The 62,156-nt window shown below is 46.7% G+C and overlaps 6 protein-coding genes across 6 annotated transcripts; 5 read left to right on the top strand and 1 right to left on the bottom strand.

Moving 5' to 3' along the window:
• Positions 1 to 3,575: 3,575 nt before the first annotated feature.
• On the top strand, positions 3,576 to 4,934 carry LOC138928459 (uncharacterized). The gene is made up of 3 exons (XM_070285536.1): positions 3,576 to 4,056; positions 4,136 to 4,377; positions 4,443 to 4,934. The coding sequence occupies exons 1-3, from the start codon at positions 3,576 to 3,578 to the stop codon at positions 4,932 to 4,934; spliced, it is 1,215 nt and encodes a 404-aa protein (XP_070141637.1).
• Positions 4,935 to 4,963: 29 nt separating this feature from the next.
• Positions 4,964 to 6,728, top strand: LOC138928458 (uncharacterized). Its single transcript, XM_070285535.1, has 2 exons — positions 4,964 to 5,702; positions 6,655 to 6,728. Exons 1-2 carry the CDS (start codon positions 4,964 to 4,966, stop codon positions 6,726 to 6,728), a joined length of 813 nt encoding a protein of 270 aa, XP_070141636.1.
• Positions 6,729 to 19,272: 12,544 nt separating this feature from the next.
• On the top strand, positions 19,273 to 19,821 carry LOC138928457 (uncharacterized). Its single transcript, XM_070285534.1, has 2 exons — positions 19,273 to 19,405; positions 19,478 to 19,821. Exons 1-2 carry the CDS (start codon positions 19,273 to 19,275, stop codon positions 19,819 to 19,821), a joined length of 477 nt encoding a protein of 158 aa, XP_070141635.1.
• A 2,827-nt stretch (positions 19,822 to 22,648) lies between these two features.
• On the top strand, positions 22,649 to 30,572 carry LOC121502714 (uncharacterized). Its single transcript, XM_070285533.1, has 4 exons — positions 22,649 to 22,733; positions 24,434 to 24,549; positions 30,095 to 30,290; positions 30,367 to 30,572. Exons 1-4 carry the CDS (start codon positions 22,649 to 22,651, stop codon positions 30,570 to 30,572), a joined length of 603 nt encoding a protein of 200 aa, XP_070141634.1.
• Positions 30,573 to 34,086: 3,514 nt separating this feature from the next.
• LOC138928570 (nascent polypeptide-associated complex subunit alpha, muscle-specific form-like) lies at positions 34,087 to 35,333 on the bottom strand. The gene is made up of 2 exons (XM_070285807.1): positions 35,257 to 35,333; positions 34,087 to 35,199 (listed from the first exon to the last, which is right to left on the bottom strand). The coding sequence occupies exons 1-2, from the start codon at positions 35,292 to 35,294 to the stop codon at positions 34,329 to 34,331; spliced, it is 909 nt and encodes a 302-aa protein (XP_070141908.1). The 5' UTR covers positions 35,295 to 35,333; the 3' UTR covers positions 34,087 to 34,328.
• Positions 35,334 to 46,991: 11,658 nt separating this feature from the next.
• Positions 46,992 to 49,803, top strand: LOC138928456 (uncharacterized). The gene is made up of 2 exons (XM_070285532.1): positions 46,992 to 48,928; positions 49,617 to 49,803. Exons 1-2 carry the CDS (start codon positions 46,992 to 46,994, stop codon positions 49,801 to 49,803), a joined length of 2,124 nt encoding a protein of 707 aa, XP_070141633.1.
• Positions 49,804 to 62,156: the final 12,353 nt, after the last annotated feature.

Here is a 62,156-nt window from a genome sequence, read left to right as displayed (position 1 = left end):
CAGTACTTTACGTTGTTTGCTTATTACCAAAAACACAAGTTAGCTGTTTGAGCAGTGAGAAACGATGACCAAACGAAACATTCCGATAGCAGAAAATTGCCGAAAACCGGAGCAGCTAAAAACGACAACGGTTCGTTTTCGCCCAAAACGAAAACGAAACAATTTTACGATTACCGGAGGAGGCCTGAATATGAAATATACAAATTTACCATCCAGAAACCTAACGGATCGCAAGTTTCAGGCTCGTTTAACGTTTCCGTATGCTGCCTGAGCAGTATTATGTCGTCTGACCGCTATGTACTTTGACTTGTTTGTAATAAAAAAAACTTGAAGTGTCTGGATTATTTGGTGGTGTAGGCGTTTACGACGCTGATGTGGATTGTTCACGTGACAACTTTTTTATGGCACTTTGAAACAGTCTTCCAATGCGTGACATGCTTATTCTGCATTGTTTGTTTCTCAAACGGACGAAGTTAGGAACAAAGATCATCCAACACATTGATTTCATCCGTAGAGAAAGGGGAAGGAGCCTTTGCAGTTCCCAGCTATGCAATTGAGAGTGCCTCTTGTAAAAAAATGTTTAATTTCCAGATGTTCGCACGCATTTTTCATTGTTGCATCGTTGCCTGTAAGTTACAGGCTGTAACTATAGTTACAACTTTATTTTAAAGACGTTACTCATTGAACACCTGACGAAGAGAATCAGCTGTTGCTGACGACGAACGACGACGAACCACGTCGCAACAACAAATATAACTTCTACACAGAAAAAATTCTGGTGGGTAAATCCAACCATTTCGTGGGTCAAAAAGCAACAACCAAAATCTTGGGTTCAATAAACTGTAAGCTGCAGTATAACGACGTAACGCGTTACGTAACATGTACTGCTCTACAGTAAATGAAACCACGATTTTTCGTTTGAAAAGCTCCAAACTACGAAAATAGTGAAATACACTACACTACTGTAGAAAGTGCACCCATTGTTGTGGAAGAATTTTCTATTTAAATCTGTAATTATAGAGCTACAATTGGTTATTAAATCACTTAAATTAATGTATAAATCTTATTAAAAGCCATTTAAACTTACATTTCTTGTTCCCCGGTCGGGATTCGAACCCATGTCTCAAAATTCACAGACCGTCCACTAACCAACTGGGCAACGCGAATACATACGATTTCAAGGAAGAAGAAAAAATATATGTATCTCTCTCACTCTCTGAGCTAAAAATAGATTTTTTCTCGTAAAACCTATCTAAGTGTGCCCGACATCGTTTTTTCAAGAAACGCATGCAATAATACCAAAAGTTTACAAATATATACCTGTATTATACCAGAAAGTATTTTAGTGGGCAAAGAAGGTTCTGGATTTTAATGAAATATTTACTAAAATGATAAAAAATTATGTCCGTCAGATTAGCGTCGGTGAGTTAGCGTCGAAATGGAACGGTGGGAAAATGGAACACTGAGGGATTTTTTATTTTTAATTTATTTCGTTAATAAGGCACTAATTTGAACAAAATAAAGTTCACAAATGCTTAAAAATGAAGTTACTATTGATTTTTACTGGGTTTGAGGGGATTTGACCTTTGGGTATATTAAAACAAAGCATTTGAAAAATCGTGCTTTTGCAATTTTGATTATATCTCGGCTCATAGAGGATATGCAGCAATTCCCGATATGCCAGGATAAAGGATATTTATTGTAGTTTTACTCTGCAAAGTTTCATTTTCTTTCTATTGTGTTATTGGAAAATGTTGTATATAAAATAAATAGCTTATTTTAGCTTCACTTTTGTTGGTTTCGCCTGTTTTCGCAGGAATAGCGGGCTTTTCGATAATTTGGTGTTGCCAGAGTGGGATTAATCGATAGGGCGGATTAATCGGTATGGGATTAATCGATATGCAGCCAGTGTTTGTTAATAATGAGGTCGGAAAAGGAAAATAGGAATTTCTCAAAATCTGTCGGTCAGATTGACCTAAGATTTTTATAGAAATTTAAGAATAGCATTCGTAATTGCAGACTTGAGGTCATAGCCGGCTTCGATTTTATAAAAATCAAAGACTCGGCTTTAGCTAAAAACAACAAAAATAACTTGTCAATAGACAAGCAGCACCTGTGGTGACGATCGTTTCGTTGGCGCTACCGAACTCATCAGACCACTTGCTGACTATTGCTGATTTTCTTGGTACTTTACCTTCAATCTTCGCTTAGACCCCTTGGGAATCGTAAGTTTCGATGTAAAGGCAAAAGCAAACCCCGGCTATGACCTCAAGTCTGCAATTACGAATGCTAACAAAAAAACAGGTCGATGCTACAAAACAAACTAAACCAAAGGGGAGATTCGCCCCAAAAAAGCCCACGTCACCATACGTAAAAGCTTTAAAGCTTGGCTTATGGCAAGTCTGATAGACTTGCATGCCAAACAACTGGTTAAAAACAACAAAAAGAACTATTGCCGATTTTCAGGGTTTGCTTTTGCCTTTACATCGAAACTTACGATTCCCAACGGGTCTAAGCGAAGATTGAAGGTAAAGTACCAAGAAAATTAGCAATAGTCAGCAAGTGGTCGGAGTCCTGCATGCGAGCGTCGACCAGAACGGATGCGAGCAGCGGGATGATCGGCATGGAGGTTGTCCCATTTGTGGAGGGCAACACGATACGACGAGATGTAGAGAGTTCATCGGAGCTTCGCCACCGAGAAGGTGGAGCATGGTGAAGAGGCATCGGCTCTGCTTCACATGCTTACGGATTGGTCATACAGCTAGAACCTGCGAGGTGCACGGCGAGTGCCAGATCAACGGATGCCGCAAGATGCATCACCGTCTGCTACGGACGAGGGGCGAAGATGGCCAGAGCAGCAAAGTGGCTTCAGGCGCCACGACGGTGGGAACCAGCAGTCAGCAGTTTCCAGACGCAGCCCGGAAAGAAGGTCTTCGCCACGAGGTGGTTACAGGGACCACGAGAGGAGCCAGCAGTCGGCGGTCCTCAGAAATAGCCTGGAGAGAAGAGCCCCGCAGCAAGCGGAGAGACCCGTGCAGAGGAATCTAAGCTGCATTGACGCCGAGGGAGGCCGACTATTGTTCCGTATACTGCCAGTAACGCTGTACGGAGCTGGTCGCCAGATAGATACCTACGCGCTCCTAGATGAAGGATCCTCCTTCACGATGATCGATGACGAGCTACGGAGGGACATTCAATGGTTTGGAGGAAGGGCCAGTAGAGAGTCCACCAACGTGATGCGTCTAGAGATAAGTGGAGCTGGGAAGCCCACTCGCCACGCGTTGAGGAACGTGTACGCCGTTTCGAGTTTGAGTCTGCCGATGCAGACGTTATGTCGGCGAGATGTCCAGGGCGTACAAAAGGATGCGCATCTGCCTATGAAGCCCTACAGCAACGTGGTGCCGAAGTTGCTCATCGGACTGGACCATGGACATTTGGGATTGCCACCTAGGACGAGGCGGTTTGCCAGAGCGGGACCGTATGCGGCCGCAACCGAGCTTTGATGGGTTATGTTTGGGCCGGTAAGTGGATAATCGACTACGCCGTCACCGAGGTCCTGCCTTCTAGCCGTGTCAATGGAAGATGCGATGGAAAAGATGGTGGAGGACTACTTCGAGATGGAAAGCTTTTGTGTAAAGCTCGCGCCACAGGTCGCTGCCAGCGATGACGCGCGGGCCCAAAGGATCCTCGAAGACACCACCGTGAAAGTGGGGCGTCGCTACCAGACGGGACTACTCTGGAAGGACGACCACGCTGTGCTGCCACGGAGCTACGAGATGGCGCACAGACGGCTGATCAACGTAGAGAAGAAGTTGAAGCGCAACGGGCAGTTGGCGCTGGAATACGATCGGATCATCAAGGATTGCGTATACAAAGGGTATGCGAGGAAGCTGCAGCAGGATGAGGTTGCGGCGAAAAGCGAGGCTATTGAGGTATCTACCCGAGCGAAGGAGATACATGCGGAGGCTGGTTTCGAACTATGCCAGTTTTTATCCAGCTCACCCATCGTGGAAGCGGCGTTGGGACCACCTGAACGAGTCAAGAGCGTCGGATGGGGTGAGATATGGAGGCAGAAGATCCAGTGGGACGAACCACTACCGAAGGAGAGAGGCAAAGCCTTTGCTGCCTGGCGCAGGCAGATGGACGCCGTGGGACAGTTCCGATGTCATCGGCACTATTTTGGGCATGGAGCAGTTCGGGGAGCAGAGGGTCATGTACGAGGATGGCAACGTGCTGGCTAGCTTCGTGTGCGCAAAGACGAAGTGCGCGCCGATGAGAATGATGTCAATCCCACGGCTGGAGCTGCAGGCAGCGGTTTTTGGAACCAGATTGATGAACATTGTAAAGGAGGAGCACAGTGTGGACATCAGCGAGACGGTATTTGGACGGACTCAAAAACGGTGCTGAGGTGGATTGGCAGCACCCACCGCCGGTATAAGCAGTTTGTTGGCAACAGAGTGGCGGAGATTTTGGAGTCGTCGAAGGTTTCCCAGTGGAGATGGGTACCTACAGCTGACAACGCAGCGGATGATGCGACGCGTTCGCAGAAAAAGGCGACCCTTAGCCCGGAATCCCGGTGGCTAAGCGGTCCCGCATTTTTGAGGCAGCCAGCGAGCAGCTGGCCAGTGCCTGAGGAGGGAACTGAGCGTGTCCCGGATGCATCTGATTACGAGGAGATGCCAAGTGAGTTTGCATTGGTGGCCACAAATGAATTTGTCATTCCGTTCCAGAGATTCTCGAGCTTCAGCCGCCTGGTGAGGACCACAGCCTGGGTCTTGAGGTTTGCGCGTTGGTGCCGCAAACAGAGAAGCGAGCTCGAGGAATACGGACTCACTGCCACGCAGTGTGAGGCCGCGGAGAACATGGAGTTCTGCGAGTTTATGGCAGAGTTGATGCCGCGCTGTGCATGCCGTACAGTGCGAGGAGTCCTGTGATACTGTCACACAGGAACAGTCTTACGGAGATGGTTGTGAGACACTTCCACGCCCAGATGAAGCATCAAAACGTGGATGCGACGATTGCTCAGATCCGGACGAGATTCTGGGTTATGAAGATAAGGCGCGTGCTGAAGGAGATGATCTCGTCGTGCAACGAGTGCAAGTTGCAGCGAACGCGGCCGATGCCGCCGATAATGGCACCCCTTCCAGAGGATCGATTGGAAGCGGGTGGATGGCCATTCAAATATACTGGATTGGACTACTTTGGACCACTGCTGGTGACTGTTGCCCGTCACCGAGAGAAGCGTTTGGTCGCCTTGTTCACATGTTTGACGACAAGGGCGATTCATCTGGAACTGGCGCATGACCTGTCGACGGATTCCTGCATAATTGCGGTCAGGAACTTCGTCTGCCGTAGAGGACCAGTACATAGACTGCGGAGTGACAACGGCAAGAACTTCGTGGAAGCTGACAGGGAGGCCAGACGATTTGGAGACGTGTTCGAGACGGAGAGGATACAGAGTGAGTTATCCAGCAGGAGCATTGAATGGGTCTTTAATTGCCCATCGAACCCGTCCGAGGGCGGAGTATGGGAGCGGATGGTGCAGTGCGTCAAGCGAGTGCTGCGCCATACATTGAAGGAAGTCGCGCCAAGGGATCATGTATTGGAAAGTCTACTGATCGAGGCGGAGAATGTGGTCCTTGTGATCCTTGGATCAGCAACTAGTTCTCTGCTCACAGTTCCCAGTTCACAGCTGGTTCCATGTTCATACTTCGCGCCTCTGTTATCAGCCCAACTACACCACCCACTGCTATTCGATTTTCTCGAAATCTGCCGGTTAAAATCCATTGAAATTTTCACCAAATATTCTTATAACTTCTACCGTGCATTTTGGCATATCCTCTTAAACTGGAGTTATAAGACTTTAAAATTTTTCTGCCATATTTTGTATGGAGCCGACCCGAGGTTAGTTAACTGTTATGCGATTTTCTAAAAAACTGACGGTCAAAAGAAAATGAAACTATGCAGAGTAAAACTAAAATAAATATGCTTTATCCTGGTATTGCTGCATATCCTCTGTGAGCCGAGATATAATCAAAATTTCGAAAGCACGATTTTTAAAATGCTTTTTTTTAAAAGACCCAAAGGTCAAATCCCCTCAAACCCAGTAAAAATCAATAGTAAATTCATTTTTAAGCATTTGTGAACTTTATTTTGTTCAAATTAGTGCCTTATTAACGAAATAAATTAAAAATAAAAAATCCCTCAGTGTTCCATTTTCCCTCCATTTCGACGCTAACTCACCGACGCTAATTTGACGGACATAAAAAATTGTCGATATAGCTTATAATTTGTTATGGCCTCTCTAAAAAAATCCGGATAAACCAGGTGGTACCAATGCATAGATCGCATGGCGGTCTATGCGATCTATCGGATCAGCCCCCCGGTTCCGAAGAGAGGAGCTCCACCTTCCGGGGAATAGGTTCTTGACCCGGAACGGTTTGGAAGCTGGAACAACGGGGTGTGTAGAAAAAAAAGAGAAGGAGAGAGAGGGGTAACCTAAAGGCGCGGAAATAGTAACGGCCGGCGGAACGGAAACATTAGATCGCGGTTAGCGCTGGAACAGTTTCGCGGGTGACAGTGGCAAAAGGAAAAATCCAAAAATTTACTCTGGGAAGACCAAGGAATCCAAGGACGGAAAAATCATCCGAACAGACGGACCGCGAGGACGGGAGCCGGATCAGGATAAGCCGAAGGTGAGTGGTCGTAGTCCGGAGGTGAAGCCCTAATCCAATGGCTATAATTTCCAGGCTCGACCAGACCCAGTCCTCGCAGGACAAAATTGGCCAGGTCACCAAATTGGCCTGGCCACATTTTGTTGGGGAATCCAGACTAGAATTTTTAAACGCCGGTGGAGGGTTCTGTTGGTCCCGAATTTCCTGCGTATTGGGAGGCAGCACCTTCGCCATAACCCCAACGGCGACCTCAGGTTTTGTTGCTGGCACATTTTTGATGCCCCTTTAAATCCACTCTGCCACTGAAGAAAACAACTCATCCCGGCCTAAAACAATATCCACGTCGACCAGGAGGACCGACACGCCTCCCGAATGGCGACACCGGGAGCCAGTAGGCTTCAGCCAAATTTTTTTGTATTTCGTTGTAATTTTCTTGTTAAGTGTTTATTTAATTTTTTTTATATGTACTTATTTAATTTATTTATTTAATCTATTTTATTCAATCTTTTTTTATTTATTTATATATTTTTAATTTATTTATATTTAAACTACGTACTGTCAGCTAGGCCAAGCCCTACAGTGCGTATGACATACGGACAAAAGTGCGTGAGACGTGTTTTTGAGCTTCAAAGTTCATTTATATGGTGCCACGCGAAATAAGCTCAAAAAAATGAGCGGCGATCAAAAGAATGAGCGTAGAACCTCTATAAACCAAAGAAACGGTTGCTTCACCTATTTCTCAACTCGCGATATCGAAGCAGAAAAAACGTCTACCAAGCCCAACCCGGCTCTACTGACCGCCGCACAGTAGCGCCTCTCAAACAATTAGCGTTGCAAAAATCAAAAAAGTCATGTTCGCAAAAACGATTTTAACCATACTTATTCGACAGGAAATTTAACAAGGATTCAGAATCTGCAATAAAATCAATTTTAAGATTTTTTTGTAGAAGTTATGAGCATTTAAAGTTGAACTTTGTTTCGTTTTTTGCATCATACAAAAAAAATGTGTAAATTGGTCGACTTTCAGGTAATATTACAAAAAAACCATAAAACCAATGGTCATGGTTTTTACTTTAAATGATAGATACATTCATAAACTATTAAAGAACCTAAAAATAACGACACTTTGGTTTAGGCTTCTACAGGTAAATCGCTACCTGACAGGTGTCCATTTTTTCACCTTTTTCTGCCTAAAGTAGTCTATATCTTCTGACGCCAATGAAAGCCACTGACTACACTATGACTACAAGTTCCGTGGATCTTTCCTGGATCAGAATTAACTTTCATCGGCTGCGTCGAGCTGCGTCTGCGGAAATGCAACGCAAAAAACCAAAACAACTCAGAGTAAAATATACCAAAATACCAACACTATTTCATACATTTCAAGAAATATACTAACTGTAGCGCGTGAAGATTACACTTCGGATTAAAAAAAAAAATTTTTTTTCAGTTTTCAAATTATTTTTATTTGAGCAAATACATAAAAATAAACATAAAAAATTAAATAAAAACTTTTTTTTTAAAATTGTTTTCATTGAAAAAAAATTATTTTTTCACTTTGATACCATTTAAAAAGGCGTATTTGTGGGCGTGGTACTTTATGCAGTACATATATATATTTTACAACAATTACCTGTCCAATGCCGATTAAATTATTCGATTACCTAATTTGGTTCAAAAGATATGATTTTTGCAACGCTAAATGAGAAAAGGCGCTACTGTGCGCCGACGGCACGAGAGCGCGCTCTTGCTCCCCCGCCCTACTCATTCCAGCTCCTACATCTTGGAGCTCCCAATGCCAAACCCCACCACCACCGGCTTCGATGGAAGACGCACCAACAACAAGCAGAACTGCAATTTCTGCAAACGCAGCAAAAGCAACAGCAACAACTAAACCAGCGACCAATATTGCGAAATCGGTGCCAACGGACGCAGCGCCAAATTCAATGGTAACAAAAACCGTGAACTCCGATAAGCAACAAGCGGTTCCGGCTATACAGACTGGCATGGATCGCTACATCCAAATTAAGCGTAAGCTTAGCCCACATAACACGGTTGGTAACAAGCCTAAGATCAACCGTGTCACCAAAAGCTACGACCCAAACAACACCAACAAATTTTCTCCGCTAGCAGCTGATGAGAATAACCAAGCAGAGCCGGAGCAGGAGACCCAAAAACAACCAAAGCCCCCACCCATTTATATTAGGGAGAAAAGCTCAAACGCCCTGGTCAACAAAATTGTTGCGCTGGTCGGGGACGGAAACTTTCATATTGTTCCGCTTATTAAAGGGAACATTTGCGAAACAAAAATTCAAACCAAAACAGAAGAACACTTTCGGGCTGTGTCAAAATACCTGGAAGATTCCAAAAAGAATTTTTACACCTACCAACTGAAAAGCAGCAAAGGACTGCAAGTCGTGTTAAAAGGAATTAAACCAGACGTCGCCCCCTCTGAGATAGTGGAAGCCCTGAAAGGCAAGGGTTTCCTTGCCAAGAACGTCAGCAACATTATAAATAAAAACAAAAAGCCGCAACCACTATTCAAAGTCGAACTGGAGCCAGAAAGTAAAACTCTGAAGAAGAATGAAGTTCACCCGATCTACAAGTTGCAGTTCCTGTTGCATCGAAGAATCACCGTTGAAGAACCACACAAACGCAACGGTCCTGTGCAATGCACAAATTGCCAGGAGTATGGACATACGAGGACATACTGCACCCTTCGGTCAGTCTGCGTAGTCTGTGGAGACTTCCACAATTCCGCACACTGCCCTGCGAACAAAGAAGACCCAAAAACGAAAAAATGCGGAAACTGTGGAGAAAATCACACAGCTAACTACAGAGGCTGCGTGGTCTACAAGGAGCTGAAGAGTCGCATGCGACGAGCAACAGCTACACGCCAACAAAATACACAAAATGTGTATTATAATTCAAAAACTACTCCAGATGTATTCTTTGCCAAAGCAGCCAGATCCTCTTTTGGTCCGCTAAATGCCCCCACGGGCATCTCCTACGCTGAAGCTTTACGAACAGGTATGCAAAATCCTCCCCCCTCAAACTCGGTAAACCCTCAGCAGGCCCCAGGGCAGTCACAAAACAACCTGGAATCCATGATGGTGACCATGCAACAAAGTATGATGGAACTCATGTCATTTATAAAAACAACCATGCAAACGCTCGTCCAGAATCAGAATATGGTGATACAGTTGCTTGTAGCACAACAGTCGAAATAATCAATGTCTAATCTACGTATATCCACGTGGAATGCCAACGGCGTCTCACGGCATAAACTTGAACTAACACAATTCCTAAATGAAAACCACATCGACGCCATGCTACTGGTCGAAACGCACCTCACAAGCAGATACAACTTCCATATAAGAGGTTATACCTTCCACCGCACAGATCATACAGATGGTAAAGCCCACGGCGGGACCGGCATCCTCATCAGAGAACGCATCAAACACCATTTTCACCAAAGGTTTGCAACAAATTTCTTGCAAGCTACGTCCATAAAAGTGCAGTCAGGTAACGGCAACCTTTGCATTGCTGCTGTCTACTGCCCACCTCGCTTTACAATCTCTGAAGGTCAATTCATGGATTTTTACAACTCTCTTGGAGATCGATTTATAGCTGCAGGAGATTACAACGCCAAGCATACGCATTGGGGATCCCGCTTCGTGACCCCAAAGGGAAGACAACTGTATAACGCTCTCATCAATGTGAGAAATAAGCTGGACTACGTTTCCCCTGGTAGCCCCACATATTGGCCAGCAGACCCCAGAAAGATACCCGATCTAATTGACTTCGCGGTGACAAAAAACATCCCACGCAATCTAATAAACGTCAAGGCCCTTCCGGACCTTTCTTCAGATCACTCGCCGCTGTTGATAACCCTCCTTCAAAGCCCAGAAACTACCGATCGCCCTCACAGGCTGACGTCGCACAGAACAAATTGGATGAAATACAAAAAGTATGTGAGTTCCCACATATAGCTAGCTCAATACTGAAGCAGACATCGACTCCTCCACCTCCGCTCTGGAAGAGGTACTTGTGACTGCAGCCAGGATCTCAACACCACAACAGAAGGATGTGCAAAAAATCAAATTCAAAACGAACCAGCAGATTGAACAGCTTATCCAAGAAAAGAGGCGTCTGCGACGGGCGTGGCAAAACAATAGATCGCCATGCTCAAAGCAACGTCTAAATGAAACCACACGCAAACTAAGCCGGGCCCTGAAGCAAAATGCCGAAAATGCACAATTAAGATATATTGAGAAACTCTCGCCAACCAGCACAAAGCATCCCTTATGGAGAGCTCACCCAAACTTAAGCTCTCCGACTGAAACCATTACCCCGATTAGAAAATCATCTGGTTGTTGGGCCCGCAGCGACAAAGACAGAGCCGAAACTTTTGCCTCACATCTCCAGGGCGTTTTCCAGCCGAACCCTGCTGCAAATCCATTTGAACTACCGCAAATCCACACTGAAACGGAATCTACTCAGCATCATTTCGACCGAACGAGATAACGAAGGTCATCAGGGAACTGAAGCCGAAAAAGGCTCCCGGCGATGACCTAATAACTCAAAAAATGATAATTGAACTTCCGAATTGTGCTATTGAGGTCATCTGTAAAATCTTCAATGGGATCATAAGTCTCGGCCATTACCCAACTAAATGGAAAAAATCTATAATTATAATGATACCGAAGCCCGGAAAAGACCACACTATTCCATCATCTTACCGACCAATAAGTCTACTACCATGCTTGTCCAAGTTATTTGAAAAATGCCTACTAAAGCGCATAATTCCTTATCTGGGAGCCCACAACATCATCCCAGCTCATCAATTTGGCTTCAGAGAAAAGCATGGAACTATAGAGCAAGTTAACAGAATAACATCAGAAATTCGCACAGCCTTCGAACATCGAGAATATTGCAGCGCAATATTTCTAGACGTCTCTCAAGCATTCGACCGTGTCTGGCTCAATGGCCTCATGCACAAAATTAAAACACTCTTGCCGGCATACACACACAAATTATTTGAGTCGTATCTCTACAACAGAGTCTTCGCAGTGAGGTGCAACGCAACAACATCCGGCACCTATTCAATCGAAGCTGGAGTTCCACAAGGAAGCGCACTTGGGCCTACCCTATTTGTCCTATACACAGCGGATATCCCCATAAGCGACCAGTTAACACTATCCACTTTCGCTGACGACACTGCGATCCTCAGCCGTTCCAGATGTCCAGTCCGGGCAACAACCCAGCTCGCCAACCACCTCAAGGTAGTAGAGAAGTGGCTATCTGATTGGCGTATTAAAATAAATGAACAAAAGTGTAAGCACATAACGTTCACTCTCAACAGACAAACATGCCCTCCGCTCTACCTGTACAGCACGCAGATCCCCGAAGTCAACGTGGTAAGGTACCTGGGCGTCCACCTGGACAGACGCCTAACATGGCGAAGACACATTGAATGCAAGAAAATCCATCTAAAACTAAAAGCCAGCAGCCTCCACTGGTTCATAAACTCCCGATCGCCCCTGCGTCTGGACTACAAGGTCCTGCTCTACAACTCCACACTGAAGCCAATATGGACGTATGGCTCCCAGCTCTGGGGGAACGCGTGCAGTACCAATCTAGACATCATACAGCGCGCCCAATCAAAAATCCTGAGAACTATCACCATGGCACCATGGCACCATGGTATATTCGCAACGAACACATCCACAGGGATCTCGGCATTCCTGCAGTTAAGAACGAAATAGAAAAACAAAAAGCGTCCTACAAGGAAAAACTCTCCACCCATCCAAATCCTTTAGCAAGGGACTTGATACGAGTTTCCAGAAGAAGCCGCCTACTACGTAACGACCATCCAATCCAGCCATAATTAGTCAGGGCCATTTACTCTGTACCAGTCTCATGACTGCTAGTTAGGTAGTATTGTAAGATTTGATACACTTATTGTTAGTCTCATAAATGAGAAGATTCAATAAATAAAAGCAAAGCCGCAAAAAAAAAAAAAAAAAAGTTGTGGGTAAATAGAATACCAAGATCCGTTACAGAGTGAATAAGTTCAAGAACACTCGTGCCTAAGAAATAGTTGGCCTGGAAGCAATTTCTGCGGTAAAACGACATATTCTAAGATAGGACGAACAAGTGAAGTATATAACGTTTTTGTAACATAGGGGTCATTGAATTCCTTCGACCACCGTTTAATGAAACCAAGCACACCCTGGCTTTATTCACCATGCACGAAATATGATCGATAAAGTCGAGTTTAGGATCCAGACGGACACCTAAATCATCAACTATATTAATTTTTTCCAAAGAGCAGCCATTTAGCGTATAAGTTGCAGGCTTAGGAGTGACACGGGAGAATGTCATTAGCTTGCACTTTGAGCCGTTTAAGTTTAATAAGTTCACGCACCACCATGTTTGAAAATTGTTAAGATCTGTCTGTAAGTCTGATTGGCAAGTAGCATCGTTATATTGCACACAAAGCTTGACGTCATCAGCATACATAAGTACTCTGGAGTTGGTCAAAACTTCGGGCAGATCGTTGATAAATAATGTAAACAGTAGGGGACCCAAATGACTCCCTTGCGGGACGCCAGATGTAACCCTAAGAACATTAGATAGTTTATTTTCGAAAAGGACCTTCTGCGTCCTGCCATTTAGATAACCTGAGATCCAATTAAGAAGATCAGTCGGAAATCCCATTAAATCGAGTTTCCGAACAAGAAGAGAATGGTTAACAGAGTCAAATGCTTTACTGAAATCAGTATAGATTACATCTGTCTGAAAGTTATTTCGGTAGCCCTTTATAATAAAGGAAGTGAGCTCCAACAGATTGGTTGTAATTGATCTTCGCCTAATAAAACCATGTTGACATGGAGAAATAATTGACCTACACAGGTGCTGCAGGTGAGGAGTAATAACATTTTCGAACAGTTTAGGGATGGCCGACAACTTAGAGATACCTCTGTAATTGTTGGCATCCAATTTGCTACCTTTTTTGTGGAGAGGAATAACGAATGATTCCTTCCAAATAAGGGGAAACTGGGAGGTTTCTAAGTGAGAAATGGATTGCACAGGGCTTCGGCACAATTCCTAAGCACACAGCCTGGTATTCCGTCGGGACCTGGTAAAAAAACTGGCTTAACACGATGAAGACCTATAAGAAGAGAGCTTTTGTTTAAGGTAGGACTGAAGATTTTGTTCGATTTGGGGATGATGTAAGGATAAGCCTGATTTGGGTCTATTGAGTTGGAGTAAGTGGTTTCAAAAAACTGAGCAAAAAGATCGGCTATTGCCTGATCATTATCTGCTGTTGAATTATCAAAAGAGAACGAGGACGGACCAGTAATGGGTTTACACTTAGATTTAAAAAAAATTATAAAACTGTTTTGGCATAATCCGTCCATGCCCGTATACGTAAAGGGCCGCGAAAAAGACGTTCTTTCTTTCGGTAATTTGCCCATGAGTTGAGTCTGCAACTTCTTTTTGTGGATCACACATATTTTGCAGGAGAAAATTACTGACTTGACTAAATTCTTTACCCTTGGTATCCAGAATTTTGAGCGGATCAGACGTACCACTAGCTAGTTACCGCCGTGCAGAGATATGCGATGCGTAAAGGATACAAAGAGACGCGCCAACTGACATTTGTATGGAAGAAAGATCGGATGCCGTTCATCATATTGGAGGACTTCGGAGGCCGTCACCCGACCACACGCCCTGATGAGGCCGTGAGGATCAAGGAAAGGCTTCATGTTCTTAATAGAACTGGATGCCGGAATTGGCCGCATTTGGCTCAGGCAGGCATATTCAAGCGCAAAGTATCTGCGTTGGGTCATGAAAATTAGAAGCCGCTCAGCTGTGGAAATCTCTGTATTGGATAGCTGCAGCTCGCCTGGAATAGGTCGTTTTTTGCGAGCGTTGGATGAAGCTCTGAACATAGGCGAAAACTCGTAGTGCCTTGTCGAGCTTGGAGAACCGCTCAAGCATGTCCTGCTCCGGGCATGCTAAATGGCAACGTATAGGTCGCTTCTCGATGTCGATGTCGGAAACTGGTTCGTAAGGCGCAGGCCAGGTGTCTTGTGGCTGAGTTAGCCAGGAAGGCCCATGCCACCACAGCTCACTGGTAGCCAGCTCTTCAGCCGCTACTCCACGACTGGCTAGATCTGCTGGGTTGTGCTCGGAACGCACGTGAGACCACTGGCTGGCATCAGTATTTTGAGCGATTTTGGTAACTCTGTTTGCGACGAAGGTTGTCCACTGACATGGTGGCTTGTTCAACCATGCCAGCACAATAGTGGAATCAGTCCATAGAAAAGATTCTATACGACCGAAAGGAATCTGAGGCAGAACTGCAGTCCACAAGTCTGCCAGAAGGACGGCTCCACACAGTTCTAGACGCGGGAGCGAGACGGTTTTTACCGGAGCGACTTTGGTCTTTGACGTCAGAAGATTTGATGAAATGATTCCATCACGCTGGATGCGAACGTAAATCGCTGCGCCATAAGCCTTTTGGGAAGCATCACAGAAACCATGGATTTGGACTTGTACTCCCGGTTGAAATTGTACCCAACGCGGGATGCGAACTTGGTGGAGGAAACTGTAGCTCCGAAGGAAATCATGCCTGCGATGTAGTAGAAACTCATCCCATTCGACGCTGGCTAACCAGATATCCTGCATCAGGATTTTGGCCTGAACCACAAATGGGAAGAGCCACCCAGCTGGATCGAACAATTTCGCGATTTGGGATAGGACTATATCTTATAGCTGCCATAGGAACGATCGGAAAATTAATCGAAAAAACTTATAACTTCGTTGTTTTTCAACGTATTTTAATCTACTTTAAGACATGAGCTTATGGTAGTATTTCAGAATTTTGGTATAAATTTTATGAAAATCGGACGACTATATCTTATAGCTGCTATAGGAACGATAGAGAAAGTAATAGAAAAAATTATAACTTCGTTGTTTTTTAACGTATTTTCATCTACTTTGAGGCATGAGCTTTTAGTATTATTTCAGAATTTTGGTAATAATATTATGAAAATTGGACAACTATATCATATAGCTGCCATAGAAGCGATCCGCAGATGTAGAGAAAAGGTAAAGCTGGGAATGTATAACTGTAACTGTCAAACTGTAAAAATAATAAGTATAGGTAAAATGTTATGAAACTCTGTTTAGTGTCTGTTTTCGGCATTATAATTGATGATATAAATATGATAACTAATCTGCAAGGGTATACCAACTTCGGCGTGCCGAAGTTAGCTTCCTTTCTTGTTATTTATTTATTCGCACATATTTTCGTCCCCTCGAACCCCTTGACGGGTAGGTTTGTTGATTGGAAATTAAATAGGGAAATATTTCAATTACAGTATTACAAAAGATCCGCAAAAGAATTTATTTAAACTAATAATCCGCGCCAGGAATACCTGAAATGAAAGGAAACAAATGTCATAAATATAAGTGAATTGAAGTGAATATGGAATAATATATCTTTTATTTGGAAGAAGAAAGGGAACCGGGGAAATGAGTGGGTGATTGTGTGAGTGTGTGTGCTTTAGGGGCAGCTGTATATAGATAATTACATGCGAGCAGACTGCATGGTAGGGAAAGGGATGAGCATGTGACCTCCAGTCCGTCAGGAGGAGAATTCGTGCCTGTTATGTGTGCGATAGTCATGTGAGTGGATTTTTTGTGTGTTTGATTGTAAGCCGCGCAGTTTAAAGTGTTGCAACATCAATAACGATGTTTATTGTTATGTGTGTGGTGGGCAAGGGTTAGGGAGCCCACGGCCCGAAGAGAGAGCTAGCCGGAGCCAGCCCGAAAAACCACGCAGGGGCTTTATCGGGACATAACAAATTTATTTGTTACTTAGCTTGGGAATGAAAAAATACAAAGCCGAGACCAAACAAAAACAAATAATACATAAAGGTTATTACGAAAAACCTACAGTCTTTTGACTGCAGCTGACAGTTACAACAAAAAACACACATAATCTCGTACGTAAGGGTGACTGTAATTGACTGTCATATAAACTGGCGTGCAGTCACCAAATCCAACAACAAAATACATAGACAGTAGCTTTACTGTAATTCAACCAAAAGAAATTGTTCATTTAACCCACCAGAATTTTTTCTGTGTAATTAGAACTAAGTTTACTAGTGAGAATAAGAATAGTAGTGGTAAGGTCGGAGTTGGTGATTCTTAATCCTAGTTTAGATAAATGAGAAGGGTGATCTTTAGGTTGTTAGGATTCCGAATTTAAATAAAAGGCGAGGGCGCGGGAAAACAACCAGTCCTGAAAACCACTGCCGCCATACGGCAACGCCGGCTAAGAGATAGCGCGCCCACCCTGAACAGCTGATAACAATCGAGTGAATATGGCCGATCTGGCAACACCATCGCCTATCGACCATCAATAACTATAGATTATCGATCTTCGGGAAACACCTGACAACCGCCTATATAAAGCGGCTCACTAGCCAGTGAGACTTAATTTTGTGCGGAGCAGCCAAGCAGAATACATCTGGTGAGTCAATAAGTAAAGAAGTCTGGTTCTGGCGGCGGACCTTGATAGCTAGCCATAGTAGAAAAAGGTGTAGGTAGAAGTGGGACTAGGTCTGGCCCTGGTTGGCAGGTCTAGCTGAGTAGACGGGAGGAGCAGAGTTTGGCCCTAGTTGGCGGACTTCGTATAGCAAGTTATGCGTGGGACGAGGTCTGGCCCTGGATGGCAGGTCTCGCGGAAATAGGGTACCGAGTGCGGTCCGTATGACCACGCCCGTACAGGTAGTCTAGGCTTGGGTCCCGGTCTGGCCCTGGATGGCAGATAACGAATAGGGGAGGGCGTCGAGTAAGGTTCACAGAACCCACGGCAGAAAGCATAGGTGGGACCCGGCCCTGGTTGGCGGATCTTGGAAACATTGGGTAGCAGTGAAGCGTTAGGCAACGGTGCGAGCTTAGGCAACAACGGTCGCTTACTTCAAGGGACGTCACCCGGACCCACCTACCGTGACCACGACAGCGGCCAGCCCGGGATCGGTCACGCACCCAACGCGTCGTCACATCGCTCTACGGTATCAACAATCCGACTCCACACACAGTCGCATCACTCGAATAGGGTATTCTCAAGCCGACTCACCGCACACTCGTCGCGGAGTCCAATCCCCCCCTGCAGGGTGCCATCACGCCGACACGCGCCACGCGCTGTAGCATCGCTCACATAGGGCATCATCAAGTCGACCAAAACGCGCACATATCGCGCTGTCGCATCGCTCACATAGGGCATCATCAAGTGAACCAAAACGCGCACATATCGCGCTGTCGCACCACTCACACAGGGTAGCATCAAATCGACTCACCGCTCACTCACACTCGCATCATCCGCCACAGGGTGCCATCAAGTCGACAAACGCGCGCATACATCGCGCAGTCACATCGCCTGAACAAGTAATAGCAGAAGCTCACCCACCACAGGGCATCAGCCAGCCGGCTACTCATCGACGGAGTCACAATTACGCGGATATACCCGGATCCAGGGTAGCAGTGAGACATTCTAACACCACCTTCCACACAGGGTTTCACTGCATAATTATAAATAAAACTATCATCGACTTAGAACATTCTCTCTGCCTTCTTTACTGGTTGTTTTGAGATAAGAGGGGCTTGGACATATAAATTTCTGTACGAACCCCGACCCCGTCGAGCTGGGCCGTGCAACCCCAATAGAGGGTCGTTACAACATTCATTGCTGTGTGATTGGTGGGTGATACTGGACTCGCCGTCGATAGGACTGCTGAAACCAGGTCGACGGTTTTGTTTATGAAATGACAGGTTACTGTTAAGTTGGCTTCATTAGCACCTGAAGTCCATCCATACGTGGTAATTGCTACATACTGGATCCCTCAGATCAGGTAGCATTTTGTCTCTAAAATAAGTTCTGCTTAGAATTTTATATTTCGGGCCCAGGTGCTAATTCAATTCACGGAAACCTTCGTCCTCAACCATGAAAAACGGTTCCACATCCCGTGCTATCATGAGCATTATACAGGGTGACAATAAATAACCCGGACAAATTTTGAAGCAATCGATTATAAATGTGTTATGATGAAGCCCTTAAATAAAGGCATTTATAGATAGCTTGTACTTTTCTGAAAGAAATATATTTACATTTTTGTGATTTCCATCAATTTGATATTTGTTTCGGGATGTCTAACAATCGTTGTGCAATTATAAAACTGTTTCAACAAGGAAATCGCCAATGCGACATTGTTCGTTTGCTTGGCATATTAAAACAAACGGTCTCTGACGCTATCCGGCGATTTAATGAGCTTGGCCATGAAGGTGACCGTCCAGGACGAGGCAGACCATGCACCGCTAAAACTTCCAGAATTCGCCAGATCATGAAAAAGCGGATCACTCGGAATTGCAGAGTCTCGGTCAGAAAAATAACCCGTGAAATCGGAGTGAATCGAGAATGTGTTCGGTTGATTGCAAAAAATGAACTTAATATCAAGCCCCACAAGCTCCAAAAAGGTCACCTTCTTACGGATGCCAATAAGCGCGTGAGACTCCAAAGATGCCGTCAGCTAAAGCGACGGGCCGCAGGGACGAAAAAATATTCACCAAAAAACATGCGCACAATCAGCAAAATGACGGAATCTGGTCGGCTGTAGCTCCGGGTACCTCTGCAATAATCGAGTGCCGTCAATGTGAGCAGTCTTGAATGGTTTGGGGAGGAATATGCTCCACCGGCAAAACACCCCTTGTTTTCATCGATCAAGGGGTCAAAATCAATCAAGAAGTGTACCGCCGGGACATTTTGGAAGCCGTTGTGCTTCCTTGGGCCCAGCAGCACTTCGCTGATACGGAGTGGCTGTTTCAACAGGATTCAGCGCCAGCCCATAGAGCCAAATTGACTCAGGACTGGTGCAAAGCCAATTTTCCGGACTTTATCACATCCAGTGAATGGCTACCTTACTCGCCAGATCTTAATCCGATGGACTACAGTGTGTGGTCTATTTTGGAGTCCAGGGCATGTGCTAAATGCCATATAAGTTTAGAGGCGCTGAAGAAATCCAAGAATGGGATCGATTGTCGGAAGAAGACCCGCGGCCCATTGAGCTAAATTTCCAGAAACGTTTAGGGCTCTGCATCGCAGCCCAAGGATGCCACTTCGAAACCGGCTGAAAATATGTTAACACAATACCTATTTAATAGTTGTGTATCTGCATTTTTTCTCAAATACAGTTTCTTAAAAAGTTATGATCAAAAATGTTTGTCCGGGTTATTTATTGTCACCCTGTATATCTGTCAATTTTAATTTTTTGTTGCGAGTCTGGCGGAAAGCTGCATTCCGTTGCATAAAACCACTAACCATACAACATATACTTGTAGACTACCCGTTTCATACAACGAAAATGGACACAAAAATTTCCATAGCGAAAGGCCCCCGAGGCTTCGTGTGCGCTCGGATTCGGGCTGTTAGCGGCGGGCCCCGTAGCTTCGTGTGCGCTAGGATTTTGCGCTCTCTCATTCTTATCCTCGCACACTGATTGCGAGAGTTCAGTCGCAGAGTGGCGCATCTTGAGAAGGTTGCTCTGCGCTTAAGGGGGTCTTCTCATTCAAAAGCCGTTTTTTGGACCCTTTTTAAAAAAATTCTTATTTGAAAACGCAAAGAATAATTGAAAACTTTTTTTATTTATTGTATTCAAAAATGTTCAAAGTAACTAAAAAAGTTGTTCTTGCCTCGATACGAGGGTTGTTCAAAGAGTAATGAGACTTTAAACTTGGTGGTCGAAAAAAAAGGTGTCGTCCTGGCGGCCACGATTCAGGGTTTCCAGAGCGTCCGAAATGAAAAATAAAAACGGGGTTATAATCAGAATAGATGTCATTTTCGGCTGACGGAACAGATTTTTTTTTAAATTTTTTTAAACAAAATGGCGGCCATTCAAAAAAAAAATTTCGATTTCGGGCTTTTTTTTTGTAGTTTAGTGTAAAAAAAAATAGAAAAAAAAATTTAAAAAAAAATCTGTTCCGTCAGCCGAAAATGGTGACAATTCTGCGTCGATTCCACTTTGTTTCATGAAAATCGGTTCAGTTGAACTGGAGATATCATGGCCGCCAGTTCGAAAAACGTGGTTTCGAGATAAACGCGTTTGAAGTTTGAAAAAAGCTCATTTTGCATAGATCTTGCTTCACAAAAAAGGCTGTATCTTCTAAAGTATTTCGAATTTCTAAAAATCCTTTTGGGGACATATACACACCATCCCAAGCTATAAATAAATGCAAAAAAAAAAAAATCGAAAAAAAAAAGTTGCCCAATGAGAAGACCCCCTTAAATTCTTCTTTATATGTATGCGTGTTCATGCATTCACGTACACGGGTGCATGTGTGCGATCATTTCATTTCTTCCCAGCAAGAATATTTGGTGTTTTGCTTCTTATCATACTAGGTACCCTAACAATATGGGCATATTCACTATTGAGTTAATGATAAAAATAAGAATGTTATGTTATAATATATTTCTTAATGTTTTAGCATATATTTCATATTTGTTTACAAATTCAAATCCAGCTTTTTTTTTTTTTTTTTTTTGGCATAACATTAAACAAAATTTTATTAACGTTGATCAACCAACCTAATGGCTATAAAACGTTGGCTTCCCGTTTTGATAAGCCTGTGTCTGGGTCGGTTGTCTCATCCTGGAAATGGATGGGTCAATGTCCATCGGTTCCGGGGTATTTTCTTGCGGTACAGAATGTACCTGCGCCCTGTGCTGTTTGCTAAATTGCGGGTTTTTACCAGCACCGAACTGTTGGTTTGTGTGAGAAAAGGATTTTTCTTGTTGGCGATCTTGTGGCTTTGGGGTTTGCCTACGATCCCTATCCTCTTGGCTCTTTGCAAACGAAGTTGCGAATGTGTACCTCTCGTGGTTAGATTCCACTTCCTGGGCTAATGCCAACGCAGTTGGCATGTCTTTCGGCTTCGCCGAGAAAAGGACGTCGGAAAGACTGCGTTTGAGTCCCGAAATAAATACAGGGAGCGCGTCGTCCCGGAACTTTTCACATAAGATTCTTGCCGCCGACGCTTCGTACGACATCGTGGCTTTATTGGTAAGCAAGGTGAGCTTTTTCTCGACCTCGTCGTAGTATTGTAGGAGAGTGAGGCTTCCCTGTCTGAGGGTACCCATCTCCTGCTCGATAACGTGTATCTGGCGCTTGTCACAATACGTGAAATCGAGGCGATCTATGATCGCGTCGAAATTTAGTATAGTGCCAAACGAAGACAGCACCGCATCGGCAGGGCCTCTAATTTTGCTCCTAATTATAACGACTACCTGGTAGTGGCGTGAACTATTTACGTAGTTCCTGAATATGAAATATGCGGCTACCGCCGCCTGCCGCCAAGAGACATATGACTCTTGTGCTCCCGTAAACTCGGGCAAGCTTTTTACGGCATCCAGGGGCTCATTGCACTGGATGTTGCCCGTAATATCAATGGGTTCATAGACCTTGATTTTGGGGGCTGCCGTCTGCGCGGGTGCCGCTTGCACCGCTGCAACTTTGACGGCTAATTCTTGATTGGTTTTGCGTAACTCAGTTTCTCTGGCTATGGCTTGGCCGGCCGCCTCTGTCATGGCTTGGCTAACGGCGGCCTGGATAACACCCCTAAGCTGGTTCTGGTCCATAATCTCTATTTGGGGGGTATTAGGGGGTTCTTGAGTGTGGTTGGAAGTGCGCGGGGGCTCTTGAGTGGGGGTGGAAGTGCGCGGGGGCTCTTCTCTGTCGGATTCTGAGTCACTACCGAACCCCTTATTCTGCCTGTATTGTGCGAACGGAGAGGTCATGTGTAATGGAACTAAATAGCACTAGTGAGAACTGCTTGCTCAATCTGTTTTGGAGGCAGTTGGCATGGCAAGGGGTACGCGGGGACGGAGCCGCCGCTTATAAACGATGTATGTGCGCTCGTTGAATCGAGCTGTCGCCTTGCCAAGTACTGGCAAGGTGAGGGGTACGCGGGGCTTGAGCCTCCGCTATGGTAAACAAAGAAAAAATAAATAACAACGATTGCCACACAAATGCATGTGCGACCGTATCGGGTTCGCAGCAGTAGAGGATACAAAGAATAAAAAATGAAATTGGACTGCGAAGCTAATACTGAGAATTTTTATTCGAGCGAAGCGCCATATAGAAACCAAATAAAATATCTGCACACAGAAAAAAAGGTTTTCCTTTATATATTTAAATAATAAATGCCCAATAAAAATCCGAATTTGGTATGCTCAATTATGAGAGTCTTGGCTCTGATATTTATCCTCCACAATACGCTAATTTCTACACCAAAAGTATTTGAAGGGTAACAGCACACCGCTGCATGGAATTTATGTTGCGTACACAGTGCGAAAAAATGTTAATGAAAGAAATAAACACTAAACACAAAAAAAGTGGTAGCTTGTAATATCGAGATTCTTTTTTTTTTTTTTTTAAACACTTTAGACTTGTTTATTTGTGCCCTGGTCCGAACAATGGAGTATTTTTGAGTATGGAGTATTTTTGTCGAAGACTTAAAAATTTTGGCCAAAAGGCCCACTTACATGGTCTGTAATGGTGTGTTTATCTCCCTGAAAGTTGCGCTTTGCGCCGCTGTCACCTTCCAACTTCTGCTAGTTGGGCGCCAATTAATTAATATTATTTCTCAACTGTGTATTGCCGGCGGCAATAGAGATTCCTCAGACGGTCCCTCGCAGTTGCAGATATAGATCGGGAGCGGGTGATAATATTCGCCGCTCTGTTGCAGGCCGGTTGGCCTAAGGCTTCTCCAAGGTAATTTACAGCAGATGATCCACAGGGCGCAGGGGACGTGTCCGCTGCAATGGTCACTAGCCGGTTGGCTGATGAATCTCCCAAACAAGTTATGAAGATTACGGTGGAAGGGGGACTACCCTTCTTTAACTACTGGCCTAGGGACTCAGAAAGTTTTCAAATGATAAATCTTTCACGACGGTAGTCGGAGTATGATAAATCGAGCAGCAGCTCTTTATTGTATGAATATAAAATCAGAACTGAATATATGAAAAGAACTTAAAGTTAACAAAGGCTCACAGCGGCCACGCAAATATGCAGTGTCTGCCGTCTGTGCACGAGCATCCGGCCCATTGCTGGGTCAGGAGTCTGGCCGGAGCTTCATTATGATGTTGACTGTGGTCAACGACTCTTGTCTGGCTGACCATAGTTAACTTATATATCCTTTTTCCATTCTGAGCAGGCTATAGTGCTGCCTTTTAATTGGGCGTCATACTGTTATGTCCCTGGAAGGACCTACGAGGTTTTTTGAGCTGGCTCCGGCTAGCTCTAATATCGAACCGTGGACTCCCTAACCCTTGCCCGCCACACACATAACAAGAAACATCGAGAATCTAAGTTTCACAACATTTTAACCTGCGCGGCTTACATTGAAACTCACAAAACTAATTCACTCGACTATCAAACATATACCTTGACACGAATACTCCTCCTGGTGGACTGGAGGTCACCTGGTCATCCCTAAACTATAGTGCAGTTGCTCACAGGAAATTATTTTGTAGCTGCCTCTATCAAACACACACTTAAATATTCACCCACTCATTTCCCCGGTTACCTTTCTTAATCACAAATTAACAAAACTACTCCATATTTATATTCATATTTTTCAAAATTGTATCTTATATTTATAATAATCAAAATTTTTTCTATCTCCAGGAACTTTTTTCCGCCTATTAATTTTAAGTGGATTTTGTAACATATCACGTTGCTGTGGTGATAGAGAGAGCGGATGGTGGTTTCAACTAAGGCAGAGTACGCGCTTGCATCTTCAAGTAAATAATATTTATTCTACAAATAACAAGAAAGGAAGCTAACTTCGGCACGCCGAAGTTTGTATACCCTTGCAGATATTATTTCATTACATTTTACCTATACTTATTATGTTTACAGTTTGACAGTTACAGTTTTGCATTTCCAGCTTTACATTTTCCCTACATCTACCGATCGTGTATATGGCAGCTATATGATATAGTTGTCCGATTTTTTTGAAATTTATATAAAATTCTTATAAAAAAATTTATATAAAATTCTAGAATAATAAAATAAGCTTATATCCCGGAGTAGATGAAAATACGTTGAAAAACAACGAATCTATAATTTTTTTTCTATTAATTTCCCGATCGTATCTATGGCAGCTATATGATATAGTCGTCCGATTTTCATAAAATTTTTACCAAAATTCCGAAATAATATAAAATGGCAATATCTAAAAAATGGTGCAAAAAAAAAACCGCAAAGTTATAATTATTTTTCTAAAAATATATCGAACATTTGTATGGCAGCTATATGATATAGTCGTCCAATCCGGCCCGTTCCGACATATATAGCAGTGAGAGCATATAGAAGACTATATGCAAAGTTTCATTGAGATAGCTTTAAAACTGAGGGACTAGTTTGCGTAGAAACGGACAGACGGACAGACGGACATGGCTAGATCGACTCGGCTGTTGATGCTGATCAAGAATATAAATACTTTATAGGGTCGGAAACGTCTCCTTCACTGCGTTGCAAACTTCTGACTGAAATTATAATACCCTGCAAGGGTATAAAAATAATCAAAAATTGATGCAGCTTCATTTCCATAAATTTGTGCTGTTTTATATGGCATAAGATATTAACAATATAGTTTTAACAAATATAGCTTTAACCTATTCATTTTTCAAAAAGGTAGTTATACTATACAATATAAAGATATTTGAAGTGTTATACTAGAGTTAATGATATTGGCGTACGAAAATACTTGGTAGGCAGTGTAATGTAAAATTCAAAAATAATTAACGGATCGCAATGTCTGCATTACCGAGCTTCTTATTCTTATTCACTCGAACTTTAAAGCTTGGCATTACGAAAAGCTTTCGTTTTTGATCTTACACCAAAAGAAAATCTTGCATTTGAACAACCAATTAACTCACATGTCTGCAATTCCCACGTTAAAACATCTGTCGCCAAGAGCTGCAAGAAGCGTTTATGTTTGCTGAAAAGAAATCTAAACGTCGGTAACGAAAACACTAAAGCTTTTACCCGGCTTGATTGCGGTTTTCGGGTTTTGTTTTGATCATGATCATTCGCACTGTCGCCATATTTTTCACTCGGTACACTTCGAACAATTATTTTTCCTTAATTTTCAAAATAAATTAAAATTAGATGTATATATATTAGATAGTTTCTTTGCAGGTAATCTGCAGACTTCAAATCAAGATTTCAGTAAATAAACTCCATTTATGATTTAATTTTTTTTACTGGGCTAATTTTCAGCACTTAAAAAAATTATAGTTCAGATTCCCATAGGAAATTTTATAGTAAAAATAGCAAACTAGATTGCTGGCGTTAGATTTCCGTTTTCGGCCATTCTATATTATTTTCTTAACTTCACTCAATTTCCTCTTTCTCATCTTTCTTGTCACCTTATTAAATAGGAAATTTCTCCGACGTCACTAGGAATTTTCACCACAACGAAAGTTCACCGCGCTTAGGGCATGTGCATTTAGTTTCTCGCGTTTGTATGGCCGAGTACTCGGTAGTATTTTTTTTTCCGTGTACACGCACATTTCTCGCACAAAAAAAAAACTCTGGGGCTAAGGGTTATTTCCAACCAAAAGAAAAATCTCTGCTGCGGCTGATGATGATGATGACGAGAACGAAGATGAAGGGGGCGAAGACGATGATGCTCCTTGCAGGTGGCGAAACGATTCCCACGGCTAAGGGTGTCGCCGTCAATTCGTCGCTTTTTAGGTTAAGCACGATCTAGCACTAGGTCAGCCCTAGGTAACCAATTGGTTCAAGTTTGGACAACCCACGCTGCCATGTGTGGGCAATTAATTCCCAATTTGCTGCTCATTTTGCTGCCGATTTGATGCCAATTCTACAAATAATGTTTTTTCAATATTACAATCACTGGAACTGTGTGCGAGAGGCCACTTCTATTTACCTGTGATTGGCAACAATAATATGTGCACTTTTTTATGCTCGAGTGACGAGCCTTCGACGCTGCTGCCTAATTGAAAAGTTTGGCGAAGAGAAAAAGGTGGTTTGCACGCCGTATTGGCTTTATATACCCTCCGGTAGAAATTTTTTCTTTTCCGCTCCTTTTTGTCCTCGTTTAGACAGCGATAAAGCTATAGCTAAATGCAGCTATGCCTAATTTTTACCTATTTAAAGCTATAGCTAAATGCAGCTATGCACAATTATTAACTATTTAAAGCTATTATAGATAAAAGCAAATATGCATATAATCGATAGCTTTGTTACGACCTGAGTTTTACCGATGGGGCAAGGCCGGCTAGTCAGTCTCCTCTCAGGGGGGATTTCTCCCCATTCGCCCGCAGGTCGCACCATAAATTCCAGCTGATCTGGAATCCGCAAAATAATAAAAAAAAACAACAAGGGCCGACAAGAAAGGTAAACAAACTGCATTACTCTACAACAATTACTGCCGGCTTACTTCATCTCTCTCTTCTCCTCTCTCGGAGTGTAGGCTTGGGCTTGGCTGGAATCGCCCTGGACGCCCCTTCCTTCCAGAGATCCGGACTCTCATCTTCTGCGGATCTCCCCTTGGCAGGCGGATTTCGCCGGCCTACTCCTGACTACGGTCTAGTCATCCTTTTCCTCGGTGCGCATCCCAGACGATATTTGTTTCGCCTGCGGCTATCGATTACCGCCCGAATGCAACACCACGCGAAAATTTGCCAATCGTGCGTGTCGTCTTCCCTTTTCAGCCGCAAGTCTTTTGCATGGTAGATGCCAATAGGCTTCCCCGCCCGGTTCTCCAGCTCGAACATATTGTTCCCTACGGGCTTCACGACTCGGCACCTGACGAATTTCCGGGCGAACTTGGCGTTGTAATTCTTCCCGAAATCGCTCAGGGTGAAATTCCGTCGGAAAACTTCCTGGCCTGGATTCACGTTGAACTCCCGTGCGCGCTTGTTGTACTGCCGGCTGCTCCGCTCGTACGCCTGATGCAGATGTTGCTTGATCCGGTCGCGTATAATGTTGCGCTTGTCCTGGCAGCTTAAGGTGGCCACTTCGTGGTCCGTCATCGACTGCAGCTTCCTGGCCAACTTGTAGCAGCTGCCGTACATGTGCTGCCCGAATACTGCGAAGAAAGGAGTCACGTCGCCTCGTCCACTGCATTCCGGATCGCGACCACGATCTCCGGCAGAAATGCGTCCCAGTCCCGATGGTCTTCCTTGAGATATGTCCGAATCGCGGCCAGCACCGTCCGGTTGACCCTCTCTGCAGCGTTACTCTGTGGGGAATACACCGCCGTCCGCATATGTTGTAACCCATATGCCTCCATCATGTCCTGGAACGCCTTCGAAACGAACTGCTTCCCATTGTCGGAGTGTATCACTTCCGGTACACCAAACTTGAAAAATACTTCGTGCACCAGGAACTCGACGACGCTGGTGGCTGTGGCTTCCTACATTGCCTTTAGGAAGGTGAACTTTGAGAAATGATCCACGACCACAAATATCCAGGCTTTCCCTTGTTTCGACCGTGGATATTTGCCCAGGAAATCTATGTATAATTTCTGGAATGGGCTTTCCGTCACCACTTCCTGCCCTATCCCGACCTGCGTGCGATAATTCGGGGCCTTCGCCTCCTTGCACTGAATGCATTGTCCCACGAAGTCTCGGACTTGCGCCGTCATCCCTGGCCAGTAATACTGCCGTTGGAGTTTTTGTAGGGTCTTTTTTACTCCTCCGTGTCCTGACGTCGGTTCCTCGTGAGCCGTCGCGATCATCCCGGCTGTCAGCGATGCCGGAATCCATAGTTTCCACGGCCCACCCTCGACTACATCTTCCAATCACCAAAATCCAAGGCGTTTAAAGATGAGGTCGCGAGCCTGGTTATCCCGTATCTCATCTCGTATCTCTTTATATTCGCCAGATTGGAACTCCGTCGTGGCAAATCCCAGGCGGCGTCCAGCTTCAGCTCCTCCACGCATCTGGACAGCGTATCGGCGACCACGTTGTCGGCTCCCTTCCGGTGCGAAATTTCGAAGTCGAAGCCTTGCAGCCTGAGGGACCATCGTGCCAGGCGTCCGCTAAGGTCGTTCATGGTCATCAACCACTTCAGACTCGCATGGTCGGTGATTACCGTGAACGGCATCAGTTCCACATATGGCGGGAATCTCTCTATGGCAAGTACTGCTGCCAAGCACTCCTTCTCTGTCACCGAATAATTTATCTGGTGTTTGTTCAGCTTTGCAGAGAAGAAGGCTATCGGACGCTCGTTCTTGTCCTCGTCATATTGGAACAGGACTGCTCCCACCCCAAGATGCGACGCGTCGCACTGGACATAAAACGGTCGTTTAAAATCAGCGTGGACCAGAACCGGGGCCGAGGTGAGTGCGTTCTTCAGCGCCTGTATCGCGCTCTTGGCCTCTTCGCCCAGCACTAACCGCGTGGTTCTTCCTTTCTTTAGGACGTCCGTGAGCGGTGTCGCCATGGCTGCGAAATCCTTGATGAACCGCCGGTACCACCCCGCTGTGCCCAAAAAGCTCCGCAGTTCTTTTACCGATTTCGGCTCGGGAATCTTTTGTATCGCGACGATTCTTTCCGGATCCATTCGGAGTGTCCCTCCGCCGATGATGAACCCCAGGTACTTCAGTGTCTTGAAGCAAAACTTTGACTTTTTTAACCCTATCGTCAAATTTGCATTCCTCAGACATTCCGCCACCAAACTGAGGTACTTCATGTGCGTGTCGAAGTCCGGGGTGATGATCAGCAGATCGTCTAGGTAGACGAACACGTTTGACCTCAGCTGCGCGGGAATCACCTGATCCATGAGCCGGCAAAGCCGCTGCGCCGTGTTGCACAGTCCGAACGGCATCATCGCGAACTGGTACAGTGGCCTTCCCGCTACCGTAAATGCCGTGTACGGGCGGCTCTCTGGGTCCAGCTCCACCTGCCAGAAGGCGAATTTCAGGTCGACACTCGAGATGAAGTGAGTCTGCTCTATTCTGGATAGGATTCCCTCGATGCTGGGCAGCGGGTACGCGTCCTTCACGGTCAACTGGTTCAGCTTCCGCGCGTCCAGACAGAACCGGTCCGGCTTTCGCACCACCGTCGTGCGGTTACTCCACGGACTTTCGCTGACCTCGATCACACCTAGTTCCAACATCTTATCGACCTCAGCCCATACAATCTCCTGCATCGCTGGCGACAGAGGGTAATGCCGGTCCTTGAAGGGTTCTGCGCCTTCTATGAGTTGGATTCGGTGCTTCTCCACCGATGTCCTCCCCAATCCTACGTCCTCAAACGCTAGAAACTCCTTCTTCACCGCCTCTAACCGATTCTTTTCTTCCTGTTGCAGGTCCCATTCCTCTATCACCGACTCCTTGATGGCTTTCCCGTCGAGCCACGGATTCATTGCGTCCCAGAGCTCCGAAACGTTTGCCTCTGGATTTTGTGCTGGCATCTCTCCGAGAATGGCCGGTGCCAATGCGAATCGCCTCCAAAAATCGATCCCGAGGTACATGGCCTGCTCCAAATACGGGTACACGTAGAAGGTGAGCACCTTCTCCACTCCCTTAAACTGTACCGGCACATGTACTCTTCCAATAATCGACCTATCTTCTCCCGCAGCGGTCTTCACTATGTACACGTTCTTCTCCATCCTCACGCCAATCTCCTCCAGCAACTCCCGGCTGCCTCTCCCGAGGACGTTGACGGACGCGCCTGTGTCCAGCAAACCGGTCACTCGCTTGCCCTGGATGAGGACCTCTGCAAAGACTCGCGGGTCCCTGCGCTCGCCCTCGCGTTTCCCGCGCATACCGGGCAGTTCGGGGTGACTACCTCCGGTTTCCCGCATCGGTAGCAGAAAATCTTCCGCTCTGGCGACGGGCAATCGCGGAAACCGTGGTCGGTCTGGCCGCAGTTCCAGCAGGTCAATCTCGGCCTGGCAAACTCCTCGACGATCGGATCCTCAATTCCCGCCTCAACCTCGGGTCCGTCAACCGCCACCTCTTCAACCTGGCGTCCGCTTGGCTGGAACTTGGACGGCCCGCAATAGGTGGGTCTGACCTCCCGCTTCATGAAGGCCTCTTCCACCTCCAGGCATTCCTCACGCAGATGCTCCACGCTGTATACCCTCAGGGCTTACACAAATCTCGCAATCTCTGCGGTAAGTCCCTTTTTGACGATTCGGATCATCTCTGACTCCGGTATGGGTGCCATCAGTCGGTTACCCAGCCGCCGCATCGCACGGAAGTACTCTTCCACCGATTCGCCCTGCTGTTGCCGTCGGTCCTGTAGCGCCCGCCGCCGCTCGAACTCGCCGCCTATGCCACGGAATCTGGCCACCAGGTTCTCCTTAAGGTCGTCCCAGGTCTGCGGCGGATTCTCCTTGACGTGCATGACACTGGCGCATTAATTAGAGACTTTATTAAAGATTTGACAGAGCTATAGCGTTTTACACAAGTGCGAGCAAGACGACTATATGGCGCTCTAATGCATTAGCTACTTCATTGCCGCGATAATCGATAGATCTACATCCAAATACTAGATACTCAATAACAAAATACGGGTTTAATGAAGAAAATGGTAATTGAAAAATGTATTAGCCAGCTCATTGACAGTATGGTCTCACAATGAGAATTTTATTTTTATATAATTTCGCTGGTTTTTTGAACTGAAAAAATATTGGAAATTTGGAAAAATACTATGTTTTGCGGTGGCAAGGTTCCTGCGGTGTAAAATTAATTAAAATTTTTTTTTGGTAATAATTAAAAAACATAAATTTAAAGGATTCTGCATTTATTTATGCAAGAATACTTCGACGAGGAATTCAGAAATTCATAGTAATACGCCGCGAATGGCGGCCGTTTTTTTTGTTTACCTTTTACGGTCGGTGTGACCGTAGTACGACTACGGTCACCAAATACCAAAATAATCCCAGCAAAATCCAAGCCAAATTACACAAAATTACACATATAGTGGTCTCTTTCAAGGTTCTAATGAAGTAGCTAATTAATGAAAACTGCATTAGTGTATCATATGGGCATAATCAATTATTCACTGGTTGTGGCCAGAAAAATTAATTTTATTTATTATGAACACATTTTTGGCTTATTGTTTTATGAATGATTATGTAAATAAATTTAAGTTTTGGTTTTTCTCTGAATTTATTTGAAGTAAAAAATAAAAAAGTTTTGTTTTCGATTTAATCGATTTAATTGATTCTAATTTCTAAAAAATCGATTCGCTGAGAATCGATTTTTACCCAGCTCTACTAAACAGTATATTCGCTTTACAAAGAATCCGCAAAAATTGTAATATTTGCGCTTGTCGCTGAAGCGGCCCAAAAGCATACTTTACATTTTCAATAACTCTAAGGGAATTGCCCAAGCTAATTATCTATCAAGCTGTTGCATTCGGGCGGTAATCGATAGCCGCAGGCGAAACAAATATCGTCTGGGATGCGCTCCGAGGAAAAGGATGACTAGACCGTAGTCAGGAGTAGGCCGGCGAAGTCCGCCTACCAAGGGGAGATCCGCAGAAGATGAGAGTCCGGATCTCTGGAAGGGAGGGGCGTCCAGGGCGATTCCAGCCAAGCCCAAGCCTACACTCCGAGAGAGGAGAAGAGAGAGATGAAGTAAGCCGGCAGTAATTGTTGTAGAGTAATGCAGTTTGTTTACCTTTCTTGTCGGCCCTTGTTGTTTTTTTTTTATTATTTTGCGGATTCCAGATCAGCTGGAATTTATGGTGTGACCTGCGGGCGAATGGGGAGAAATCCCCCCTGAGAGGAGACTGGCTAGCCGGCCTTCCCCCATCGGTCATATCATCAGGTCGTAACATAATGGCGCCCAAACCATCAAAAGGTAGCGAGGTGGCGAGAAGGACAATCGCACTCACAATGCTGTTGATGAGAGAAAAAAAAAATATCTTCCAGCCGAGGGCTGAAATCCAGGTGGTCCAGGCGCATTAATTAGAGACTTCATTAAAGAGTTGACAGCGCTATAGCATTTTACACAAGTGCGAGCAAGCCGACTATATGGCGATCTAATGCATTAGAATAATGCAATAGCTACTTCATTGCCGCGATAATCGATAGATCTACATAAAATATACTAGATACTCGATAACAAAATACGGGTTTAATGAAGAAAATTGTAATTGAAAAAATAATATGTTTTGCGGTGGCAAAATATTTAAATATTTAAAATATTTTTTTTGGTGATAATTAAAAAAATTGAAGGTATTATAGGTTAAAAACATAAACTTAAATGATTCTGCATTTATTTATGGAAGAATACTTCGATGAGAAATTCAGAAATTGATAGCAATACGCCGCGAATGGCTGCGGTTTTTTTTGGTTACCGTTCACGGTTGGTGTGACCGTAGTCGTGTTACCAAAATAATTCAAGCAAAATTACACATATAGTGGTCTCTTTCAAGGTTCTAATGAAGTAGCTAATTATTGAAAACTGCATTAAAATGTCATACGGCCATTACGAAATCTAAAAACATTTATTTAAAGATACTTAAGGGGGTCTTCTCATTCAAAAGCCGTTTTTTGGACCCTTTTTAAAAAAATTCTTATTTGAAAACTCAAAGAATAATTGAAAACTTTTTTTATTTATTGTATTCAAAAATGTTCAAAGTAACTAAAAAAGTTGTTCTTGCCTCGATACGAGGGTTGTTCAAAGAGTAATGAGACTTCAAACTTGGTGGTCGAAAAAAAGGTGTCGTCCTGGCGGCCACGATTCAGGGTCTCCAGAGCGTCCGAAATGAAAAAGAAAAACGGGGTTATAATCAGAATAGATGTCATTTTCGGCTGACGGAACAGATTTTTTTTTTTAATTTTTAAAACAAAATGGCGGCCATTCAAAAAAAAAAAATTCGATTTCGGGCGTTTTTTTTGTAGTTTAGTGTAAAATAAAAAAGAAAAAAAAAATTTTTTTTAAATCTGTTCCGTCAGCCGAAAATGGTGACAATTCTGCGTCGATTCCACTTTGTTTCATGAAAATCGGTTCAGTTGAACTGGAGATATCATGGCCGCCAGTTCGAAAAACGTGGTTTCGAGATAAACGCGTTTGAAGTTTGAAAAAAGCTCATTTTGCATAGATCTTGCTTCACAAAAAAGGCTGTATCTCCTAAAGTATTTCGAATTTCTAAAAATCCTTTTGGGGACATATACACACCATCCCAAGCTATAAATAAATGCAAAAAAAATCGAAAAAAAGGTTGCCCAATGAGAAGACCCCCTTAATCATTAAAAATTAAAATTTTAACTCAATTTCCCTTATGTTCGCTTCCTCTTCTTCCTCATAGTGGTGCAATTTATATTGTACATGGACATGGACGCGGACGAATTTGCAAAGGAAGGCGTCGGACTGGAGAGTGAAAGAGCAGAAAGCGTTCCTGTCTCCCTAAGAACGCTTCAAAGCGAGCTAGAGAGAGAGCTAGTAATAATGAACTTAGCCTAGTAACAATAATAAGAAAGTGAGGGTGACTCCGAGCTCTCTCTCGGCACGCAGTTGGCGATGATGATGATACGGCTCGCAGTGGGCGATGAGGATGAAATGGTGCGCCCCAGATTTGGGGCGTTACATCCCCTCCCTACTTCGGGGAACAAAAGAGACTGTTCCCCGTCCGCTGGGCCGGAGGGTGATCTGGTACGACCCATCCTCAGTCCTTACTCGTAGTCGTTGGCGGGCGTACTGGGCGGCGGCGAGTCTGGCGGAGATGGTCCGCCACACCACGGCAGGCACACGGTGGTCTGGTAAGTTGTGCTCCCATCCGTCCGGAAGCGGATATCGCTCGCTTTCCGGCGGGTCCTGGCTGGCGTGCACGGGACTCCTCTCTCGTCCGTCAGTGGCGTCCTGTGGCGGGCTGACGAGGCCGTCGGGGTTCCAGCGTTCTGGAGCAGCCCAAATCAATTCTTCGACCCCAGCTGGGATCTGGTCCAACAGTTGCCCGATGGTCCCGGGTGACATGCCTAGGGCGGCACTGAGGGGGCTGGACCTCGGGGTCATCGCAGGGGGTGTGGTGGCTGCGGTGGGTTCGAGGACGGCGCTCGGGGTGGCATCCTCGGGCGATCGGTTGGCCACGGCTGCGGGTGGTGCACGGACGGCGCGCGAGGTGGTAGCCTCTGGCGATCGGGTGAGCATGGCTGCGGGTGGTGCATGTAGGGGCAACGGCTGGCAGGGGACCGGAGTCAGGACCGGATCCCGGCGGCGGAATCGCTGGCCCGTGTCCTCTTCGTCGTCGCTAGGCTCCGACTCCCATTCCATCGCCTTGCCCGTGGGGTGGTGTGGACGATTGGGGGGGTCCACGGCGCTGGGCTTAGCGTCCCGCATTACGATGTCCTGCGGTAGGGCGTCGTCTCGCATCGATGTCGCAGGCTTCGAAGTCGTCGGGCCCGGGTTCCCTGGTATTTCGCCGTCGTTGCCTGAGTTGGCGAACGAGGGTACGGCCCTGTCGTCGACGCCAAGTATGCAGAGATGTTCCGGGGACTCTGGGAAGGTTACATACGGGCTCTCTGAAGGCCGCCACGGGACTTCGACCTGCATGGTCTCGTACGTGGTATGGATCAAGTACGCCCACGACCCTCGCTGGTACCAAAACCTGTCTTCTCCGGTGTGTAGAATGTGCTGCGCTCCCTCGGGTGGGACGCTGTCATCTTCCTCGTCTTCCTGCTGGTCATCCGAGCTCTCGGAGTATGTAGGCCGGGGATCGTCCTCGTCATCAGTGACGTCCTCGACGTAGGCGGCCGGCGGCTCGTCCTCGTCATCAGTGATGTCCTCGACGTAGGCGGCCGGCGGCTCGTCCTCGTCGTCCGGATCGTCACTGACGCACTCTTGTTCTTGGATTATTTTTAAAGCGAATATTAATTTAATTATTTCCCTCTATTTATCCCGTTCAACAATGTTCCCGTGTGACTTGGTATGAAACGTGGCCAGGCGTACCATAAAATAGGGTCATTGATGCCAATGCCTAATGATATTTCGAAATTCTTCAAATTTATTTTATGGGGAATTCAACGCAATGCATTAAGCTGCCTGACAATTTTTGCACTGTTCTTTAGGATAGGATAAAAATGAATTGATTCAGAGTATTTTTTCGGACATACAGAATAATTACTTGAATAATAAATGGCTTAGTCATCGGGCGATTTCGGCAGTCGAAAACGTTAATGCTGACGAAATTAACTTCCAGATACAACAGTGGTTACCAGGCAATCTGATTTTTTTTTCAATCAACCGGTACTGTTGTTGATGAAAATGAAAGTGTAAATTTTCCATCAGAATTTTTAAATTCACTAGATATACCTGGAATGCTACCACATAATCTTTGATAATAATAATCCACCTCAATTATGAAACGGTACACGTTTGGTCGCCAAAAAATTACCGGAATTTACCCATTTACCCATTTACCATTTACCAATTTACCCATTTTAACTGGGACGTATTCCAATGACACGTATTCCAATGATACCGTCCGATTCTACCACACCCTTCAAAAGACTACAGTTTCCAATTCGTTTATCTTATGCCATGTCTATTAATAAGTTTCAAGGTCAAATGTGCATTTGTGGTCTACATTTGGAAAATCCATGTGTTCAAGCTAAACAAGGGGCACAAATCGGCGGCATTTAAAACAGAGAAAAACACATCCCGTCCACAATAAATATATGTACATTTTTTTATCCACTGCACAATAACGAAACAAGAAAAAAAAGGGATAAATAAAGTTATCTCCCTCCTCTAGCTTGCCGATCATACGTGCATACGTATTTTTTTTTATTTTATTTTTTTATTGATTGTCACGTAGTTCTCTGGCCGGGATAAAATCTCAGTCGGGGCCAAGGAACCTATACAAGAAAATGTATATAGAGGGATGGGACCTGTAGTAGGAATAGTATGGGGGTGGCAGAATACCGAGGAACGAGGCGCACCATAAGTAGAAAACGAGAGAAAGAGGTTGCAGGCTGCGTATCCGGGGTTAGGACCACGTGGTTTAACACCAAGAGCCACTGTACTGCCTCATCCGTATAGCCGCGGGTGAAAAGGTGGGTCTCCAACACCACCTGTCGGGCGAACGGATGAGACTTCAAATGAGGCTGGCAGAAATCGGAGAAATTGTTGTTGTCGCCCCCTGGCGGGTTAACGCGGGTAGCGCCGGCTGCCGGTCAAGGCCGATCCCACCGTAGAGGTGAGATTCGGGTGGGGTGGGAACGGTGATCGTCCGAAACTCGGTGGTTAGCGCCCTCTGACGGGTGTCACGCCGATCGTGAGTTCACAACTCACGCCGCTAGGTGGCGTTGTAGGCCGAAAACGCGTGTTGGTCGTGAGGGGGACTCGCACCAACAGGTGGCGTTGTAGGCCGAGGATGTATGTGGGTCGCCGCAGCGGTTCACGGTAGCGGAATCGGGGCTGAGGGGGGAAAGCGGGGCTACTACTCCGGATGGACTCGGAGTCTACGGAAACACCACTACTCCGGATGGACTCGGAGGCTACGTAAAGTCTACTACTCCGGATGGGCTCGGAGTCTACAAAAGTCTACTACTCCGGATGGACTCGGAGGCTACGTAAAGTCTACTACTCCGGATGGGCTCGGAGTCTACAAAAGTCTACTACTCCGGATGGACTCGGAGTCTACGTATAATCTACTACTCCGGATGGGCTCGGAGTCTACAAGATCTACTTTAGGTGGAGCATGCAAGGGGGAGGGGAAGAGGGGAACTCTCGGCCGAAGCTTCGTCCTGTGAGTGGGAAACCAGACACAAGCGTCGGTCTCGGTCGAGGTGGAGGAAAAGGGTGGGGAGCAAGGATACCACAAACTACGAAAGAATAACAACGAGGTTTCACTTTGGGCTTTTGGTTGGTTTATTATGCGAATTCTGTTGGCTGTCGGGCTTGCTGCTGCCCTTACAAATCGGGGAAGAGGGGGGAAAAGTGCTTACGTGACTCCTGGCGGCGCGGTTGTCGCGATCTGGCGCGCGGAGGAGGGGAGAACACGCGTGGCAAAAACACTCGCGGTGCCGACGTTCGGCGATCAGGCGCGTGTCGCGGTAAGCGATCTGGCGGGGTTCCGTTGCGACGGAACACGGATGGGCTTTCGGGTCGAGGTCTCTTCTCGTTTTGTATGGGCACGTGCGCGGTGACAAGGATGCGGCGGTCGAGCACACGTCTGGTCTCGGCGAGTTCTCGAAACGGAAGAGAATCAGTGAAAAACTTAGTGCTCGCACTTCAGCGACGCGTCGCGCTTATCGATCGGCCGGGTCGCTTATCGAGTGGCCGATCGATCACAGGTAGTGCGATAGTAACTTCAGGGGGTCTCTGCGTGGGTCGCGTCTTGACTAACGTAATGTTCAGGGGTTGCCACCTAGTTCGTTTCTGGGGTTTGCTTCTCCACTACTAATAATTAATTATTTATCGCTTAGTTCAGTTTTTATAAGTTTATAATGAGAAGTTATTACTATTTACAAGGGGGGAAAAGATGAACTTAATCTAATATTAATAAGAATAATAATGAACTTAGCCTAGTAATAATGAACTTAGCCTAGTAACAATAATAAGAAAGTGAGGGTGACTCCGAGCTCTCTCTCGGCACGCAGTTGGCGATGATGATGATACGGCTCGCAGTGGGCGATGAGGATGAAATGGTGCGCCCCAGATTTGGGGCGTTACATGATATAGATATGTACAAACAGGAAAAGTAGGAGAAAGAAAGGAAAAGTAAAGGTCCACTCCCGCGGGACTGCCGCAAAGCTATACTTCGCGGGGCGGCAGGCGGTCAGGTGCCGCTCATCGTTCGCCGTCCATGCGTCGGATCTTCTCCCGGCGCCTCAGCTCTCTCAATACGGTTGCTGCCATGTTCGTAACCGCCTCCCAATTGGACGGCGTCTCCAGCATACACCCGATTATGTTTTCCGGTGTGAGACGACAACTCGTTGCTGCTTCCAGGGCAGCTCTATCTGCGCTGAATAGTGAGCATGAGAAGAATGCATGCTCTGCGTCCTCAACGACTCCGCTGCCGCAGTAATCGCAGAAGGGATCAGCCTCGTGTTTGAATCTATGGAGGTATGCCTTGAAGCATCCATGGCCTGTAATCAGTTGCGTCGTGTAGAAATCCATCTGCCCGTGTCTTCTATATAGCCATGGTTCCAGTTCGGGGATGAGTCGGTACGTCCACCGTCCAGTGCTCGCACTATCCCACCTCGTTTGCCATAGGGAGATGGTTCTGCTCCGCTGGGTTCCACTACCCGAGTTGCCAGTCTTGCGCTCCGCTGCCAGTAGGTCGATTGGGATTGTTCCACCCACAACCAATGCAGCCTCTTCCGATACTGTGCAGAAGCAGCTGGAGATGCGCAGTGCGCAGCGTCTATATACCATCTTGCATTGTCGACTGTAGCTCGCGGTCGACATAGCTTCCGCCCATATCGGCGCGGCATATAGGATGGTAGACGTCACCACGGTTGCTATTAGCCTTCGACTGAGCTGCTTTGGGCCTTGTGTGTTGGCCATCATCCTTTGAGATGGCGCCAGTGGCCTTGGAAGCCTTGGCCGCTACGTACTCCAGGTGGCTCTTGTAGTTTAGCCTGTGGTCGATCTGGACGCCTAGGTACTTGACCGCTGGGCAGGACTCGATGGTAGTCGACCCGACACGGAAGTTCACTTTCTCTACGGCCTTCCTGCTGCTGATGAGCACTGCTTCCGTCTTGTGTTCGGCAAGCGAGAGTCCGTTGTCCGCTAGCCAGGACATCAGCATGTCGATGGCAAGGCTGCATTTTGTGGAAACATCAGCCAGGTGCTTCTCCACAGTGACCAATGCGATGTCGTCTGCGAAGCCCACTACAGAGCAGCCTTCGGGCAGATTCAGCCTCAGTACACCGTCGTACATGACATTCCATAGGATTGGCCCGAGGATTGAGCCTTGGGGTACGCCTCCTGTTACTTGGTGCTCCTGGTTTCCGGCGTCCGATTTGTATTGCAGAACGCGGTCTTTGAAGTAATCGGCTATCAGCTGTACGAGGTATCCGGATATGCCGCCCCGTTGGAGTGCTTGGAGGACTCGGCTCCAGTTTGCAGAATTGAAGGCGTTTTTGACGTCCAGGGTGCACACAAGGCAGTATTTCTTGGTGCCTCCTTGCCATCTTTCGCCTTCAATCGTATTTTCTGCCAGCTGCGTTACCTCGCGGATTGCATCGATAGTGCTGCGTTTCTTACGAAACCCGTGCTGGTGGCTGGATAGGGCTCCGCGCTCTTCGATTTCCGCTTCCAGCCTGCTGCATATAATCCGCTCGAATATTTTTCCGAGGGAGTTCAGCATGCAGAGGGGCCGGTATGAAGATGGATCGTCATCAATGGGGATTGGTTCCCCCACGGTCACGTTGGGAAGCACTAGGGGCGGCTGGGCTGGGAACAGCGTGGTAACTATTGCTCCCAATTGCTCATGGGAGGTTGGTGTCGGCTGTCTGATTAGCTTTCCCATTACCATCTTGTAGGCCGACCCGAACTGCTCCTGGTCTGCCGCGTCGCAGAGGTCCTGGAAGCACCTGTTTTTGCTCGCCCTGATGGCCACTTTGAGGGCTTCCTTCCTCTCCCTGTAGATGGACTCGTACATCCCTTGCAGAGGGCGTCCTCTGTTTCGCTGGCATCTCCGCCTTGCTGAGAGGCACTCGCTTCGGGCTGTGGCTATCTCCTGGTTCCACCACGGGACTGGTCGCCTGCCACATCCCCTGTTGGAGCTCTCCATTGCCGCATCGCAGGCAGCCTTGATCCTGGCAGATAACCCATCCGCACAGCTATTTGCATCCCCAATGATGGCGTTGCAATCCATGCTGGCTAGAAGCACTTCTATGTTTAGGGTGTGTACCCTATACGCAGTTTGCCGGTCAGGAAATCGCTGCTGGCTGTGCATCGTCTTGAAGGTTATAGCGGCATGGTCGCTGTATGTTAGCAGGTCCGTGACTTCCCATTGGCTGTTCCGGGTGAGTTCCGGGCTGGCAAAGGTCAGGTCGATGACTGACTCTCTGCCTGCCTTGCTGTAGGTGCACCTGTTACCGTCATTGAGGAGGCAAACATTCAAAGTGGCCAGGGCATCCAGGAGGATGGTTCCCCTCTGCGTTGTCCTCGAGCTGCCCCAAGCGGTGGACCATGCATTGAAGGTAACAGCTGTACACGGTCACCTCATGGATCTTGGCCCTGGTGTAGCCAGGTCTCGACGCTCTCTGCGTCATATGGCCCGCAGGCTGCCCGCAGCTCCAGATGGCTGCCCCGCCGTTGGTGCTCTGCTGCCACACACCGTCAGGTATAGCGAAGTCCGTTTTCAGCTCCCTAGCCGTTTGGGACAGGAGGTCCTGGGCTGCTCTGCAGTGGTTGAGGTTAAGTTGGAGAAACTTAACCATTCTGCATGTGTTTGGCGTTTGGCGTCCCTCGCGGTCTTACCCGCTCGGGTGCATAAAAGGCACCTAGGCTTGCCATGGCATGTTTTGTGCTTATGGCCAGCGCCTCCGCATTTGAAGCAGGAGTCCTGCGTGGTCTTCGCTGTTGCTTCCGGGGCTCGGCATCTCACAGCATTATGTCCGAAGCCCATGCACTTAAAGCAGCGCTTCGGTTCTGTCTTCTGCCTAATGCGGCAGACGACCCAACCGATCCAGATTTTGCCCTTCTCCAGCAGCCTCCGCGCATGCTCAGGTCTAAGGTTGACCGTAGCGATCTGAGTCCCGCCGAATGCTTTCCGCATCCTGGGTGCAGCGTCGCCTGGGATGTCGCATTCTTCGCCAGCGAAAAGGGCCATGGTGACCTCCTCTCCGCTGGTCATGTCGTCCAGGTCGCGAATCTCCACCTGGACTGTTTCATGCATGACAGTCATTTCCGCTTTGCCGGAGATGGCTGTCTTTATGGCAGCTTATAGCTGTTGCGTAGCTGGATCGAGGGGCTTTTGCATCCTAAGCAGGAGCCCGCCATTAGCTGTCCTTCGCACACCTTGCACGCTATTCTTGAGTCCCTGTAGGGAGGGCTCGGTTTTTACGATCTTCAGCATGTCTGCGTAGGATCCTTCGTTGCATTTGATTAGAATAGCGTCAGAGCGCTGTTTCCTTGGCATCGGAGTGCGTGGAGCGCGATCTTCCTCCCGCTCGCTGGTCTCAGCTCTGGTCTGAGGGTTCTTTGGCTTGGGCTTGGCCTTAACAAGTTGCCAAGCTGGCTTTCCTGGCCTGCCTGCGGGTGCATCTGCATGCTTCGTGCCAGTCAGCGTCGGGGTTGTCTGCTAGCTTGCGCATAGGGTGGTGCGCTCGGGGTGGGCGTTGGGAATCGCTTCTGCAATTTCGAGCTGTAGCTTTTTCATAGCCAGCATCGAGTCTATTGTGCTCTGCGTGACGTGACGGACTACATTTTTGTTGTTGCTTTTGGTGTCCGTAAACTTCGCGATCATGTCATCCAGCATCGTTCCAAGCTTCTCAACCAGGGCTTGTGCGCTAGCTTCGACTTTCTGCTTTTTGGCTCCGTCGGATTTTCCGTCTGGGCTCACAGCATCGCGGCTTCTTTTTGGGGTGGCCGACTTCTCTTCCTTATCGCCAAATACGAACACCGGGCCATGCACATCCGGTGGTGCTGACATCGGGTGCGTCTCGGTTCTGGTCGTTGGAGGCGAGTGTTGTACCTTCTGATTTACACGCTGAAAGTTACGCAGCAGCTCCTCCTCTGCTCTCGCTACCGCCAGTGCCTGGGTCTCGTCATCCCGGCCTGCTGGCAGCTTCTCCTTGCTCATTGCACCTGCTCTTGGTGGGGTCCCTCGGTGCGCGGGAATTTCCCCCTGCGGATGCCTGATGGAAGTTATACCGCTCCTTCTCGGTCCCCAGAGCCCCTTTTTAATTGGCGCCGATTTGGCTGTTCTAGCAGCAGAAATGGAATTTCATAAAAAGTAACGATAAATTTACCAAGTTTGAAATTTTTATCAAATCTTTACCTAAAAAGAAATTAAACTTTACACCTTTAATTTAATTTAATTTCTTTATTTTTTATTTAAAATTTTTTTTTTAACTTTTATTTTTTTTTTTAATTTTTAATTTCTTTTTTTTAATATTGAATGAGTTTGTATTTTGTTTTTAAAGATGTTATTTAAAAAAAGCCACAAACAAATATATTTCAATTTTCCGAGTCTGAATCGGAATTTTCTTCTTGCATATGTAGTCTACAAGTAGATTTTGACCTTTAATGTCAAATGAAACTGCTTTGCTCGAACTATTAGCCGCACTTTTGTTTAAACTTGTTATTAGTGGATCCGACGATACCAACAATAAGTGCAAAAGATCCTTCATTGTGTTAGACCGAGAGTTTTTGCGAGTATGGTTCAAGCGAAAATTTCTTAAGTAATGTTTGCTGAAAATATCCTAAACTTTAGCAGGTGCACGTAAGGGCAGCTGATCTTTGTTAATTTACACACTAGACGAACCATAGTTTAGCACAGTTATACAGTTTTTGCGGACCGGGACGAGCTTCACAAAGATTTAGTCTACAGAAGCTGAAACATGCTTTTAAAAAGGGGGCTACAAACATTGATAGTTTTAAACATAAACTACAAATACAACATCTACTCACAGGTCACAAAACATTAATTTTCTTATTCTACATACCTTAAGCTTTAAGAAAATGGAGAACTTGTTTCAAAAATGGTGAAATCTAAAAAAATGTCGCAAATATAAAATAGAGTGCAGCAACCGAGGTATTAGCTCTGAAAAATAGTGTGCTACCATGTGTTGACTTTGATTGTTTACAGCTGATCTAGTTAATCGCTATGATCGGTTTTAGTATTTTTTCTTGTATATGGGCATGTCCACGGGTCGCGAACGTACGTTCGTACGCTTTAAGTGCAAAAAAAAAATATAAAAAAAATGTTTTCCGAAACTTTTTTTTTGCCATTCGATAGTATTTTGTTAGCTCTTTGCTTAGTGAAAATGATGGGCTTCGTTGAGTTTTCATTTTCATAATATTGCCAAAAAACATGCGGTCGCGAACGTACGAAAAATGGAAGTCGACTTTGGCTTAATCTAGTAAAATGAAGAAATCTGCGAATTGGGACGGAATATTCTAAAGCAATAACTTTACTTTTAAAATAGAATCATGTAGCTTTCTATTGAGTCCTATCCCAAAGAAATATCTCCATTGGTTTTTTTTAAATTGAATTAAGTACCGGTCGCGAACGTACGGGTCGCGAACGTACGATTTTTCCAACATGGAAAAAAAAAATAAAATTTAGTTAAACCTATTTTTTATTTAAGGAAATATGAAGTTATTCATAAAAATGTAGTGCTAAACCAAAAATAAGCAACATGCTGTTGTTGTATTTGTTCTTTATGAATATCTTCATGTTTCTTTAAATAAATAATGGGCTGTCTAAACTGTGTTTAATTTACATATTTTTACTTTTGTCCTTTATTTTAGCCATCTAACAATATTTATATGCTTGTTAAACAAAAAAAAAAAATATAAAAGTAAAAAAAAAAAAATACTCACGGTCGCGAACGTACGCTACTTTGAAAATCAATATAAAATCAATGGTTAGTAGTAACTAAGAAGTTTTTATATATTTCAAATAGTACTACCGAAATGACTTTAGACAAGAGGTTTTATCTACCTGCTTGCACTTATCGCAAAGCAATGACAAAAACATGATGTTTTGGGTCGCGAACGTACGATTTAAACATAGATAAGAAGTAAACTTAAAATTAACAGTTAATTGAACAATATTTCGCTCTCTTTTGAATTTTTCTATTCTTATTAGATTGTAATAAAGAGATTTGGTAGAAAAAGTCCCAACATAACATACGTTTTCCTTGCGAAATAAATTAAAATAAACATGCCTTTAAAACTAGTAAAAAGTGAAAAAAATACATTTTTTCACTTTTCAGGCTAATTTCTTCCAGAAAACAACTGAGATATGATATGGATCCATTGTATTATGAAAATTTGGACATTTCTTTATGACAATACACCAAAAGAAACCAGGATTACGAAGATTTTTTTTTTCGGCCGTGGTTTACCTTTTGGCGGATATGCCCATATTTGATTATATTACTATCGATAGAAAATAAAACTTTTATTAATTTTAACAATTGAAAATATTCTTAATCTGCCGCTAGAACAGCCAAATCGGCCACTGTGCGCCGCAGCGGAGGGGCTGGAAAATGGCGAGTTCCTTGGCCTTGTGCTCTTAGCCCCACTAGAGACTGCGGATGTGAGTGACGATTCCTAAGCCGTTTAGATTTGAATTTTGGCTGTGGCGGGAACTTGTCTACTCGCATTTTCCAATACTACGCGTTTTCCAACACTACGCGAAAGCTCCCTGCGCATGCGCTGCACAACACTACGATCACTACGCGTGGGAAAAAGTGGCGTGTGGAAACTATTCCAAGCCGTGAGAGAGTTCGCGGGAAATAATCCACTTGTTGGACAGGAGAGAGTCCCCCCCCCCCTTGCCATCGAGTTCCTGTGGCGGTTCCAAGTGCCAAGATTCGGGGAGCCCGGATAGCCAGCCGGTGCCGATTTTGGTACGTACCTCTCCCAGTTGTCTCACTACTCAGTAAAAACTCCTTTCTTAGTGCCCTCCGAACTGTCTACACTACTTTTCTTTTGGAGCTCGGAAAAACACGTCCAATCACTGTGAGTAAACACACACGTATGTATATCCTTACAAATTGCCGGACCGGCAATTGCGACTCGGCAGCTAACAGCGGCGGTGCATTCGAACGTAAGCAGAGTGAAACAAACAAAATTAAAGGAAAATCTGCGTTTAATAGTGTTTTTTTTGTTTGTTTACTTTCCGTAAATACATATGTACTGCCCGCCAAGGTGGCAACACCATTACCATACGCGGCTCAATCTGGTAACGAGCCGTTCGCACTTGGGTGCATTTTTTTGTATTATTGGTTTTGAGTTTCAATTCGACTAATTTACAACCAAATTTTTTCGAATCGTGTACACCGTTCCGATTATTTTTGGTACGCATTATCCAGCGTCCAAGCATATCTTCAAAGGCGATAAGCATACAATTTCGATTAATCCTTTTGTCTTCACTTTCCAACCCCGCAGTATTTTTCGACAAACATTTATTTGTCTCCGAATAATTCATTCTACATATTTTTTTTTTTCTGTTCATACCCAAATCGATAACAACCTCTTTCGACTATTGATTTATTTTGATTATTTAAAGGCGTTATCCAGCGTCCCCGGATTAATTGGGAATCGATAGCATTTTTTCGATTAATTTGTTCTACGCGTTATCCAGCGCCCCCATATCTTTCAAACCGAGTGCATTCGTGCCAACGCGTTATCCAGCGTCCCCGTATCAATTGAAAATCGATAGCATTTGTTCGATTAATTTGTTCCACGCGTTATCCAGCGCCCCCATATCTTTTAAACCGAGTACATCCGTGCCAACGCGTTATCCAGCGTCCCCGTATTAACTGAGTATCGATAGCATTTTTTTCGATTAATTTGTTCTACGCGTTATCCAGCGCCCCCATATCTTTCGAACCGAGTACATCCGTGCCAACGCGTTATCCAGCGTCCCCGTATCAATTGGAAATCGATGGCATTTGTTCGATTAATTTGTTTTACGCGTTATCCAGCGCCCCCATATCCTTTGAACCGAGTTCATCCGTGCCAACGCGTCATTTGAAATCGATAACATTTTTTCGATTAACTCTGGGTTTTTTGCGCTTATCCAGCGGCCCCTCTCCGAACCACGTCAAAGTCGATAGACTACCTCACACACATTTTCCAGCTCCTACGAGAGCTTCATATGCCAATTGGTGACGGTGAGAAACCAAAATCCCTTTTGACCGTTTCTAAGGTAAAAGAGTCTCACAGAGTCAGGGCAAAGAGTGAATCTTCTGTGCCTTCCAAAAGCGAAAATCCCTCTCGAAGCAAAACCGCAACTCCACTAAAATCTACGAGCACGTCGCTTGAAGTTCCACGGTCTGTACTATCCACAAAAGTTGCAAGGTCAGTCGTATCTCCCCACTTCACTAGAGCAAGTGGCAGAATGGCTCAAGCTGAGGGAGACAAGGCCTTGAGGAAATTCCTGACCATAACCGATAGGGTGGGTCAGTTTGAAGCCAGAATCAATACCAATGCGGACACAAATCCGTCCATCCACACGAGTAGGGTTCGACTCGAGCAGATCAGGGCCCTCTGGGACAAGGTGGAAAAGGAATATGAGACGTGGCCAGTCAAAACGGCAAAGACAAAATAAGAGTCATGCAATCCAAGTATGACGACTGTTATACCGTTTACGAGCGGTGCGCAGCAAGCCTCAATGAGATCATTGAAGATTCACGCGCACAACAGTCTGTTCATTCCTCCAATCTGACGCCGTCTCAGGGCGGATGTCGCTTACCTCCAGTCGAGTGCGAAGTTTTCAATGGTGACTATGTTCAATGGCCCACATTTCGGGACCTTTTCTCCGCCATCTATATACGCAATCCTCGGCTTTCAGAAGTCGAAAAACTGTTCCATCTCAATGCAAAGACGAGCGGCGAGGCCAAATCCATTGTGGCCTTATCTCCGTTTACCAATGATGGTTTTGAGTCAGCGTGGAGAAACTTGCAGAATCGGTTCGAGAACAAGAGGCTGCTGGTCAATAGCCAATTAAAGATCTTGTTTAATTTGCCTTCTGTTGCCCAGGAATGCGGAAAATCCTTGAAGCATTTAGAGAGCACAATCCAAGGTTGTTTAACGGCCCTGCAATTAGCAAGAGTCGAGACCACGAATTGGGATTGCCTGCTTGTTTTCCTGTGCTCGTCCAAGTTGCCAAAACTAACTTTGGCTCTTTGGGAACAGTCCCTGCTAAGTAAGTCAGAGATTCCACTCTGGGCTGAATTCCAGGCCTTCTTAAAGGATCGTCATCGAACGCTTGAGGCGATGGAAGAGTTCAAGCCGAACGCGAGCGTTCAATCCAGGGCACTGAGGGCTGACAATAGCTCGCGGTCAATCCAGACCTTTGAGAACAGAGTTACGGTAAACCCGCAATGCTGTAAACTCTGCGCACAGGAGAACCATCCAATCCGAGGATGTCCTCTATTCTTACGCATGTCAGTCGCAGATCGAGAGAACCATGTAAAACAGCAGAAGTTGTGCTTAAACTGTTTCGCAAGAACGCATCTGCTCCGGGACTGCAACAGCACGCATAATTGCTACACCTGCAATGGTCGTCATAATACTCTCCTGCATCGAAGCAGCCCTCGGCCAGTCCATTCAGTGGTTATGCCTGACCAACAGTCCCATCCATCCACAGCAATCCAGCAACATATACAGTCCACTCCATCGACGAGTCAAGCGAATGTGCAAACGTTTCTTGCCGTTAACACGCAAGGGGTCCTACTGAGTACGGCATTGATAGAAGTTTGCCATTTGATCATAAAATACTCAGCACGGGCATTCATTGACTCAGGTTCCGAGGCAACCTTCATCTCAGAACGGTTGTTCAACCTAATTAAGTTGCCGTATGAGTCCATCCAAGCGCAAGTTTCAGGGGTCAACCTTTCCGTTGCAGCTCAGCCCCGTAAGCGTTGTCAATTCAACATAGGTTCTCCCGTCAAGCCACATATCCAAATTGAAACCTGTGCGTATGTGCTACCACAGTTAGCTGGGAACCTCCCATCCTACACTACACCAGAGGATTCATTAAAGGATCTTCCACCTCTGCAACTAGCAGATCCAGATTTCTACCGGAGCTCGCCGATTGACGTGCTTATTGGTGCCGATATCCTGCCATCAATCATTCTCAGAGGCTCCCATTCCAATATTTGTGGAACACTCCTTGGTCAAGAGACCATATTCGGGTGGACTCTTTGCGGTCCTATTGCAACGAGTCCCATAAGCAGAATCTATTCTTTTTCAGCCCGATTAGCAGTGACCGAGTCCAAACCAGACAGCATCCTCACCAAATTTGGGGATGTGGAGGATGTTCCAGTGAAGTTAGTAAAGGAATCCACCTCGGTTTGCGAGGAGAACTTTATCCGATCCACCAAAAGAAGTGAGGATGGAAGATATGTTGTTTCGTTGCCCTTTAAAGAGCCGGACAATATTAAGCTGGGACATTCCAGACCCATCGCACTAGCTCAGTACCTCCAAAACGAAATGCGATTGAGTAAAATCCTTCCAGTGAAGGAGCAGTGCGACTCAGTCATTCAAAAGTATTTAGATTTAGGTCATATGCACCAAGTCTCTCCAAACGACTCCAGCAGTTTTCATCACGCTGTCTTCAAACCAGATAGCATCACGACGAAGGTTCGCGTCGTGTTCAACGGGGAACTATATGTTGCATGTTCACGTGTAGGGAAACCGTCAATTCAATTTGTGTTAGCTAAAGACAGGTTAACTAAAAATATAATATTATGTATAATTCAAATAATAAATATTCGGAACAAGTGGAGTTTTAGAGGATGGAAAATTCCCACGGCGCAAGCGAAGTAGTGGCGAAGTAGAAATAAAAAAACGAGGGCGTCGTAGGGAACGAAGATTCAAACGTAGTCGATCAGCTTTATTTCGCTGCATACATGGAACTAAACTAAGCTTAAGCAAACGGCCGCGCTCCCGCCCGCTTACTTCGCTAAGCGAGAGCGAGAGAGCGGCAGCGGCCGATCCAAGTGTTCGGCAGCGCAGCCCGAGGCCCGCGCTCGAGAGTGCGAAAGCGCTCAGCGCTGCGGGAGAGCGAGTGCGGGAGAGCAAGAGGGCGAGAGCGGGCGAGCGTTGCTACGCTGGGAGCGCTTGAGCTTTTGGACGCTCGGTGGGCAGAGGGGGGACAGGGGCCTCCTGGCGTGAACATTCTCCCCCCTCTTGCAATCACTCGGGTTGCAATAAACCCGTACCGGACGATGGTAGAGGAGCGGCTGCAGAACGCCGTGGAGTGGCAGACGAAGTCCGAGGAGCAGCTGAAGAATTCCGTGGAGTGCCGGACGAGGGCAGAGAAGCGGCTGTAGAACGCCGTGGGGTGGCAGACGAAGTCCGAGGAGCAGCTGAAGAATTCCGAGGCCGGCCACTAGCTCTCCGGGACCGTCGCGCCTCCTGACGCGATTGGCGCGGATCCATTGGTTGCTCGGGTAGGTGCAGCAACGTGTGATGGTCTTGGCCTCCATCGGAATGCTTATGCGCCAAGCAGTTGGGGCAGTACCGGTTGGCGAGGACGGCCCGGAGCCTCTTCTCGGCACTCAATCGGAAAAGTCGGCGGCACTTCTTGAGCGGATGGATCCCGCTGCAGACTCGGCATCGGTAGGAATGGGAACCTCGAGAACAACTGCGCTCCAGTGCGATGGCGCTGCGTGGACGTGGGGACATGCTGTTTGCTATTACTGGCGGAGTAGGACGGAGATAAAAATCGGAATTAGTAATAGAAACCTTGCGATTTGGAACACGGAATAGAGCTACGACACCACAGTTACATAAAACATCGGAGTGACAGGCGACTGGTTATTGCGGGCAGACGGCCGCTTCCATCAGGAGAGGGACGACCTTCGCTATGGTCGATAGTGTGCGAACTTTAAATATGGAAGTGCCCGATGCTGCGAACGGGGTGTATGCACTGGATGGTCATGCTCATGCAGGATTGTGTGGTGGTGCTGATTGCACGTCTTGCATTGGTCACCACTGCGGCAGGTTCTCTCAGAATGTTCGTGGGCCAAACAGTATGAACAATAGCGGTTGTCCAGAACCGCACGGAGCCTCTTATCAGCGCTGTGTTTCAGGAACTGTTGGCATTTCCGGAGCGGGTTGCAGATTCGGCAAGAGGACGTCAATTTCGGAGCTCTCGAAAAACGTTGGATCAGCAAGCGGGACGTCAGGAAGTTCTTTCAGTAGGTCTCGTGGAATCGGATACGAGGGTAGCTTCCCGGCTAACTGCGGAAGGACATAAGCTGCAGTTTCCAGCTGCAGCCCGGGTCTGGAAGGCGCTCGGATGGCGATAGTGCAGGGCTTGGTGGATTGGGCGGCAACTGTATCATTGAGCCCGGAAGCTCGGGTCTGAACCAGGGACCGTAAATAATGATTATCAATGTTTTCTTTAAACAAAAAAATCATTCACTTGGAAAAGTCGCACAAAGAAACGAATTATACCAATCGGCTACAATTTGGATGCTCTTTCGAGATAACCAATGATTGCTGAAATCTAGATTTTTTATATAATAAACCAATTTTAATTATTAATTTTTGAGTTTTATTTACTCGCTCAAAGAATAATAATTATTATGTTGAGCGAAAAAAGTTCGATCAAAAAATAACAGGGATTGCAAATAAGAGTTATGAGTAAAATAAAAGTTACTACCAAAAAATTGATGCTGACCGATTTAAGAAGCAATCTTTCTGCAGATCCATTGCAGAAGCTTCTTTTTTTAAAATTAAATAAATAAAATTCTTATTTACAAAATCAATATAGTATTTTTGTAATGCATTTTCTGGGTTCGTCGGTTCTCGATTCATAAGAAATTATATTACAAAGTTAAAAAAGTTTATTAAAAAACAATAAAATAAAAAAAAGGTATTAACAATTTTTTTTTTTATTTAAAAATGTGATTTTGGGTTCGTTGGTTTTGGGTTCATATAAGCATGTAAAAATTTTTTCGAAGAAACCTCGCAGAAAGAAGTTATTTACACATTGAGCGAAATTCTGAGCGAAAAAATATTGCTCAAAAAAATCATTATTTTTTGATCGAACTTTTTTCGCTCAAAATAATAATTATTATTCTTTGAGCGATGAAGTAAATATAAAATTATAATTATTAATGGCAAGCGAAATATATTAAAATCAATAGATAATCATTAATCGTTGATTTTTATTTTTTCACTTATAATGATTACGTGCCTTGGTCTGAACTGGTTTAAATGGTGGGCTTATTCGACTGAATAACCTCTCCGTGATGAAGGTTGCCTCGGAACCAGAGTGGATTAAGGCTCGCGCTTGGAAATCGCGGCCTAAATGGCAAATGTTATTGATATATATGATATATATGATTCTCGAAGCGGTCGGTGAGGCTTTGCCACGCGGAGATGAAGCCATCATTTGTCAGAGGGGCTTTGATACGATGGCGTGCGCATCGCCCCTTGTTTTGGATAACAAGTGGAACAACTTTTCCACCGGTGTGAGGCGCGAGTTGTGAATATATATCGCGGTGAAAAGGTCTCTGAAGGTGGGCCACCGAAGATAATCGCCAGCGAAAACTTCTGTGTCCTCTGGTGGCAATCGACAACCCATGGACGGGGGTGTGGGCATAGGGGCGGAAGCCGGAGTGGACTGGGCGGCGGCCTTGTCGATTATTTCTTGTAACAGGACCACACACCTCGAATAGACGGAGTAGCAATAACTGTACTTGGATTCAAGCACAGTTGAGGTGGCAGCGCTGTCGGCGGACACGGAAAGTAGGTCGGAGCAGTTTTCATAGCTCTTCTTCACCTTATCCCACAGGGCCCGAATCTGATCCCGATGAACCTGGCACATGGCGGGGGAAAATCTATAGGTTTCAGGGGCGCTCGGAGTGTTGATGTCAGCTTCGAAATGGCTCACACGGTCCGTTGGGGAAATTAACTTGCGGAGGGTATCGAGTGCGGATTGAGCCATCTTGGCAACCGACCGAGTCAATCTGGATGAGGTACCGGGGGAAGTGTCGACGGCCTCTGGACTTTTTGCCTTTGGAATGACAGCGGCAGCCTTTGGCTTTAATTAATCAGGCTGTAGAGATACGGACTTGGAATTGATGGAATCAGAGGAGCCTGTTCCTCGTCTGCCGTGGGCATCCTTGAAGTCGAATGGGTGCCGAATCAGTTGGTCGCCGCAGGAAACGGACAAGTCCCGAAATCAATGGTTCGAAAACGTGACGGAAAACAAGTTTTGGAATGGGACTTGGGGTCACTTTGGCAAAGGGACGCAATAGGATCTGCCAGAAGCAGCGGAATTGTATAACTTATGCAGTACAAAATATCCCAGAAAATTCCGCACTCGGAGAACACAATGTGCTCGCTTACGGTCACACTGCCAGTGGATGCCGCGGGTGAATTCAAGAATTAAATGTCGGGCTCAGGTTCTGAGAGCCTCGGGCACCACCGAGAAAAAAAATTGACGAAAACTCGTGAAGGAGGAAATCACTCGAGTAAGGGCGTCGGGCGCCGACTTGGACAAAAAATAAATAAAAACAACGAACGTCGACCGGAATGTCGAGGAACAAAATTTCTGTATTTAAGTGTCTTGGATGAGAAGGTTGTATCCGGCTTTGGTGGGCTCGGAACAGGACTAAACAGAGACCCACGAATGTTTGGTTTCTTCCCGTAATAAATAAATTAATCCACCAATAACTCGAAGAAAAATTATTGGCCGCAAATAATAAATTAATAATTCGGAAAATTATTACGGAGCCGGGAAGGTGGAATTAAAACCTTGGCGCTGGCGGTTAATATGGAAAAGGCGGAAAAAAAACACACAGTCGTAGTCGCACCCGTGAATTGATTTGCCGTTTTGTCCTAAACGTTTGTTGTTTTGTCGCGGTTTATATATATATATATATATATATATCAGAAAATATATATTGTATGGGCATGCATGCATGCATTTTTTTTTTTTTTTAATTCGTTTATTTAGCATTAGGGGGGGGGGGGGGGGCATGTACATAAGGGAAGGGTGGGGGTGGGCGGAATAGCACAAATTATGTGAAAAAAAATAGCACACAAAAAAAATCGCGGCAGCGGCGAACTGTTCGGCGAACAGTGAACTCCCGAAACAATTACTTTCCCGATGCCGAATATTAATTATGCCTTTATTTTTCTTCACCATACAATTTCACTTTGCCTTTTGACTTTTGCGGAGATGCCGATATTTGGGGCGCGAGTATGTGTGTGTGTACACCGGAGCAACGGGAGCAGCGCTGCGGGAGAGCAAGCGCGGGAGAGCAAAAGGGCGAGAGCGGGCGAGCGTTGCTACGCTGGGAGCGCTTGAGCTTTTGGACGCTCCGTGAGCAGAGGGGGGACAGGGGCCTCCTGGCGTGAACAAATATTACTGTTCAAAATTTAAGACTATCTGCCTTACCTACCTCATTCATAACTATAAGTGTCACATGTTATTTACTAAGAACTTTGTAATATACTTATTTGTTAGCCACAGCTAGGCGTGGCCGGGTCTTTTACTGGGGCTGGGCTGGGACATGGTTCAGGAGCGATGGATCGCCTCAGGCAATGCCATCGCGGACTGAAGTCCGCAAATTACAATTTGCTCCATCCACCAACGTTATGCAGGAATAGAACCGCCGTAATTGTACGGAAGGGTCTAACCTTATGTCTCATTACAGCTCTGATGACCTGACCGTGGTGATGCTTCCTGCTACATGGCACACTACAGGACGGCCCCACCAGACGCCAACGCGCACCACTGTATATGGGGGAGCCCCGACATAAACGACAGAGGTGAGTCCCTCTTAGACTTTATACTCTCAACCAACCTGAGTATAGCAAACGTGGGGGAGGAACACACCTATGTAGGTCCCACCTCCTCAAACGTGCTAGATCTTACTCTGGTAAGGGGACAAGGTACTTTGGTATCAGAATGGAAAGTCCTTGAGAGACTATCCTTTTCAGGTCATAAGTACATACGGTTCCAATACGCATTCGAACACTCTCCAAAACAATCAGTCTTTTGAAACCCCCGGAATACTAGGGAAAGTTTAAGGAGACTCTCGCGGCACGGCTCGCGATCTATCCGGGCATAGTAGAATCCGAGAAACTCATGGAGAAACTTCTGCTCCAATATAGAGACTGCCCCGGAAACGGCTAGACTCCGGAAGCTACTATCGAAGCAGCCAATCATACAGAGTCAGCTCAAACAGCCCTAACAGCACTAATGCATGCGCATTTCCCAGGATGCACTGAGGTACCCGATGTGGATAAGCACCAGGACCTAGCCACTGGAGAAGAGAATCTCCCAAAAGATCTAATATCCTCTAAAAGAATCCACTGGGCTATAGACTCCTTTGCGAGGATAAAAGCACCAGGACTAGATGGAATATTCCCAGCCATGCTGCAGGCAACAAAGGAAGTGATCACCCCATGGCTCCACGCAATATATACAGCTTGTTTAAGCACGGGCTATATCCCGGATTACAGACCGATAAGCCTCACCTCATTCCTACTAAAAACGCTTGAAAAGCTGCTGGACCTATACATCAGGAACGATGTAGGAAGAGAACTGTCGACCAACCAGCACGCCTACACGAAGGGGAAATCAGTGGAGACGGCACTACATTCGTTGGTAGCCACCATTACGAGAGCCCTAAACAATAAGGAATATGTACTTGGAGTGTTCGTGGAGATACCCGGGGCATTCAACAACATTAGCACGGACGCAATAATGGATCGCCTAGAAGCGACCAACTCGTCCCCCGTTATCAACTTGTGGATAAAAAATCTTCTAAGTTGCCGACGGGTACAATCAGATTGGGGCACCGCTTCCATGGTGAGAAGAGCGCACAGAGGCACGCCGCAAGGTGGGGTTCTGTCGCCCCTCCTATGAAATCTGGTGGTAGACGACCTAATCAAGAGATTCGAGAGGAAAGCACCAAAGATAACAGCTTATGCAGATGACATAAGCATAATTATCACGGGAGTCTGTCCATCGATCCTCAGCTCGATCATGGTGTAAGGATGTGTCTTAGGCCGGGGTAAACCTCAGCGGCCCAGGATTCCTCTCCAGAAATATTTATATTTTTAGAGACGGCAAGAACATGGACGCCGAATTTTTAATGTATTTTCTAGGCAAAAGGGGCTCGTTTTTAAAGGCAAATCTTACTTCGGGAAAAATGGGAATCTAGAATGGTCACCCTGGCGATGGCCAGGTGCTCCTCCGTTTCCTGCGCCCGCTCGGTTGCCCAGCAGCGGCGCCTCTTCCGATCGGCAAAATCTCCGCCGCCCGGGATGACCCAGCGGCGATGGCGGGCAAAATGCAGATCGAAAGGGAGAGGGAGAGGGGAAGGGGAAACCTAAAGCGCGCGATCACCCTGGCGGTGGCCAGGTGCTCCTCCGTTTTCCTGCGCTCGCCCGGTTGCCCAGCAGCGGCGACTCTTCCGATCGGCAAAATCTCCGCCGCCCGGGATGACCCAGCGGCGATGGCGGGCAAAATGCAGATCGGAAGGGAAAGGAGAGGGGAAGGGGAAACTTGGAAACACGTGCCGGCGGCGAGGAGCTCGTAGCTCGGGAAAACCCAGCAGCCCTGATGCCCACGCCAGATCTGTGCCCGGGAGAACCCAGCGGCGACAAATCCCGCTCCCGTCCTGCTTCTCCGGCCCGGAGCTTGCCCAGCGGCCACGCGAAGTTGGTGCGGGAGAACCCAGCCACCAGCTCGGCGAGTGAGTGAGCGGGAGGGGAACACTTTGGCACGCGTCAGAATAAGGGTTGACTGTTGCTACGCGGAGTTCGGTGTGAGAGAGAGGGAGAAAGAGATACGACTTTGATCTTCATTTTTATTGCTTAACTACTTTGTACATTTATTCCTAACTTTGGCTACGGCTACAATACCCTGCCTGGCTCTACGCCACACTCCAAGAATCTGCCCTCACATGGCGCTCGGCCGGCTCACCCGCTGTTATCGGTGGGCTGGGACACGTGTCCGGCAGCCGGGTATGATTTTACACTCGCGGGTCCTTTTGGACTTAGCCGTTGGTTTTGACTGTTTCGAGTCGCGGGGACTAACTTCGATCGATCGCGTTCGCAGCTGCCAGAGAAGTGATCGCCGTCGCAGCTTGCAAAGCCCTTGTCGCCTCGTCTCTGCCAAAAATGTCCGGGCAGCGCAGCTTTCGGCCGTCGGCTTTGTTATTGTTATTGTTTATGTTTTGATCGGTATGTAAATAAACACGACCAAAACGTAAACACGCACGATCGTCGGAGGGGAAATGTCGCTGCCTCTGCCGCTGTTCGCGTCGGCAGCGGAGAGGGGAAATGTTTTCAGCGCGTCGCGGTCCCTACAGTCGCTTCCCTAAAAACGTGTACATCTACTTGTTTTCTGTCTTTGCTTAATTATAATTTGGCCCTCCATGGGCAAAATACGTTTGGCTTCGTGCCACTAAATATACAGTTGTAGGTGTGTGTGTGTGCGTGTGGGTGTGTGTGTGTGTGGTGTGTGTGCTTAATTCTAACTTATAAAATATGCTAACTTCTAGGATTAATATTAATTATATTATATATATTTACATTATGTACATCTGTTTTGTGACTTCATCACACTCCATCCCATCTTCGGGAGGGCTGGAGAGTGACGATTACCTTGCCGTTCCTATTTATTTGGACGCGGAAGCGTTGATTCGCCTCCTCCTCCAGAACTCGAATCGTCTGTCGTCGAGGAGTCTCGAGTCGGCCTTGGATCCGGTGGAGTAGGGCGGCCGGCAAAGTGCCGTTCGGCGTGGTCCATCCCGCCGGGGCAGGCACCCAGCGGGGAGGGTTGAGGGCTCCCTCGTCGGTGTCCAACGACGATTCGTCGGATGAGCTGGGCGGGCTGTCTGCCCATGGTGCGCTCCGACGCCGTGCTCGGCGGCGCGGGGTCGGTGATGGTGGGCCATTCGTTGGCGGTTGGGCAACCGGTGGGTTGCCGAGTTCCTCGCTAAAGTCCTCCGCTCTTCGGCGCGCCTCCTCTGCGGCCAGTTCCGCGATGGTGGGCAGGCGTGGTCGAGGATCGCGTCTTGGGGTTCCGCGGCGCATCTGGCGGTAGCGTGAGGGCCGGCGTAGAGACCTGGGCCAAATATCTCCTCGTACGAGGGCGGAGGAGATCGGCTGCGACTGGTGGTGGCTGGGGCCCGGCCTTGTAGCGGCGAAGATCCAGCCACGGTCGCCACGGTGGGCGACTTCTGGAGGGAGTCGTTGTGGCCCAATGGGGCCGATGTGCCTGGGCACTAGGGGCGGCATTCCCCTTGCAGATGATGGCCGTAGTTCGGCGTGGTCATCCGCGTTCACCCCCCCCTCGTCATCGCCGCGGTGGTGGGCGACTTCCAGAGGGAGTGGTCGTGGCCCGCTGGGGCTGGTATGCTGGGACGCCAATGGTGGCATCCCCTTGGTAGAGGGCCGACAGGGCCCGGAGCGGTCGCCCGGGTCCGCCTCCTCCATGTCGTCGGCGTCGATGGTGATGTCCTCGACGGGTAGAGCCCGTGGCCGGAAGGGGTCGGCGAGGCTGTCGCTGGGAAGCGGCTGGCTTGGCCGGCGCCGTGGAGCGCCTGTAGGAGCTCGTCGACCGCACCGTACATTCATGCGGTGTCCTGTGGCGCCGGGGCGGGAGTCGGCGGATGGCCTTGTATGTCCATTGTCTGGTAGGCCGCGGTGCTGCGGAATCTGTGGAGCGTGTGGCTCGTCGTGCCTTGTGGTAGGCGGGCTGAAGGCGGTTGTCGCTATTTAAGGGGTCGATCGGTGCGCATGAAGATGCGATGCTCTGCGATGTGTGATACCCCTGAGAGAGTATCAAATTTGGCCAGTTCCTGGTCCAGAAACTCCTTCACCCAAGGCTCGGGGTAATCCGGCGTCTCGGGTTCCTCTGTCTGGAAAGAGACCTGATCCTCTGTGGGATGACTCACCGAATTGACGGTTCCGCATAGGGGCGGGCTCGGCTCCGGCGTTTCCTCGACGTGATCCTGGAAGCGGACACGTTTTGTGGAGGTACGGAAGGGATTCCGTTGCACGGCTGTGGCATCTGCCACGGGCAAAGCCTGTCTCCAACAGGGCGGCTGGTTCTCCGTCGCTGGTGAAGTTGTGTCTCGAAACTGTGCTCGAGGTGAGGTGCTTGGCTGGTCTTCGGGATCGGAGCATGGCTTCCTTGGCTGCCCTCGATGGGTAGAGAGTGGCTCTCCTTGGGCTGTCTTCTGTGGCTTCTCGGCGTAGGTGGAGTGTGACTCCATTGTCGCCCTTCGCTGATCAGAGTGTGACTCTGCATGAGGTGCCTCTGGTGGTTCTTCGGATGTGGAGCGTGGCTCCGTCGATGTGTTTCGTTGATCAGAGCGTGGCTCTGAGTGATGTGCCTTGGATGGCTCTTCGTGGTTGGAGTGTGACTCCCTCGTCGTTCTTCGTTGGTCAGAGCGTGGCTCTGCGGACTGGTCCCGTGGGTTGGAGCGTGGCTCCCTTCGCTGGTCAGAGCGTGGCTCTGTCGTTGGTCTTCGCTGGTCAGAGCGTGGCTCTGTCGTTGGTCTTCGCTGGTCAGAGCGTGGCTCTGTTGTTGGTCTTCGCTGGTCAGAGCGTGGCTCTGTCGTTGGTCTTCGCTGGTCAGAGCGTGGCTCTGTCGTTGGTCTTCGCTGGTCAGAGCGTGGCTCTGTTGTTGGTCTTCGCTGGTCAGAGCGTGGCTCTGTTGTTGGTCTTCGCTGGTCAGAGCGTGGCTCTGTTGTTGTTCTTCGCTGGTCGTTCGGTCGCAGTCGGAGGGTCTGCCCGCCGCAGAGCAGGGTTGCTCCGATCCCGCAGAGGAAATCCATTCCTAGGAGTATGTCGTCCAGTGCGTCCGACATCACGAGGAGAATGGTGGGCGTTCGTTCACTTCCAAGGTAGATATTTGCCGCCAGAGCTCTGGCTGCCGCGAGAATGCTATGAGCCGCGCACGTTGCTCGTCTACCGTGCCGCTTCGGTCGAGTCCGAACTCGCCTAGGATGGCTTCTAATTCCATCTTTTTGCGGTAGCTTATCCACGTGACACCCATGGTTCGCAGGATACGCGGAGAAAAGGATCAGAAATAACAACGGGGCTCGAGAGAGTGGAAAACGGCAGGATACCGTGGCAGCGACCTGGTTCTATGTTGTCGGATACGAGTTTGCGGAAGAGGATCTCGCAGGATCCGTACTGTGTGCACGTATACCCTTGATTCGGATCTCGCAGGATCACAGAGAATTTGTCCCGGGAATTGTATTTCGTTATATCTTATTGGTGTTTTATTATATTTATTCCAATCTTATTGTTTATTCTTTAATATTTATTTATCCTTATTTATTCGTATTTTATTATTTTGATTTATCGATAGTTTATTTATTCGATTTATTTTATTCGGTATTTTATTCGTTTCCAGTATCTTCGGCTATCGATTATTATTTATTCTTTTAGTGTTTATTCGGTGATTATTATTTATTCGATTTTTCAGTATATTTGTTTCTCGGCTGTTATTTTATTTTATTCAAATAATATTATTCCTGGATTTATTTTATTATTGGTTTATTTCATTTGGATTTATTTAATTTATTTTTATACTTGAATTTAATGGGTTATTTATTATATTTGGGCTTGTTTAATTATTAATTTGGTTTATTATTTGGAATTATTTGTTTATTTAAATCCTTATTATTATTATTTTTTTTTTTATAATTTTTATTATATTCTCGGCGGCAGGATCTCGCAGGATTCTTTGAGGGTTCGCGGGTGTCCTCGACGTGGTTGAAGGATTTTGGAAATCTTCCTGATGTGCGAAAGGATACGACGATGAGTGTGATGAGTTGATTTCAAAGGGTATAAACTGCGAGCGATGTGTACTCAAAGAGCTGAACTTGCGAAGTGTGTCCCTCCTAGCGAGGGTCCCCTGTATTTATCGTAATGCTTAAGCTAGCCGACGCTGCTGCCGCGGGCAGAGCAGAACTGGAGATGTGTGTGGGCCACGTGTGTGTGTGCTTGAAGCGTCCCTTTGCCGGCGTTGACGCTGGCAGTGACGTTGACTACGATTTCTGGCGTGACTGTACCGCTTGTTTTTTGGCGACGATGCGTATGCACCAATGGAAATTTACCACGCGTTTTTTTCCTATTCCCTTTTCTCCTGTACTTTGCCGATTTTTGCCGGCGACCGTACATCGCGACACGTGGGACGAAAATTTCTTACACTCGCAAAAACGAATGCGCGCTGGTCGAAAAATATGTTTATGAAATATATTTCCTGACATTAAATTTTCTATCCTCGTCATTTAGAAAACTAAATTTCCCTGTTTTTGCCTTTTGAAAAATTTATTTTTATATATTTTTCTACTGAAAACAAATTTTGTTTTCGGCCAGTGGGGCTTTAATCCACTGAGAAAAATTATCCTAGCTGTCCTGACCGGTCCCTGCTCCGGGCGCCATCTGTAAGGATGTGTCTTAGGCCGGGGTAAACCTCAGCGGCCCAGGATTCCTCTCCAGAAATATTTATATTTTTAGAGACGGCCAGAACATGGACGCCGAATTTTTAATGAATTTTCTAGGCAAAAGGGGCTCGTTTTTAAAGGCAAATCTTACTTCGGGAAAAATGGGAATCTAGAATGGTCACCCTGGCGATGGCCAGGTGCTCCTCCGTTTCCTGCGCCCGCTCGGTTGCCCAGCAGCGGCGCCTCTTCCGATCGGCAAAATCTCCGCCGCCCGGGATGACCCAGCGGCGATGGCGGGCAAAATGCAGATCGAAAGGGAGAGGGAGAGGGGAAGGGGAAACCTAAAGCGCGCGATCACCCTGGCGGTGGCCAGGTGCTCCTCCGTTTTCCTGCGCTCGCCCGGTTGCCCAGCAGCGGCGACTCTTCCGATCGGCAAAATCTCCGCCGCCCGGGATGACCCAGCGGCGATGGCGGGCAAAATGCAGATCGGAAGGGAAAGGAGAGGGGAAGGGGAAACTTGGAAACACGTGCCGGCGGCGAGGAGCTCGTAGCTCGGGAAAACCCAGCAGCCCCGATGCCCACGCCAGATCTGTGCCCGGGAGAACCCAGCGGCGACAAATCCCGCTCCCGTCCCGCTTCTCCGGCCCGGAGCTTGCCCAGCGGCCACGCGAAGTTGGTGCGGGAGAACCCAGCCACCAGCTCGGCGAGTGAGTGAGCGGGAGGGGAACACTTTGGCACGCGTCAGAATAAGGGTTGACTGTTGCTACGCGGAGTTCGGTGTGAGAGAGAGGGAGAAAGAGATACGACTTTGATCTTCATTTTTATTGCTTAACTACTTTGTACATTTATTCCTAACTTTGGCTACGGCTACAATACCCTGCCTGGCCCTACGCCACACTCCAAGAATCTGCCCTCACATGGCGCTCGGCCGGCTCACCCGCTGTTATCGGTGGGCTGGGACACGTGTCCGGCAGCCGGGTATGATTTTACACTCGCGGGTCCTTTTGGACTTAGCCGTTGGTTTTGACTGTTTCGAGTCGCGGGGACTAACTTCGATCGATCGCGTTCGCAGCTGCCAGAGAAGTGATCGCGGTCGCAGCTTGCAAAGCCCTTGTCGCCTCGTCTCTGCCAAAAATGTCCGGGCAGCGCAGCTTTCGGCCGTCGGCTTTGTTATTGTTATTGTTTATGTTTTGATCGGTATGTAAATAAACACGACCAAAACGTAAACACGCACGATCGTCGGAGGGGAAATGTCGCTGCCTCTGCCGCTGTTCGCGTCGGCAGCGGAGAGGGGAAATGTTTTCAGCGCGTCGCGGTCCCTACAGTCGCTTCCCTA

This window comes from Drosophila kikkawai, chromosome 3L (genome assembly GCF_030179895.1).
Source record: "Drosophila kikkawai strain 14028-0561.14 chromosome 3L, DkikHiC1v2, whole genome shotgun sequence".
Taxonomy (NCBI): Eukaryota; Metazoa; Arthropoda; class Insecta; order Diptera; family Drosophilidae; genus Drosophila; species Drosophila kikkawai.
The sequence above is the reverse complement of the archived record's forward strand: the minus strand, read 5'-3'. Positions and strand labels throughout refer to the sequence as shown.

Bases quoted from the DNA above. Each gene is read 5' to 3' on its own strand.
- LOC138928459 (XM_070285536.1), top strand. From the start codon at position 3,576: ATGGAAGATGCGATGGAAAAGATGGTGGAGGACTACTTCGAGATGGAA. The intron at 4,057-4,135 runs GTGAGATATGGA...TGCCTGGCGCAG, and splicing joins AGTCAAGAGCGTCGGATGGG to GCAGATGGACGCCGTGGGAC. The intron at 4,378-4,442 runs GTATTTGGACGG...CGGTATAAGCAG, and splicing joins GTGTGGACATCAGCGAGACG to TTTGTTGGCAACAGAGTGGC.
- LOC138928458 (XM_070285535.1), top strand. From the start codon at position 4,964: ATGGTTGTGAGACACTTCCACGCCCAGATGAAGCATCAAAACGTGGAT. The intron at 5,703-6,654 runs GTTCATACTTCG...TCATCCGAACAG, and splicing joins CAGTTCACAGCTGGTTCCAT to ACGGACCGCGAGGACGGGAG.
- LOC138928457 (XM_070285534.1), top strand. From the start codon at position 19,273: ATGCCGTCAGCTAAAGCGACGGGCCGCAGGGACGAAAAAATATTCACC. The intron at 19,406-19,477 runs GTGAGCAGTCTT...TCATCGATCAAG, and splicing joins AATAATCGAGTGCCGTCAAT to GGGTCAAAATCAATCAAGAA.
- LOC121502714 (XM_070285533.1), top strand. From the start codon at position 22,649: ATGTATGTGCGCTCGTTGAATCGAGCTGTCGCCTTGCCAAGTACTGGC. The intron at 22,734-24,433 runs GTAAACAAAGAA...TTCTATCTCCAG, and splicing joins GGGCTTGAGCCTCCGCTATG to GAACTTTTTTCCGCCTATTA. The intron at 24,550-30,094 runs GTAAATAATATT...TTCCTGTTGCAG, and splicing joins GTACGCGCTTGCATCTTCAA to GTCCCATTCCTCTATCACCG.
- LOC138928570 (XM_070285807.1), bottom strand. From the start codon at position 35,294: ATGCAGGTCGAAGTCCCGTGGCGGCCTTCAGAGAGCCC. The intron at 35,200-35,256 runs GTATGTAACCTT...CGTCGACGACAG, and splicing joins TGGCGGCCTTCAGAGAGCCC to GGCCGTACCCTCGTTCGCCA.
- LOC138928456 (XM_070285532.1), top strand. From the start codon at position 46,992: ATGCAATCCAAGTATGACGACTGTTATACCGTTTACGAGCGGTGCGCA. The intron at 48,929-49,616 runs GTATTTAGATTT...GGACGATGGTAG, and splicing joins TGCGACTCAGTCATTCAAAA to AGGAGCGGCTGCAGAACGCC.